Here is a 71,221-nt window from a genome sequence, read left to right as displayed (position 1 = left end):
AAGATTAATTTTTAAAAAGTAAATGAGTGATCAAAATGAAAAATTATTAAAGTTGGGTGACTAAAATGAGTGTATAATAACATTGAATTAATAGGAATGACCAAAATGAAAACTTATTAAAATTGGTGACTAAAATGAAAATGGTTGTTAATCGCAGTGCCCAATTTGTAATTTTTTATTTTCAGTTCTTAAAATAAAAATTTATGAAAGTTGAGTAGAGGTGATCATGGGCTGGGCAGCCTGGCTCAGCTCGAAGGCCCGTTCAAAAAATAGGAGGGTTTGGGTAAAAATATAGGCCCGAAAAATGAGCTTGGGCAAAAAACGATGCCCGTTTAGAAAAAGGGCCGGGCCCTAGTTAAGATTTTTTTTGGTTCGGGCCCGGCCCGAATTTTATATTAAATTATTATTTTTAATCATTTTTTATTTTTAACTTTAAGTCTTTTAACTTTACTCTCTTTTTTTTCCCACTTTCATTTTATCATTTCGTGCTGCTGCCTTCCTCCCCTTTTTCCCTTTTTCCCATTTCCAAAACCCAAATCCCTAGCTCAGCTCACCACCACCTCCACCGATCCACCTCCACTGATCCACCCAAATCCCAGTTGTCTGTCGGCCACCTCCAGCTAGCCTCAAGCTTAGCTCAGCTTCTTCATTTTTGCTTATTCATTTGCAGTCTCGGTAGCCTCTTCTTTACAGTAAGCTTCTTCTTCTTATTCTTCTTCTTCTTATTCATTGCTGCATCTTCTTCTTGCAAGTTTATTATTTCATTACTATGTACAAATGCATATATACTTTAGTTCCCATTGTCTGAGTTCGAAGCCATGAGCTTTTTTTTTTTTTTGGTGAAAAAAAACATCAGTTACATAAAGCAACCATTCGTTTTATCTGCTTGAATTGAATCTAAAAAATCCTTGGGAGCCTCATCCATAATTTGTAAGCTTGATTTCCAACTTAAACCGAGTTTAGCGAGACGATCTGCTACCAAATTTTGAATTCTTGGAATGTGCTTTATCCTCCACTCCCCTGCTGAATGCAAAATACGAAGAGTTCTCCGGAGCACAGTAATCCCTGAGTCTTCCAATTCCATATTAGACAAGATCTCAGCAACTTCCAGATTATCTGTCATAATAATGAAACGTTTATAACCCTTATTAAGAAGAATGAGGATCCCGTCAAGAATAGCCCAAACTTCAGCTTCGAAAGGGGAGCACATGCCAAGGAAACGGTTAAAACCCACTATCCAATTTCCATCATGGTCCTGAGCCACTCCTCCTGATGCAGCATGGCCAGAATCTCTTGCTACAGCTCCATCAGTGAATAAAAACACCCAATTGTCAGCTGAATTGTTTATCAAGGAATAGCCCGGCTTGCTCTTAGATTGATCTTCAGTATAGAAGGTGTAGTGACGGCCCCAACAACAAGAGACTTTTATCACTTCCGCTGCTGTCCAAGATATGTGCTGGAAAATGTATAGATTTCTATTCTTCCATATACGCCAAACGAGTAATCCAAAGAGGCAAGACCACGTGAGACCATAAACCTGCAATCTTTCATTAAAACAAAGGTTAAGGAAAAGCCAATCCTGAAAGGAAACGGAAAAAAACCTTTGTTTTAACTGATCAGGAATCACAAGCCGCCACACTTCTTGCGCGGAAGGACAATCTCTAAGAACATGGATCAAATCTTCAATATCATGTCCGCATATAGAACAAGAGCTACAATGATATATTCCCCTTCTAGCTCGTTCCGAATTTGTAAGAAGTTTTTGATTGAAAGCAAGCCAAAGGAAGACTCGTACTCTCTGAGGACCTCGATATTTCCAAACAATCTTCCAGTGATCCTCCTGAGGATTCCAAGAATTCTCTTTCAAACGCCAATAAGCACTACGAACTGAGAAGACACCAGACGTGGACTGAGTCCAAATAATCCAATCCGAACCAGAGTGAGGGTGAGGAGGAGGAATGCTGACAATTCTATTTATTATAATTTCAGGCACCCTGGCACGAAATAAATCCAAATTCCAGCTACCATCTGGGTTGACCATCTCCCTAACACAACAATCCAAATCAAGGTTAGCAGGATGGTGAATTTTTGAAATTAAAGGGCCCATACCTGGAATCCAAGGATCTTTCCAACATCGAGCAGTAGCACCGTCTCCTATAGACCAGGCAATATTATCTCTAAGGAGTGGCCATATCTTAGAAAGTGCCCTCCATAATAGAGAGCATTGGTTTCTTTTAATAGAATCCGGGATCTGGTCTTTCCAACCATATTTGGCACGAAGAACACGAACCCAAAGTGCGTTACATTTAGAAACAAGATTAAAACCAATCTTCATAAGAAAGGCTGAATTTTGATCTTCCAAATGTCTGAAACCAAGACCTCCTCGAGACCTTGGTTGGCAAATAGAATTTCAACCCACCAAAGACATTTTCGGATGGCCATCAGTACTACCCCAAATAAACTGCCTGACCACTCTTTCAATGTCTGCACAAACACCTTTCGGGATCATCAAGGACTGCATAAAATAATTAGGAATAGACAGAAGAACAGATTGGGCCAACGTGATTCTACCAGCAATAGATAGATTCCTAGCGTCCCAACTCTGTAATTTCTTCCTCACTTTATCCACAATAAAGCTCAAGGTACTTTTGGAAATCCTTTGATGTAAGAGAGGAACACCTAAATAAATGCCAAGGTTTCGGACTTCATGAAATCCAAAAAGTTGGTTAATTTGATTACGAACATTCTCTTCAGTGTCTTTAGAATAGAAAATGCTACTTTTCCTAACACTTATTTTGTGTCCAGAGATCACACAAAATCGAGTTAGAATATTATCCAGGAGACTAGCTTGGTCGAGCTGAGCTTTACAAAAGATAACTAAGTCATCCGCAAAGAACAAATGAGAAACTGAAGGACCTGTTCGAGAAAGATGAATTGGATCCCATTTTCCAGAGTCAATTTCAGTCCGAATAAAATGTCCTAACCATTCCATGCATAGCACAAAGAGATAAGGTGATAAAGGACAACCCTGGCGAATACCTCTCTTAGGTTTGAACTTTTGAGTAGGTGTACCGTTCCATAGAATTTGCATGGAAGAGGAAGAAATAGCAGACATGATTACTTTCCTTAAGAAGACAGGAATTCCAGCATCCACCAAAGAAGCTCTTATAAAGTCCCAACTAACTCTATCGTAAGCTTTCTCCAAATCTAATTTAATAGCCATCCACTTCCTTCCTTTCCTATTACAGCGCATAGAGTGAATGATCTCTTGAGCTAAAATAATATTATCAGAAATGTTACGCCCAGCTATGAATCCAGCTTGTTCTTGGGATATAAGCTTAGGAAGTATAACTTTAAACCGATTCGCAATGATTTTCATTACCAACTTGTAGAGAACAGAACAAAGGCTAATAGGCCTAAAGTGGCTAAAGTCCTCAGGGTTATCTTTTTTGGGAATTAAAACGATTAGTGTATTGTTCAATTCAGCTTCAATCGGACGTCCATCAAAAATATCTTTGACCCATTGGCAGACATCATTCCCAAGAATATCCCATTGGCTTTGGAAAAAGTGAGCATGGAAACCATCACTTCCAGGAGCTTTCAAAGGAGCCATGTCAAACAAAGCCCTTTTAATCTCCTCATTAGAAATAGGAGCCTCTAGAAAATTAATCTCAGAAGCGTTAAAGCGAGGAAAACCAACCTTTGGAGTATCCCCCAACGTAGGAGATTCCTCTTCAAAGAGACCTTCAAAGAATTCCACCGCCTTAGCCTGCAGGAAATCTTGATCAGTACACCAATCCCCATTAACACGTAAGGTTATGATACGATTGAATTTCCTTCTCCTCATCGTGCGACTATGAAAAAACTTTGTATTTCGGTCCCCCAAATGAAGCCAATCACAGCGAGCCTTTTGTCTCCAAAGTAGATCTTCATGATCAAGCACATTTTCCAGCTCCTCCCGAATTTCCAATTCTTTTCCAGCTAAATATGTAGAGGAAGAATGCTCCATGGTTTTTTGGATATTATTAAGAGATCTCATAAGATTTCTCTTACGAGTACCCAAAAAACCATAAATATTCCTGTTCCAATTTTTAGCAAAAAAAGTGAAATTATTCAAAGATTCAAACATATTACCTGCGAAATTCCACTTTTCTTTAACAAAGTTGGAGAAATCACTATGTTTCGTCCATCCCGCTAAGAATCTAAACGGTCTGCTTTGAGAAATGATAAGGTCGGATGCAGTAGATAACAAGAGGGGCCTATGGTCTGACTTGATACGAGTAAGATGATGGACAGAGTAATGAGGAAAAGCAGACACCCAAGCATCGTCGAAGCCATGAGCTTTTAATATACAGACAGCTTTATACACACGAGTGCTTTACTAGGTTTCATTGAGTTTATAAACAATTCAAACTCAAAACCAATGTAATGATACTTATTATTTTAATAATAATGCATATGGATTGTGGACTAATTGACTCTTGTCGGATTACAATAATCAATAACTGGTCAAACTCAAAACCAATGTAATGATACTTATTATTTTAATAATAATGCTTGTGGATTGTGGACTAATTGACTCCTGTCGGTACATCATGCATGCTTCTGTTCTGTTTCTGTGTTTACAATTTTTTAAGCTTTATAATTTATTTCAATAGTATTTTAATTTTTAAATATACATTCAAAATTCTTTTAAATAAAATTCCAGAACATAAAATTTTAATTTGGAACTAAATAAGTTAGTAAACTTTAATTTATATTTAAATAAAAAACTTTAAATTAAATTGTCTTCGTTTGAAACATTTATTTTAAATTCAAATTTAAAATAAAAATAAAACAATTATTTGTAGGATTATTTATTTTAAATCAGGCTTTGTTTTTATTTTTCCCTTTATTATTTTTTTGTCATTATTTCATGGTCTTAAGCTAAAAAAAAATTAATATGGGCAGGCCGGGCAGGGCCCGGGCTTCACACTTTTCCGTGGGGTCGGGCTTGGACAAAAATTTAGGCCCATATTTTGGGCTTGAATTTTTTCCTGGGCTCGGCCCGAACCCAGCCCGGCCCATGATCACCTCTAAAGTTGAGTAACCAACAATTTATTCTACCATTTTTTATCAAATTGTCGAGTTATTTTATTGTTTTCAAGAGTTATTGCACAAACTGTTTTACGATAACTTGTTCGTGAAGTGATGATGAAATGATCATACTCTGACGTTTAACACCCTCGGATATTAAACTTAGTGTGAATATTTTTCAAGATTCTCTCAAAAATCTTATACTTAGTTGTTCAAAATTTGGTTTGATGTAGTGTGACCTTGTCACTCATATGTCGAGATTAGACTTTTTTTTTAAACATTAACATCAAAACTTACAAGTGTTGTCAAAGGTCATACTATTTAAACTTGACTGTTTACTTTCTCTCCAAAAATTAATTTTGCAAAACTCAAAAAACAAAAGTACTCTTAAAATCTACAAACCTAAATCATCATGATTAATTTCAAATTTTACTAAAAGTCATTTATCATGTACATTTTTTCGACATTTTTTTGTTATTAGTGTTATAAAAGTTGTCATAAGTATTTTATCTAATGTGAAGTTATTATTGTATTTACCAATTGTAGATATTAAATTTGTAAGTGTTTATTCAGCCAATGTTATGTTGTTATTATTATTGTAACCAACAGTTGAATATGTTAAACATATGTTATAAGGAAGTTATTGTATTGTTTTTGCTTGCTATTGTAGTAAAGTAGTGTTAATGTTGTTATTAAGAATTGTTGAAATTGTTAGCATTATTTATAATATTATAAATTTAATATTTGACTGTCTTAATTAAAAAAATAGCGGATTGATATATAACCCTTGAAAGGATATATTATTTCGACTTAGGATGAGCCATATTTCAATTAGAAATTCTTTGTAACATAATGTTAATGAATGATGTTACATTAGAAAATATGAAAAGGAAGATTCTTAAGAAAATCCAAGTTGGAGGTACTAAGTGGATATCTAACTTGAAATATAGAATTTCGAAGTCTAGTAAAAAAGATGTAAGTATTATGCATTGAATCTCAATGACACTGAAGATGTTGAGATGATTATGTTTGGACCATAAGAAATTGGGAATATTATAATGCAACTCAAAGATATTCCTAATAGCGGTTATGGAATATAGAATTTTGCAAATGCATCGACTATCTCGGTGTCAACATATCATCTGAAAATTCTCTCAATCAGTACGTTTTTCAAGTTTAATACCAGAAGTCTACTATGCATAGTATTCATGAGTTGCATAAAAAAATGGCTATATCATAGTTGGGAGAAGTTGACCGATTAGAGCTTATCATTTCGCAATGTGTGTATCTTATAGAAGTAGACAATCTCCGATAAATGCAATTAAAAGATAAACCAAACTGTTTTCATTTGAGGTGATCTTAGCACCATAGCATCACCATTAATTTCACTAAAGTTGAAATCGAAGCCCAAATTAAATTTGAAGTCAATATTAAAGTTTAATATGACAATGATATCGAGCTGAAAGGCAATCAAACAGTTATTATCCTAATGAGTCGTAATCTTTTTATATATCAATTGATAAATTATTACTAAACCTGAACCTTTCAACATTAATGAGAACGAATTTTACAAATATATTTATGAAATGTAATTGATTTGAATTTTTTTTCAATTGGAGACAATGATAATGTAACGACCCATATTTCACGGGCACCAGAAAAGTGAGTTTAGGGCTTCCGTCTTAGGAAAATGAGTTCGTAAATATTTATAAAAAAAATTTACGAAGTTAGTTGTGAGTTGAATTAAATTTTAATTAGGTGAATTTATTTTTAATTAGAAGTAATTAGTAGAAATGATAAATTTGAATAGAGCATAAAAGCTTAATAATAGAATAGAGAAAGGATAAAGGATTAAATTAGTAATTAAACTAAATTAGTGACATGTGTAAGTTAGAAAATAAATACATGTGTATTTAAATTATTAGTACAAATGTATATAATATATAAATTTACTTATAAATTAAGTAAAAGATATTTACTTATTATTATTATTTTATTATTATTATTATATTTTATCAATTAATTGAGATAATGACAAATGTATGGTGAAGAAATATTACATGTGCACATGTGTGTATGAATACACATGTAGTATTTTTTATTTGTATTAATTAGATATTTTATAATTAATTATTAATTTGGTAAATGAAAGAAATAAAATGAAATAAAGAATAAATAAAAGAAAGAAAAACAAGAAAAATAAACAGAGAAGAAACGAAATAGAAAGAAAGAAAGAAGAAAAGAAAAGAAAAGAAAAAGGAGAAATTAGGGTTTGAAGTTTGAAAGTTAAATTGGTTAAGTCAGTTAAGTCCCTTTCTTAGTGATTTTGATGTTTTTGAAGTTCTAAAGTTGAATACTTTTGAATTTGTGTGAAAATATTGAAAGATGATAGACTCTTAAGTAGGGTTTATGTTGAACTAATGATGAAATTAGGAGTTTAATTGATAGAAATTTTGATTTAAATTGATTAAATGATTGAAATGTAAACAAGGTCATAAGTTTTGTGTTGTAGGGACTAAATTGATAGAAATTCAAAATTATGGAAAAATGATAAAAATTTGATGGTTATATTAAAGTTTTGATGGAAATTGAATAAGGAAATAATATGAATTATAAAAAGGGAAGAAGATGAAAATAGTTAGGACAAATTTGGGATTTAGGTTAAAGTTGCATGGAAAGTTATTATTTTTTTATAAAATATGTGTGTTATTAATTAATTATAATTATGCTAATTTTCGTAGCAAACATAGAAACCGAGACGTTGAATGCGAAGGGAAAGAAAAAAGTGATCGAGGAGTAGCTTGAGAAAATATCGGTTTGTATTACCTTAATTCAAGTTATTTATTATTAAATGTTTAATTTCAATATATGTGCACGAAAAATGAAATTGAGGTAAGTAGTGATGTTTGAATTGAATGAGAATTGGATTTGATTGATGAATGTATACATGTGTGAAATTGAATTGTATAATGATTTGTGGTGAATTTGAAATTGTGATTGAATTGTTATTGTGATTGATTTGAATTCGAATGATTCCGATACCCTATTAACTAGTCGGGCTAGGGTGGATATAGTTGGCATGCCATAGGATAGGAAGAATTCAGGGATTCTTCGACCTTGAGTCGATGAGACACTTGGTGTGTCATATTTACTTCGGATAGATTCGATGAGGCGTTGGTCACCACTTTGCTTCGGCTTAGCCGATGAGACGTTGGTCGTCACTTATTTGCTTCGAACTATCTGATGAGGTGTTGACCGCCACTCTGGTGTGTTTGGTTGAATCCGTGTATCCTCCAAAGTCCGAGTGATGTTAATAGGGGAAATATATGTGAAGAGAAAAAAATCAAATGAAATTGATAAATTGAATTATTGAATGAAATGAGAAAGTGATATTGTAAGATGAATTGAGAAATGCAATTTGTGCTATGAGATTGAAGGCATAAAACCAAGATTCATGAATTATTCATATATGAATGTGAATTGGATATTTATATGTGATTGAGAGATGAACCAAAGGTTCATAAATAGTTGGTAATCTTATTGATGAATTATTGAATCAAATAATGAAAATGATACAATGGAAATATGATAACTTGGTATGAATTATATGTATGATTTGTTAATTATCTATGCATGTTTATGATATTTTATATTTGCTTTAATTTGAATTATGGTAATACCACTGAGTATTTCCAATACTCAGCGTACTGTTTGTTTCCGTGCGTAGGCTAGGTAAAGTTGAAGTTTGGTGCTGCATCCGAGTCAATCCCGACCTCAGCTTAGTTTCTGGTGATGAATCTATCTTTTGGAAATGTGGCATGTATTAGGTTTTATTTTAGTCACTTTAATATATTTATGTTTTGGTTGTAAGTAATTTGTAACTTTTAAGAAGTATTTGAAATGAATAGATGAATGTTATTTGATCAAGATTTATAAGTCAATGTATTGGGCATGAATTAGGTGTGTTTGATATGTGAAAATAGCTTTAAAATGGTGAAAAATCATGTTTTCACATGGCCAAGTCACATGGGCGTATGCCCTGGCCGTGTGGTAAAGTCAGAATTGCCCACAGGTTAGTCCCACGGCCATGTGAGCAAGTCAAATCTGCCTACGGGCTAGCCCCACGCCATGGGAGCCCCACGGGCAGGGCACACGGGCATGTCCCAGGCCACACGGGCGTGTGCCCCTATTCTCAAGGAAAAGTTTCCAAAGTTCCCGGTTTAATCCCAAAACACTTCCTAAGTATATTTTGGGCCTCGTAGGTCCATATTAGGGACTTAAAGATGGAATTTAAGAAATTTTAAATTGAAATATAGATTTATACCTCGGTGTTGTCCGTTATTAGCGTTTAATTTCGGTAATGCCTCGTAACTCTGTTCCGGCGACGGGTTAGGGTTAAGGGGTGTTACAGATAAGCTCCGAATCAATGAACTTTTTTCATCGAAAGTGATTACAATTGAAAGAATTGACGACTGCAACATTAGAGCCAATGGATTACAAAGGTCTTGGAATGTAATGAGACCATTTACATTGCCAATGTATTAAATTTGGCAACAATTGTAGTTAGAAGATCTGAGCAGCTTACATACATATAAAACAGATGTAAGAAATTTGTAGATGTACCAACTCGTAGTCGTATGCATATACTATTGCAAGGGTATTACAAGATTATGCAAAGTTGGACATAAATTTAATATATGATTCTATTATTAGGTTGGTTAAAGCAAATTTGATTATATCCATTTTAATTTGATGGTTGATATCCGAAACACATCAATTTTTCATATCATATATAAAAGCATGGGAGGTAAAAAAAAAATGGCAATGCAAAGAATATGATAAATCGCACAGTGGTTTATTTAATTGGATAAATTATAGTTTAGGAATAAACTCTCAATACAATTATTGAAATGAAAATAGTTCTTGTATATCAATCCTCATTTAGTCCATAAGATATATATATATATGCATTAGCGGATGCAGAGGGGGCAGGTGGAGGTCATTGCCCCTTAGCTTTGTAGAAATTTACAGAGCACCTCTTTAAAAATAAATTTTATTATATTAAATCCCATAAAATTTTAAATTCCGCCCCCCAAACCCCCCCAAAAAAAACACCAACCCATAAAATATATATTTGTCTCTGATAAAATAACTTTTTTTTAAAGTTTCAAATTTTTAAAGTTTTCAAAGAAGCTACAATAAAAAAAATATCAGTTTTTATATATATATATATAACAGCTAAAGAAAACTTTTACCCATAAAATGGAAAAAAAAAACCAGCCTAGAGTATATATATATATATATAACAGCTAAAGAAAACTTTTACCCATAAAATGGAAAAAAAAACCAGCCTAGAGCAAACTGAAAAAAAAAAGAAAAAAAAGCAATTAACAAATTATAAGAGAAAGAAGAAGAAGAAGAAAAAATTTCAAGGTATTCTTTAAATATTTTGACTTGTTTTCTTTATTTCTTTTATACTTCTATACTTCTATATTAGTATGATTTCTGACATGAGAGAATAGAGAATACTTAAAATGCCACTCAACTTGTTCAAATAAGTGAGTGATTTCTCTATTTTTATTTTTATATTTTTGTATTTCAGATCATATGATTTAATTTTGGTTTTTTTTTCGCAGGTGGTAGAAGATCTTATTAGTTTTGGGATTTTGATATGTTGGTATTACTTATTAGAAATTGGAAGCACAATGCAATTATCAATGTTAAAAGGTTAAACTTTAATTTCATTCATATTTTAAATCATAAATATATATATGTATACTTTAATTATCGAATAATTATATATGAAAATTAATAGTAAAAAAATATGTAGTCCACAATGCTAATATAAGTTTCTCCCCACTAAGTTTGGTCCTATTTTGATTCTTGTAATGGGAATCACAATAAGTGTACTAGTAATTGTATGGTTAGAAAGAGAAATATCTGCAGGAATACAACAACGTACTGGGCCTGAATACGCCGGTCCTTTGGGAATTCTTCAAGTGCTAGCAAATGGAACAAAACTATTAGTTATGAAATACCATTAACTTTATGTATTTTATCAATATCCCTTCGTGCGGTTTGTTGAAATAGAAACTTTTATTTTGATACAATGTTTAGAACTACCTATAGCCCATTCTAATCTATAAACATAAGGATAATGCGCATCAACGCACTCAACCTACGTATTCTTGCATTGACAACAATGTCCATGCTAATCGAACTAAGACTCAATCAGCACAATAAATTTTATTTTGAATTGATAAAATTTTCACATAAAACAAACTAATTTTATGTGTCAATCAAACCCTGTTAGAATTATTTTTTTTGTAAAATTAACCAAACTATGAAAAAAAATCATGAAATAATAAGAATCCAAATGCACACCAGGCTTCTGCTACAGTTGACTTCTTGTTATTAGTTCTCACCGGATTGCTTATACAAGATATACATGATTGATTGATTTGTTTCGTTCAAAATCAAAGTTAACTCTTATGAGTAAATATTGAGTGTAATGCATTACATTTTTAAGGGGAAATATATGTTGGAATTTTGAAGACAATATCGTTAGGAGTATAAACCACAAATCTTAAATATAAATTCTAAAACAGATATGAAAAACATATAAAAAAATTACCTTGACTCAAAACACATCATGTGACTCTGAAGTGAGACTTCAAAAAAGTTTAATTATACTCACAGTACTTATATTCTTTGAGATTTTAAAATTTAATCTATTTAATTTTATTTTCGGAAGTTTAGTTTTCTATTGCCTAATTTGAAATTTGAAGTCAAATTAATAATATTGCTAATGAATTTTCGTTAAATTCGAATATGTAACATTTTAATATTTAAAGCTATGTTTTAAAAATTAAAATCTAATTGATAGTTAATAAATAGATTTAATAAATTCTCAATTGGGAATTAAATTTCAATTACTAATATTCCTGAGGACAAAATTAAACCCTCCAAAAATTGCAATTCTATCTTGTATATATTGTTTATTATGTGATGCATTAATTAATTGTGTGCATATACTTTGAGGCCTTGATCAACTGGATTGGTGGTTTTCATGACGGCGGCTGCTCCAAGCAAGGCGAAGATTGCAACCAGGTTTAAAAGTCCAGCGCTTATGTACACGGCGCCTCTAACTGCGTAGCATTCCCCGTCCAACCATCCTTCTCCGTAGGGCTGCCTTCTATTCATACTCGTGGCTGCACTCATTAGAATCACTGCACCTCCAAAGCTCACCCTGCTATTTTTATTATCTTAGACCAAGTGAATACTACTATGTTTTTAATATATACTTTTCTTCCTATTTAGGTGTTGAATTTGAGGGTAGATTATGAAACCGAGACATTTCCAGCTGTCCATATATTCAGTTATGCGCTTTCCCAACTAGTAGGTCTCTTCATCCTCAATCTCTCTCTTTAAAAAATCAAATCCAAATTACATTCATTAGCCCAGAAATTCTAGAAAAACAGTGTTTTTAGCTTTGGGATTAATTGTATCGTTTGATAAAGTTGAAGCATGAAGGTAAATGATAGTATGGGTTGGATGGGTCCAGACAATAAACTAGTTGTAATTCTAGCAGCCAGCAATAGACATGCAATGCAAGATATAGATGATGACCTACCAGGAAAATGCTGTAAGAAATAGAACCGGTTTCTTGGCCTTTCTGTTTCTGACCTTCCCTCTGGAGCTCCACCAGTAATTTGCACACACTACTACGCTCCCTGTGATTTGAGCAATTGAGAGACAGATTAGTGCGGCAACTACAATTCCAAAGACATGACTTGTAGGTAAATGACATAGCTTTCCATCCAACTTGACATCTTCGGCCTTGTACAAAACCAACAAAATCATTTTAGACCCACAAACTAAATAATTAGTTAATTGCAATAAATATATGTATACAACTACCTTGGTTCTCTTAGCCTCTGCAACAAGACACAAAGCAAAGGAGACAAGGCCAAGGGAGGCAATGACAAAGAAGATTAAGACGCAACCAACTGGAGCTGTTTTTGCCGTGGCAGCTGGTGGCCACTTGATTTTTTTTGTTGGAGGTAAGAAGTAAGAAGAGGTGGTGGGCGGCCTATGTTCATGCATGCCTTGCTTTTCTTCCGAACAATTCATTCATTACTTGGAAGGAGAGAGATACCATGTTTCCTTTCCAACCCAATTGTTTTTTTATTGTGTAGGTAGTTTTAGATTATTATAATTTAAACAGGGAGCCACCGCTTGCATTTGACCTTCTTCTTTTTCTACGTGGTCAACAACCGCTAAAGTGAACTGAAGGTGAAGGGTAAGTTTCCGGTCTACTCTATTTTCTTGTATTACTAGAGCAGAACTATTATGATAATCAACCAAAAAAAAAAAACTCTCACTTTCATGTGCTGAGAAAATATTAGTAAATCAAAATAATAAATCTTAATTTCTATTTTGATATGAATTTTGATTAGTCGATTGAAACATGAATATTGTTGTTAATGAAATAGGACGTGGGTTTAATTGTGCTGATATGTATTATCATGATCCTATAATAATAAAAAAATATATATAAATTAAATTTTTTTATTTTAGATAATTATTTGATATATAGACAATCAACTTCACAAAAAATAAAAAAATCAACAAATATTCTTAATTATTTAAAAAATATACATATAAACCACCTTTTAACCAGCTTATGTAATTAAAAACTTTAGTAATACTTGGAATCTGCGACAAAAGATCCTTCTACAGTTTTACTTCCCCTGTTTCCCTTTCCCCCCTTTGGTCCACCACCAATAGGTTTGGATGAATCCCCATGCCGTAGGTACCCATTTAATGAGCTGAACTGAAGTGAACATATTTGTGTATTGAAGTTTCATAATAACCCGGCTCCTTGAGATTCCTTGCTTTGCATTTAATGCCCTTCCCTTTACAGCACTATGTTCCAGTCTCTCCAGCTTCAGCTGCTACTAGTATTCTTAAAAAGAAAATTACCAAGTTCACCACTCAGGACTCTCTCTTTTAACTACCCTTCTTTAATTAATTAAATAAGATGATTTAAGTGAAGTATATATATATCCTATGTTAATAATTTGTTTCTTTAATTTACTAAATAGATAGACAGGAAACATTGGGTGGGCAATATTGCGTACGCATATATGCACCTATTAGGTTTTGCGTGGGAAATTGAGAAGCCTTTAAGTGTTAGCAAATGGCACGGCAAGCTAAGCTAAGCTAAGCTATGTATCATTTTATATTTAGAACTTTTTTTATTGGGTTTAACGTGATAAAGTGGCCGTCTACCATTCCTTGATTAACAATTTCCCTAGATAAGAAGTCTTATAACGTGATAAGTGGGTTTAGTCTTATAAATACATGTATATTGAAAAACAGAGGAGAAAAAGGCTTCGAAGGTAGGAAAAGAAGATACCAAAACCTTCCCCACCACTTAGAGATAATTAACAATTCTATACCTTACCAATCTTGAGAAGCCGAAAAACCAAAAGATGAATCACATGAACCTACTTGGAGCCCTAGATAAGAAGTCTCCCATAAAAACCAAAACCAGCAAACTGTTAAATCCTCCAATCCGAATGTTGTTATCGATCCCAGCCCAATGCCCTCAAACTCAAAGCTACCTTCATCGCGATCGGCTAGGGATGGACGGAGGAATGCATTTGTGTGGTGTGGTGTCATCACCTGCACACTTCTCACCTTAGCAGTCATCATCGCCGGCATTGTTATATTCGTAGGCTACTTGGTTATGCATCCCAGGGTACCTTACGTTAGCGTCGTAAACGCTCAGCTCGACCGGATTCAGATCGATCACTTTAACGGTTTTCTTGAAATACTGGTTACTATAACAATTAGAGCTCGGAATGGGAACCGATTGGCACATGCCACCTTCCTACATTCTAATTACACGCTTAGCTTCGAAGGAGAAGACATAGCCCAGTTGGTAGCACCAGCTTTTGAAGTAACTAAGAACAGTTCGGTTGATTTTAACTATGAAGTGCAATCATCACCCATACCCTTGGGTCCAGAACAAGCAGATCAAGTGGAGGCCGGTTTTAATAAAGATTTGATTACGTTCGGCTTGAAGGGAGGCGCCCGGGTGAGATGGAAAGTTGGGCGGCTTGGGCCGCTGGAGTTCTCGTGTCATCTCGATTGTCGGTTGCATTTCCATGCCTCCAATCTATCCTACGTTCCTTCAAGCTGTACTTCCAAGGCCAAATGATTTCTCCATTTTTTTTTTTTGGCGTGGGTAATTTGTATGCTGTATGGCTGTACTCTGTAAATGCATTTGCATCAATAGAAGGCAGCAGCAGCTCAGCCTCTTCCGGCCCTAACTCAGTTCAGTTACCTCTATTCCTTCCATCATTATGCTTCATCTGTTGGTGTTCATGAAACACGAAACGAGGCTTCCTTTTCCTTAAAACTAATTTCACAAAATGTTATTTGAAGGTTATTGAAACTATTATAATTAACTTTATTATATATCACTCATTTTTATTTAAAAATGTATTTATAACTATAATGATTTCACTTTATAGTTGTTAAAAAAACAATTCTATTTAATTATATTTGTCTTATTCTAAAAGAAATTTAAAATATTACGTATATATTGAATTGAAATTCATCCAAGTCCAAACTTAATTGGGGAACAAAGTTTATGTCACTTAAAATTTCAACATCATGGGCAAGGGAAAGTGGTAATGGCCCTAACTCTGTTCTAAGGCTGATCACATTATTCGTTCAATAATAAATTTGTATAGATTGATGGACTAAAATCAAGGATTTGATATGATTGTAAATCCTTTCTGCTTCCTTATTATATAATTGTGAGAGTTAAAAGAACTGAACCCCGAAAGTGTCCAAGCGCATAACTGACAGTTAGAAAAATTGAGCTTAACCGAGCCAATTAAAATGCATCCATGCTTTGGGAAAAGGCTGGCAGGTGATGTTAATGAATGCCCCCATTGCCAGCCCACTCCATATCTGTGATTGGGCCAGTTGTTTATTGCTTTTAAAAAGTACTTTTAAAAAGTGCTGTGGAGAAGTACTTTTGAGAAGTGTTTTGAAAAAATTTAAGTGTTTGATATTGCTGTCAAAAAGTACTTTTGAAAAGAAAAATAAAATGTCCATTTTAGACATGATATTATAAAGTAACAAATATGTATTTAAATAATGTTCAAATTAGTTAATATTATGATATTTTAGTAAAAATATAAAAAAATAATTTATTATAACTTATTGTTAATATTTTAATATATAATATTAATTTTAAATATTTCTAAGTAATTAATATTAATTATTTATTAAATTTAATTAGAATATATAAACTATATTTAAATATTTAAATATAATAATTAAATATTTGTAATTAGATATTGACACAATTGTATTATTTTAAAAAATATTTTTTATTTTTAATTAATGCTTTTAACACATTTGTAAAACTCATATTAAATAACCAAGGAAGAGAACACAAAATAATAGCATCAAACACATTTTAAGTCAAAAAGTAAGGTTAAAAAGGTAAAATAACAGCCAAAAGTGCTTTTTGGCTGAAAAAGCTAAAATTTACTGCTTTTTCATCTCTAAAAAAGCTCATCCCAAAAATTAAAAAAGTTGCCCCAATGATATGTGTTCTTCATTGCTTTTAAGAGAAAAGTACTTTTTTTAGAAAAAGTCCATCCCAGAAGCAATGGAGAACACACCCTTCATCAATATAATGAAGAAATGAATCTGGCTTATTTAATTTATTTTAGGTGGAATTGGGGAGTCAGGTAAAAGTAAATTATGATTAATTCACAAATAAAAACAATCATTCATTGCCAGGCGTGGGGTTATAATCCCAATTAACTCTGCAATACCAATACGGCAAACTCGGGAAGCGGATCCAAGCAATAATTTGTGAGGGATGAGATTCAGCCGTAAAAAACTCACAACTCCAAGGATGCACTAGTGTCACGGACTTAGGATTTTTACCTCACAATCCGTGTGGCTTTAGGTAATTTCTTACTCCAAAAACGCTTTACGAGGATTCAACAGAATTCCTCAACCAAAACCCAACTCAAACGAAAGTAACTCGAAACCAAAAAGATCAACAAAGAACAAAACAAGAACAAGCCACAGAAAAATAAGAACACAAGAGAGAGAGAATTTTGGGTGAATGCTCTCAAGAATTTTTATTGCTAAAAAAAAAAACTCAAGTGATTTACAATGAGGGGAGAGGCCTCTATTAATAGTTGAGCCTCCTCAAATCCAACGGTACAAATCAAGTACATCAACGGCTACGATTAAAGGGTATCTACAAATCAAATCTCTAAAATTACAAAATCATATATTCTAAGATTACATATCATACCTAAGATTGAATATCTTCGAAGATCATGTTTCCATATTTGTCAAGCTTGTAGATGGACCTTCAATCTCTTCAAGCAACGGGCTAGTCTGATTGGACCAAATGACCTCTTTCCCTCTTGATGGATCACACAAATGTGTCATGGTTACAGGCTCCCATGCACAACCCATGACATTCTCCCCCACCAAATCTAGCGACGCCCTCGTCACGTCCTCCGCATGGTACCAATCTATCTTGTCTTGGAATTGCCACAAGGCTTCAGCGGGTTCCCAACTTGTCTCACTATGGAGAAATCCCTTCCATAGGACTAGGTATTTATGCCGTGGTCGATAGTACTTCCGTCTGACCACACGATTTGCCTTGATGTTTTCGACCTCTCGATCATAGACAACTTTTACCCCCATTGGTGCTCATTCGGACTTGCTTCAATTTGGGTCTTCTCCATATTCATGGAATGACTTAAGCAAGCTTACATGGAATACTGGATGGACTTTGAGCTTTTCAGGCAACTTAAGCTTGTAGGCTACCTTGCCTACCTTCTTCACAACTCTAAATGGCCCCTCATATCGTCGCACAAGTCCCTTATGTAAACCATCATGTCGCAAAATCATGTGTAGTTTAGCAAAAACTGGGTCACCAACTTGAAATTGCACATCCCTTCGATTCTGATCCGCCCACTTCTTATTGCGCTTACTTGCCTTATATAGATAAGCTCTAGCTAAATCGTTTTACTCTTGCCAATCCCTCGCAAATCGGTAAGCTGTTGGATTCAGTCTTGCATAATGAGTTGCAGCAACATTGGGTGTAAGTGGTTGTTGCCCCATCACTATCTCGAATGGACTCTGGTTCGTCACCCCACTTCGTTGTAAGTTGTATGAAAATTGGGCCACATCCAACAACTTCGGCCAATCCCTTTGTGTCGCACTTACATAGTTCCCAAGATACGTCTCCAACAATGCATTTACTCGTTCGATTTTTCCATCGATTTTGGGATGCATGCTAGTGGAAAAGTTCAAGTCTGAGCCCATTAACTTGAACAACTCCGTCCAAAACCAACCCATGAATCGCCCATCTCGATCACTGACAATAGACTGTGGTACTCCCCAATACTTCACTACATGTCTAAGGAAAAAACGAGTTCCCTCCTCAGCGGGACACTTGTAACACCCCTTACCCGTATCCAACACCGGAATAGGGTACGAGGCATTACCAAAACACATACAATTGTAAACGTATTTAAACGAGTTATAAAATTTCATCAAAATTAAAACTTTCAAAATAATTAACATGTTTCTATAACTTTTCACAATATATCCTCAAAATATTATAGTCATAATAATTAGGGCCTGCGAGACCCGATACATACTCATGCAATTTAATGCTTCATTTCCATTTCATTCAATTCGCAATTTCTCATGCTCATAATTTAAATCATATCACTAGCAATTTCCATTTAATTCACGTACAATTCAATGACATCAAATTCAAAACTAATACGTATTTACCATTTAACTCAATGTTTATTGATTATACCATTCAATAACACATTTATGTAATTCTCAATTTAGCAATGAAAATATCACTTTAGTTTGAATAACAACATCGTCCCGATATAAATACACTACCACTTATCCATTTACTTTAATTCTTTTGGGCCCATTTGTCACTTACCATCCTTAATCAAATTACGGAACGGTCACAGAAAATTGAGTACTTCACTTTCACTTTGCCATAGTATAACTATGGTCTTACGTATGATCACTTATCACTTGTCCCTGATCAGATAAGTGTAGCCACCTATCACTTTGTTTCTTGATCAGATAAGTGTAGCCACTTATCACTTTGTTTCTTGATCAGATAAGTGTAGCCACTTATCACTTTGTCTCTTGATCAGATAAGTATAGCCGAAGCTATCACTTATCACTTTTCACTTGTCACTTGATCAGATAAGTGTAGCCGAAGCTATCACTTATCACTTTGTCACTTGATCAGATAAGTATAGCCGAAGCTATTACTTATCACTTTCCACTTGTCACTTGATCAGATAAGTGTAGCTAAAGCTACCACTTATCACTTTGTCACTTGATCAGAAGTACTCAAATCCGGCGTTCCGCTCAATTTGATCATTTATTCATATATCAGGCTTACCAACATGTGTTAATTCATAAACCATTCATGGTATTATTTCATTCCAAATCATATATTGAATATACCATACACACATACTATGAAACTTTATTTTCACACATGAGCTTAAACCATGACCAATAATGCACAAAAATAAGCATCATTCATATTTCATCGTTTATGAGTTATAATCAAACATATGACCATTTATACACGAATCATTCATATATTTCCCAATTTTCCTCCTCCTCCTCTCCATTCCACATCCTTAATGTGTATAACACACTTAAACAACATTAACCATAATTTCAATATTCACTAACATGTATATTCAAAGCTGTTTATCCGAGTCAGAGTCACTAAATTATTTTTATCCGGAGCTAAAGAGCTCCAAATTAAGATCTATTAATTTTCCCTGAAACTAGACTCACATATCTTCATACTATAAAATTTTCATAATTTTTGGTTCAGCCAAATAGTACAGTTTATTCTTTAAAGTTTCCCCTGTTTCGCTGTCTGACAGTTCCGACCACTCTTCACTAAAAATTAATTATCTCATTTTACAGAATTCGGATGATGTTTTAGCTTGTTTCTTCTAAAAATAGACTCATTAAGGATTCTAACCATATAAACTATAACTCATAATCATTTTTGTACAATTTTTAATGATTTTCCAAAGTCAGAACAGGGGAACCCGAATTCATTCTGACCTTGTCTCACAAAATCTATTATATCTCATGATTTACAATTCCATTGCTCACATCATTTCTTTTATAAGAAACTAGACTCAATAAGCTTTAGTTTCATATTTTATTCATCCTCTAATTCAATCTCTACAATTTTTGGTGATTTTTCAAAGTTACACTACTGCTGCTGTCCAAAACTGCTTTAGTGTAAAATGTTGATTTCCATTTTGCCCCAAATTTCACAGTTTATACAATTCGGTCCTTTCTCAATTAACCCCTCAATTAATCTAATTTTCTCAATTAGTACTTTACTAGACATTATAAGTTGTTACACAACTATTGAAATTCAGAATTTCCACATATAACTCTATCTTCAAACTCTTTTACTATTAGGTCCCAAACATTCACTTTCTATTCAATTCTTTCAATAAAATCAGCATATGAACAATTTAAAACTCTAATTTCATGCTAAATCATCATATACTTCCAGCACATATTCATATCAACTTTCAACTTCTTTCATAAAATCAAAAACTAATGGATTTAACAAGTGGACCTAGTTGTAAAAGTCATAAAAATACAAAAATTTCAAGAAATAGTCAAGAATTGAACTTACTTGTAATAAAAATATGAAGAACCAGCTTGAAGAAGCCCTTCCATGGTGTTTTAGCTGATGAGAATTCAGAAAAATGAAGAGAAATCTAGATAATTCCACTTGGGTCCTAACTTTATTAAGCAAATTTTGCAATTTTCCAATTTTGCCCTTAATTCTCCTTACTTTCTTGCTGATTTCATGCCTCTGCCGTCCAGCCCAAATAGACCTTGGGTCTATTTGCCTTTTAAGCCCTCTTCCTTTTATCATTTAAGCTATTTAATTATTTCCCAAAATTTTGCATTTGTTACAATTTAGTCCTTTTTGTTCAATTAATTATCGGAACTTTAAAATTTCTTAACGAAACTTTAATACTAACTTTTTAACACTCCATAAATATTTATAAAAATATTTATGGCTCAGTTTAAAATCCCCGAGGTCTTGATACCTCATTTCGATTCTAATTATTTTAATATTTATTTCTAGTGCACTATTCACTATTTCAAAAATTTTCCTAACTTCATATTTAACTTATACTTACTAAATTAATAATATTTTCTACCCATTTGTCGAATTTAGTGATCTCGAATCACCGTTCCGACACCTCTGAAAATTCAAGCCATTACATTTTTTTTTCGTCGGATTTGTGGTCCCGAAACCACTGTTCCGACTAAGCCTAAAATCGGGCTATTACAACTCTCCCTCCCTTTAGGGATTTTCGTCCCCGAAAATCTTACCAGATGGTAGGTTAATGATTTACTTCCACAGTATATTTCAAATTCACACATGATTTTGGATTTTCATATCTTTTACAGATAATCACATAGATTCATAAGAAAATCAGGATAGCGATATTTCAGCATCTGAAGCTACACAAAGTATCGAAAAATTACAATCCATATAGAATGATATCCATTTTGATAACCTGAGTAGTTTTCAGAACTATCAAATATTTCTCTCTTTTTATATTGTCCTCATTTTCTAATTCATTCACTTTTCCGACCACATTATTATTCTCCCGTACACGAACTTCTGTAACACTACACTCGTAAGCTTATTCAACCAAAATCTCACAAATTTCATTGTAACATTTTACTAATATGGGGGTGAGTGTAGTAAAGCCTCAAATTTATCTTACACATAAATGCGCATAACACATACCATCACAAATAGCCAATTCATTACTAAGTTCACATTCTCAAAGCATTTAATAAACATTTGCTTTTAATCACTTTTGTTCTCAGCACAAAATTCTAACTCAAATCACTAATTCACAATCAAAATTTCTATATAGCATCATAATCCAAATATCATAACTCATATGCTTGTATAATTATAACATTCATCAATAAAAAAAATGTTTTATTCTTTGATCCATACCTTTATGAGTTCCAACTCATAATCAATACATTTTCACTCAAACATTTTAGTATTTATTTCTATACTATTAGAATTAACTCAGTTGAAAAAACATATCTGTCTCATCAAGATAATTTTCGTCATAGAACAATACTGATAAGGGGGTGATGGTGAAGTCATAAATCTTTCAACTTGCTCTCATAGATACATATATATATATGATTTTGTATTCATCATCAATGTAATACCATCATAACCACATTCCAAGCAAATTAACACATCTATTTATTACAAATGTTTTCTGTCACTCACAATTTCACACAACGAATTTACTTACTCAAGCTCAACGTTAATATCTAATTAAATTCCAATACTTGGCTTCTATTTTACTTACCGACATTTGCCAAATTAGAGAACGTCTTACGGAATTGAGTACTTCGTTTTCTCGATGCCATAGTCCAAGTATGGTCTTACACGTAATCACAAATCACATACCGATGCCATAGCCCAACTATGGTCTTACACGAAATCACATATCACTTACCGATGCCATAGCCCAGCTATGGTCCTACACGGAATCACATATCACACATATCACTTACCGATGCCATAGCCCAGCTATGGTCTTACACGGAATCACATAATCACATGTTCACATGTTGCCATGGTCAAACCATGGTCTTTTCCGTCAATTCATCACATATCACTGAACGAAAGTACTCATTCCTGCGTTCTACTCAATTTGACTTCGAATTCAATTTTTCATACTATTATAATATTCATGGTTTAGACATAAAACAAAATATCTTATTATCTTTAATTTAACAATTAAACATAAGATTCTATCATATGAACATACTAATTTCACTTATTCAAGCAGATGTACATACACACGTTCCATCTATTTAAGTAAATTTGCTTATCATATTCACTTAATCAAATATGTTGAGCACATAGCATTATATAATCACCAACATACTTGGATGAGCTTGTCACAACATAAACTTTTTTTTTAACTTATAGTCATCTCTTTTCATACATGAACACATCCATATCACAAATTTTTATACTTACCTTTCCAAATTCCAACATAACGTGAGCATATTTCATTTATCTCAATATCATTTTTAGCATTATCGAAAATAGCTCGATTGAAAATCATCTCTGTCTTAACAAAGCAATTTCGTTAGAGCCCGGAGATATCACATCATCAAGAGTAATAACGTGGCATGTATAGCTAGGCTCACATATGCTACGTTTGGTCCGAGAACCGACTAAACCGTAGCTCTGATACCACTAAATGTAACACCCCTTACCCGTATCCAACACCGGAATAGGGTACGAGGCATTACCAAAACACATACACTTGTAAACGTATTTAACCGAGTTATAAAATTTCATCAAAATTAAAACTTTCAAAATAATTAACATGTTTCTATAACTTTTCACAATATATCCTCAAAATATTATAGTCATAATAATTAGGGCCTGCGAGACCCGATACATACTCATGCAATTTAATGCTTCATTTCCATTTCATTCAATTCGCAATTTCTCATGCTCATAATTTAAATCATATCACTAGCAATTTCCATTTAATTCACGTACAATTCAATGACATCAAATTCAAAACTAATACGTATTTACCATTTAACTCAATATTTATTGATTATACCATTCAATAACACATTTATGTAATTCTCAATTTAGCAATGAAAATATCACTTTAGTTTGAATAACAACATCGTCCCGATATAAATACACTACCACTTATCCATTTACTTTAATTCTTTTGGGCCCATTTGTCACTTACCATCCTTAATCAAATTACGGAACGGTCACAGAAAATTGAGTACTTCATTTTCACTTTGCCAGAGTATAACTATGGTCTTACGTATGATCACTTATCACTTGTCCCTGATCAGATAAGTGTAGCCACCTATCACTTTGTTTCTTGATCAGATAAGTGTAGCCACTTATCACTTTGTTTCTTGATCAGATAAGTGTAGCCACTTATCACTTTGTCTCTTGATCAGATAAGTATAGCCGAAGCTATCACTTATCACTTTTCACTTGTCACTTGATCAGATAAGTGTAGCCGAAGCTATCACTTATCACTTTGTCACTTGATCAGATAAGTATAGCCGAAGCTATTACTTATCACTTTCCACTTGTCACTTGATCAGATAAGTGTAGCTAAAGCTACCACTTATCACTTTGTCACTTGATCAGAAGTACTCAAATCCGGCGTTCCGCTCAATTTGATCATTTATTCATATATCAGGCTTACCAACATGTGTTAATTCATAAACCATTCATGGTATTATTTCATGCCAAATCATATATTGAATATACCATACACACATACTATGAAACTTTATTTTCACACATGAGCTTAAACCATGACCAATAATGCACAAAAATAAGCATCATTCATATTTCATCGTTTATGAGTTATAATCAAACATATGACCATTTATACACGAATCATTCATATATTTCCCAATTTTCCTCCTCCTCCTCTCCATTCCACATCCTTAATGTGTATAACACACTTAAACAACATTAACCATAATTTCAATATTCACTAACATGTATATTCAAAGCTGTTTATCCGAGTCAGAGTCACTAAATTATTTTTATCCGGAGCTAAAGAGCTCCAAATTAAGATCTATTAATTTTCCCTGAAACTAGACTCACATATCTTCATACTATAAAATTTTCATAATTTTTGGTTCAGCCAAATAGTACAGTTTATTCTTTAAAGTTTCCCCTGTTTCGCTGTCTGACAGTTCCGACCACTCTTCACTAAAAATTAATTATCTCATTGTACAGAATTCGGATGATGTTTTAGCTTGTTTCTTCTAAAAATAGACTCATTAAGGATTCTAACCATATAAACTATAACTCATAATCATTTTTGTACAATTTTTAATGATTTTCCAAAGTCAGAACAGGGGAACCCGAATTCATTCTGACCTTGTCTCACAAAATCTATTATATCTCATGATTTACAATTCCATTGCTCACACCATTTCTTTTATAAGAAACTAGACTCAATAAGCTTTAGTTTCATATTTTATTCATCCTCTAATTCAATCTCTACAATTTTTGGTGATTTTTCAAAGTTACACTACTGCTGCTGTCCAAAACTGCTTTAGTGCAAAATGTTGATTTCCATTTTGCCCCAAATTTCACAGTTTATACAATTCGGTCCTTTCTCAATTAACCCCTCAATTAATCTAATTTTCTCAATTAGTACTTTACTAGACATTATAAGTTGTTAAACAACTATTGAAATTCAGAATTTCCACATATAACTCTATCTTCAAACTCTTTTACTATTAGGTCCCAAACATTCACTTTCTATTCAATTCTTTCAATAAAATCAGCATATGAACAATTTAAAACTCTAATTTCATGCTAAATCATCATATACTTACAGCACATATTCATATCAACTTTCAACTTCTTTCATAAAATCAAAAACTAATGGATTTAACAAGTGGACCTAGTTGTAAAAGTCATAAAAATACAAAAATTTCAAGAAATAGTCAAGAATTGAACTTACTTGTAATAAAAATATGAAGAACCAGCTTGAAGAAGCCCTTCCATGGTGTTTTAGCTGATGAGAATTCAGAAAAATGAAGAGAAATCTAGATAATTCCACTTGGGTCCTAACTTTATTAAGCAAATTTTGCAATTTTCCAATTTTGCCCTTAATTCTCCTTACTTTCTTGCTGATTTCATGCCTCTGCCATCCAGCCCAAATAGACCTTGGGTCTATTTGCCTTTTAAGCCCTCTTCCTTTTATCATTTAAGCTATTTAATTATTTCCCAAAATTTTGCATTTGTTACAATTTAGTCCTTTTTGTTCAATTAATTATCGGAACTTTAAAATTTCTTAACGAAACTTTAATACTAACTTTTTAACACTCCATAAATATTTATAAAAATATTTATGGCTCAGTTTAAAATCCCCGAGGTCTTGATACCTCATTTCGATTCTAATTATTTTAATATTTATTTCTATTGCACTATTCACTATTTCAAAAATTTTCCTAACTTCATATTTAACTTATACTTACTAAATTAATAATATTTTCTACCCATTTGTCGAATTTAGTGATCTCGAATCACCGTTCCGACACCTCTGAAAATTCAAGCCATTACATTTTTTTTTTCGTCGGATTTGTGGTCCCGAAACCACTGTTCCGACTAAGCCTAAAATCGGGCTATTACAACACTCCTTGGTTGCGAGGATAAAAGTTACATACTTCAAAAACCTGTCCACCACAATAAAAATACTCGCAAATCCATCAGACTTAGGCAAACCCAAAATAAAGTCCATGGATAAACTTTCCCATGGGCGCTCCGGAATGGCCAAGGGTTGTAACAAACCAGCAGGAACCTTCAACTCGACCTTGTCTTGTTGGCACACCAAACAAGTTTTCACATAGGTCTCTACATTATCACCCATGTGAGGCCAATAAAATTGATCTTCCAAGAGAGACAAAGTACGGTGTATACTTGGATGGCCAGCCCATTTGGAATCATGACATTCTTTCATAACTTCCTTTCGCAAATTCCCATGTTGAGGCACATACAGACGTTGCCCTGAGTGTACAGTAATTCTCCCTCGAGCCAAAACCTTATTGTTCTTCCATCTTTGGCAAGCTCAATTAGATTCTTGGCTATGGGATCGTAGGTCAATCCTTCTTGAATGTGCACCAATAGGGGACTATCGGGTTGGCTTATCGTCGCAAACTCCATTTTCCAGCTAAACGCATTAGCCACAGTGTTGGCACTCCCCGGCTTGTATTCCATGGTAAAATCAAACTCCGTTAGGAAAACCTGTCAACGAGCCTAGTTTGGAGACAACTTTTTCTGGGTTAAGAAATAACTATTTGCAACATTATCAGTGAATACCACGAACCTGGAACCCAACAAATAGTGTCTCCATGTACGCAAACAATGCACTACCGCAGTCATCTCTCTTTCTTGGACCGTGTATCTTCGTTCTGTCTCATTAAACTTTCGGCTCTCAAAAGCTATTGGATGCCCATCTTGCATCAGCACTCCCCCAATTGCATAATCTGAAGCGTCCGTGTGTACCTCATACGCCTTTGAAAATTTCGACAACACAAGTACAGGCTCACTCATCATTACTTACTTCACTTGGTTGAAGGCTTTCTCGCACTGAGGGTCCCAATCTCACACCTTACCCTTTTTCAACAAACCCGTCAAGGGTGCAGCGATCTTGGAATAGCCTTCAATGAAGCGACGGTAATAATTTTCTAATCCAAGGAAAGACTGCAATTCTGTCACCTTGGTTGGTGGCTCTCAATTGGCAATTGCTCGAACTTTACTTGCATCCATCCGAATCGTGCCACCTCTCACAGTATGACCTAGAAATGGCACCTCCCTTTGAGCAAATGATCATTTCTCCTCCTTGACATATAGCTCATTTTCTCGTAAGGTTTGAAACACCTCCCTCAAATGTCTCACATGCTCCTCAAGCGTCTTACTATACACCACAATATCATCAAGATAAACAACCACAAAACGATCTAAGAAGGGTTGTAATACATTATTCATTAGGGTACAAAACGTGGCCGGAGCATTCGTCAACCCGAACGGTATCACAAGGAACTCAAAAGACCCGTACCGAGTCATACAAGCTGTCTTGGGCTTATCCCCTTTGGCTACTCTCACTTGATGGTACCCCGATCGCAAGTCCAACTTAGTAAACAATCTCGCACTACCAAGTTGATCGAACAAGTCTACAATAAGAGGAATGGGATACCTGCTTTTCACAGTGATCTTGTTTGAGGCTCTATAGTCAATGCATAATCTCAGGGACCCATCATGCTTCTTTTGGAATAGCACAGGTGCACCGAATGTGGCTTTAGATGGTCTAATGAACTCGACATCTAACAGCTCTATAAATTGCTTCCGCAATTCCTCCAACTCAGGTGGAGCCATCCAATATGGTACCCTTACTGGCAGTTCGGTATTAGGTAATAACTCAATCTTGTGGTCCACCTCCCTCTTAGGTGGCAACTTTTTCGGCAATTCTATGACCATTACATCTTGAAATAACTTTAGCAACTGTTTCACTTTCTTTAGAATTTCTCCTCTGGATTTCTCCTCCACATTGTCCCTTAATGTAGCTGGATAGGAGACTTCATTTCTATGTACTACTTTGGCAAATTGGATCGCCGACAATGTTTTTCCCTCCATACTTCCCTTTCTTTTTATTTGCACCATATATCGACAGTTCGAATCAGAGATCGTCATGTAATTATCAGAATGATGAATATCCGTATTAACTCGGTCAAGCAAGCTTAATCCAACAAAAAAATCATAATCATCAAGTAAGATTACTTTAATAGTTACTTTGCCGGTCTACTCGCCAAGTTTGAGTTCTATCTCTTTTGCCACACCCGTTTATGGAAATGCTCTCTAAGTTCACCATTTTGATTCGTCTCAAATCTTCTTCAACTTTGAGCCCAAGTTCTTTCTTTCTTCGGACATGAATAAGTCAGACGCGCTAGTATCAACAAATGCATTCAATCCTCTGCCAGCTACGATGATGTCCAGAAACATCAACCTATTACTTGCATTCTCTTCAACACCACCTAATATTGAATTAAGACTTTTGGTGTCATCTTCGGCTTTCTCGTGCACCTTCATGGCATGGAAAGCGACTTTCTTCGGACAGACGCTCGTCCTATGTTGGCCTTGGCAAAGATAGCATTTCAATGGTCCCTTCCTATCCCAAGGCTTACCTTGACTAGCCCTTGGGCCTTCGCCATTCTTTTCTCCTTGATCGTTGTCTCTCCCACCATTGCCTTTCGGTCTCGACTTAGGCTTAGGAGACTCATTATTATCAAACTTTCTTCCCTCAACAACGTAGAAATTTTCTGCCTCAGCCATGGCTACGGTCAATTCAGTGATACCTAGTCGACGCAACTCTTGCTTAGCCCACATTTTCAGCCTATCCTCGAACCAATGGAATGCTTCCTTCTCGTTCAAGTCTGAGATCTGAAGCATCAACTCACTGAATTCCCGAACATAATCTCGAACGGTGCCTTGTTGCGTAAGCCGGTGCAACTTAGCACGAACCTCCTTTTCAGTATGTTGTGGATAAAACTGCTTCTTTAACTCTATTTGAAACTCCTCCCTAGTCCCAATAGTCGTTCATCCACGTTTCTCATTTGTGGACCTACATCTCTACCACAAGAGAGCAACATCAAAAAAGTAAATTGAAGCAGTGTTTACCTTGGTGGCATCATCCTCAATGCTCATTGCTCGAAAATATTGCTCCAATTCCCACAAAAAGTTATCCACTTCTCTCGCGGACCTAGCCCCATTGAGCTTCTCGGATTTTGAAACATCCACATGACGTTGCTTCGGTCCCGAAGCCAACATCCCACTTCCTAGGGCAACCTTACAGGTTGTGAGCTCCCCCTTAAGCTCAGCAGTCTCCTCTTTCATGACAGTCACCAGGGCCTTAAGAGCTTCGTCCCTCACCGTCAGTTTTTCCGAAGTGGATTTGAGAGTGCCCAACACAAACTCCTTGTTATCTTCCCTCAGTTCCTCCATACGGATCAGGACCACTTCGAGTGTCTCTTTTATGTCACCAACGGACTCCTCAAGATTAACCACTCGATTTTCCAAGCTCGACAACATATTCCTCGATTGACTAGTCTTTCTAGCCCTCCCACGGGTCTCCATTGGTTCATTCTGATCAACAACTTCTTTCGACATCTTTCAAAAGTGCTTTCAAGAACTGGCTCAGATACTAACTATCATAGACTTAGGATTTTTGCCTCACAATCCGTGCGGCCTTAGGTAATTTCTTACTCCAAAAATGCCTAAGTCAGCCTAACTCCCACAATATGATGATTCAAAAAAATTCCTCCACCAAACCCAACTCAAATGAAAGTAACTTGAAACCAACAAAATGAATGAAGAACGAAACAAGAACAAGCCACAGAAAAATAAGAACACAAGAGATAGAGAATTTTGAGTGATTGCTCTCAAGATTCTTATTGCTAAAAAAAAAACTCAAGTGATTACAATGAGGGGAGAGACATCTATTTATAGTTGAGCCTCCCCAAATCCAATACAACAACGGCTACGATTAAAGGGTATCTACAAATCAAATCTCTAAGATTATAGAATCATATCTTCTAGGATTACATATCATATATAAGATTGCATGTCTTCGAAGATCATGTTTCCATATTTGTCTAGCTTGTAGATGGACCTTCAATCTCTTCAAGCAACGGGTCAGTCCGATTGGGCCAAATAACCTCCTTCCCTCTTAATGGATCGCACAGATGTGTCATGGTTGCGGGCTCCTATGCGCAACCCACAACACTAATAGATAGTTCTCATATACCATTCAAGATCCTCCAGATAATATCCTGTTATAATCCTCTTGGTTCTCAAGTTTGACAAGGAAGTAGTTCTTGTCTAAATCAACCAACTGCATTCGCCAAATAGATCCCACAAGCTCTTAAACCTTCCATGAAGCCCTCTATAACAAATTAGTAGTTTAACAACCATAGTTTGTTTCATACTCTGATCAATTAAATCATGAACCTGCTCTAAAAAGCAAATGTCAGGATACGTTTCGTCCATATCAATCTCAACATCATCACCATGAAGTGATATATCATCATCCAACCCTAGATCTGATCCTTCCTCATCACTGTCCACTTCTTCGTTCGTTTGTTTAGACATCAGCATATCTTTAAACGACATTCTGTGCGAGGTACCCTCCACCCTTTCCATAGCATCCCTATCGACATTAGCAAATTATTTATTCTTTACTTTTTTAGTCGTTCTTTCCATTTTCGATGGAATTGGCAAGCCCGGATGTTCTAATCCATGGAGAAAATCGGCTTACACCTCTATGATTTTAATTTATTTTTTCATTTAAAGTGAACGTGCTTTGGTTCAAGCAACGAGAATAGCGTTTTTCATTGACTTGAACAAGTCGTTGATCTCCTTTCTGGGTATTGACGGGTTTAAGCAGCGGGTTGAGTATGAAGGTCTCCCAACTATTTGCTACGAATGTGGTTGTTTTGGCCATTTTAAAGATAATTGCCAAATCGATCAGACTGGTAATCGAGATGAAATAATGAATCATTCAGATTCTATTCCTGTGGTACCGGATGAGGAAAAAACTGAGAACTCTCTCTATGGTCCTTGGATGGAGGTGGCGCTTCGCTAGAGGAGGAATAAGGCAAGGACGAATAACTCACGATTTGCACTTTTGGATGAGGGGGAGGATGCTAATATCTCGGCACATATTTAGGAGAATGACATACATGATACTAATTCTAAGGGAGGGACAACTGGCACCATGCAGGAATCACATACAACTGCTTGGAATAATAAAGGTAAGAAGGCCATGCATGGGCCTAAGCCACCGATTTTTAATCAAAAAAGGGCGAGTAATGATCTTGGGAGTCCATCAACAAAAAGTAGAAGCATGGAAGTTGGGTTAGGAAGTGCCGCCCAGGGATCACAATAGGTCAGTATGCAACAGACTACTTTAGATGGGGACAAGCATAAAGCTGTTATGGTTGTTGACGAAGATGGAAATGATGAGACAAACATATTGGCTCATGCAGAGACAAACATATTGGGGTCTGTTCGGTAATGGATGCTGAGCTATGGGGCGCAAATGATGGGTTGGTGCAAGCGTGGCAGCTAAAAGCTTCTCATGTAGTGCTGGAGTTGGACAACCTTCAAGTCATTCAATAAATACAGAAACCTTATGGAGACAGAGCCACCAATGCCTTAGTACGAGGAATATGGGCAATGATGAAATGGAATTGGATAGTGCATCTTACCCATGTCTATCGATACAAAAATCATGTAGCAGATGCATTAGTATCCGGTGCTCTAGATCAGTTTCTAGGATTCAATGTATTTTTACAACCGTCGGATGAAGTTATCATCCACTTAAAAAATGATAAAGTTGAATTTTATCTTTTATGTTTTAAATAAGAGTGAAGTTTGAAATTTTGTGCTAGAGGAATTAAATTAAATTATTATTAAACTGAAGAAAAGACTCGACTAATTTTTATATTAATATTTTAAGGATTCAATTAGAATATTTTAAACTTTGAGAACCAAATTAAAATTTGGGCTATAATTTCAAGATGTATCGCGAATTAACCCTATTGTTTAATTTCTCTCTATTCTTTGGTTCTGCATCTGCCGCCCTATTTCTCCATTAAAATTCTTTCCGTTTCTATTTGCAACCCATAATTTATATCTTTAAATCACAAACCAACGTTGATAGGCTACTCGTTATCTCTATTCCGATTTTGTTATAGGTTTCGATATGGTCATGCCCAGATTTGTTCGTCCCAAAGAAGGAGATAGCGAGTCAAGCCCAAACCTTTATGTGGCAAACTGTGGCCCTGCGGTGGGACTTTCATTTGACACCATCGCATCTGCGTTTAGCTCCTTTGGGGAGGTCAAAGGTGTGTACGCAGCTGATGAAAGTGGTGCTCGTGTTATTGTCTCTTTTCTTGAACCAGCCTCTGCTCACTCTGCTTTCATTGCCTTGAATGGCCGCCCTTGCCCTCACCTTGGAGGCCGCTCTTTACACATCCGTCATTCCATTTTGCAACCACCGTCTTGCAGGGTCTGCCACTCTCTCCTCTCTCGTTTTTTTTTTCCCTTTGTAATTTCTGCTGATACTAATATATGTGTCCATTAATTACACTTAGGAAATGGCGTCTGTTCCAGTCTCGCTAAACGCATCGGATTTAAATATTCCAGGACTCTATTTGTTCCATGACTTCATCAGTGTTGTGGAAGAGGGGGTTAGAACTTAGGTGTCCTTGGCTTTTTTTACTGATTTGTTCTTTTAATTTTTTATTTATTCCATGATGTATGAACTGCCTAATGTCCTTTGTTTCTTTTCAGCAATTGCTTCAAGCAGTTGATACTGGATCTTGGATTAGTCTTTCCAAACGGAGGGTTCAGCACTACGGATATAAATTTTGTTATGATGTAAGTGCTCACTATTGTTGCTCTCTCTTCTTCTAATTTTCACTCTGTACCATTAGTCCAAATGTAGTTTTTAGAAGAACTTTAGAAGGTTTCATCTTGGGCTCCTGGGAAAAGAAGTTTGTTGCCTAAGGTTACGAGGATATTCTCTTCTACTCTACCAAGCACACTCCAAATTCATTTTCTTTCCACTTTTCCACCCAACCAAGCATAGTAAGCGAATTTGGAGTGTACTTGGTAGGGAAGAAAAGTGAGGAAAGAAAATAGAAGATTATCATTTTCCATCCTAATGCATAGAAATGAATTCTTCTAAATTCGAATGATGAAAGAAGAAAATGAGAGAGTGTATGTTAGTTCAAAATTATTTTTTTTCAAATGTTTTATTTTCTTTCCTTTCATTTTCAACTCTACCAAGCAATTGATAAAGAAAATAATTTTTTCTTTCCCTTTTTCCATCTTTCCTACCAAGCACACCTATGGAAAGAAAAAATATATTTTCCGTCTTTTTTTTCTACCCTTCAGTTTTCCATCTTTCCACTCCACCAAGCAAAGCACTAGTGTTATTGAGCTTCGAATGATTGGTCTAGAAGAAATATACATTTCTGAATGTGTTTCTTAGTAAATGCTGTTTGCTAACTCATGATACCAGTATAAAATATAAATTGCTTTATGATCTGGTAATTTGCTGGTTATAATCTAAGAATTATGGAACTCCTAAAGCCCTCTCTAGCCCCCTATATATCCGTTCTATGTTACAGACTAGGAATGTTGATACAAAGCAGCATTTGGGTGCACTTCCATCATTTGTTTCCTTTATACTCGAGCGGATTTCACTATCTCCAGATATTCCTGAAACACTGGATTTGGACCAATTGACGGTATGTAGTAGCAAGTTCCTTCCCACTTCTTTCTATTTACTGTCCTGTAAATAGACCAAAGGTTTCATGTTTAAAAAAAAACTTGAGACCTATGTCATGGTTATAGACATACAGCTTGGACCTAGGAGGATGATGTTAGCAAGACTGAAGATCAGTAATGACCTTACAGGTTAATGAATACCCACCTGGGGTGGGCTTGTCCCCGCACATAGACACTCACTCAGCATTTGAAGGATTAATTTTCAGCCTTTCACTAGCAGGGCCTTGCATTATGGAGTTCAGAAGATATACAGCAGGTTCATGGGTTCCTAAAACTGCCTCTATAAGTGGCACCGAAGTTGAAAATCCTAATAGTTGCTCGGAGGTTTCTAGGAAGGCTATCTATCTTCCTCCTCGGTCAATGCTTCTTCTATCTGGGGAGGCACGATGTGCTTGGCATCATTATATTCCACATCATAAGGTAAGCTTCATGATTAGATGATTACTGAATACTTTCGTCTGTGCAAGTTTCTCTTTTAGAGGTTAGGACATCTTTGTTTTACTGTTGCTATCATAAACCCAATGATTACGGCTATGAAATGAATTGTCGTGAAAACTAAAAATAGAAAAAGAGACAGAGAGTTGAGTGGAGTGGAAAACCAAATCTTCCAAGTAGTGTTAACCAAAGTTAAGCTTCAAATCTCTTGCATATATGTGTTTGCTCTTTTGGATTGAGAAGTCTTCAGAGTTTATCAATACTTCACGCTTGCGGAACTTAATAGTAGATCACTCCTGATATTCTGATGCTTGGACTATGATGAAAATTTTAAAGAGTGACTAGATATATGTTGAGGGTAAAAAGTGGGATCTAGATAGTGGCACAATGTGACATTATGACCACTATTTTGCTGTTTCAGTTCTCTCCGCTGCCAGTATTAGCTTTAGTTGACTGGATAGCATTAGTTATGTCCACAACTGTGATAAACATGTTGCAGTCAAAAACATGGCCATGACTGCAACTTAAATCCCTAGGTAAAGTGATTCCATGATATTTCGTTTGATGATGGATAATGTTTGAGCATTTAAACTTACCACCTAGGGTTTGTTAGCTCTATGTTCAGGTTTTAAATGTATATGGCTGCATTGCAAAGGCATGAACCTTATGAAGGGAAGCCCATCATTATCCTTTTGACAGATATACAGGCAGAATTTTGAGAGGCTTGTGGTGTAATTCGGAGAGAAACTTAAGGGGAATCTTGAAATCACTAACTTTCCTTCTTGCTGCTGCTTGAGAGTTGAGATTTTCATGCCAATTATAAGGTTTTATTCTTTTACGTCTTTCGAAGAAAATAATAACTTGGTGATCAGGTCATAAGAAAGTACTGTATGACTGTTAGATATTTTATAACTTGGTGAGTAAGGTGTCTTTGGATGGCATATCAACTTTCCAAGGACTGCATTCAAACATTTTTGTATTGTTGTTATCATCATCTGTGAATGTTAAAAGGTCCATTAACGCACAATTTGCAGATTGACAAGGTGAACGAAACAATGATCAGAAGGGGTTCGAGAAGAGTATCTTTCACATTTCGTAAGGTTTGTAAGATTTAGGCTTTGGAGAAGTAGTTGTGGCATTGTTTATATCATTACCTTAATTCATGAAGACGTCACTAGATTTTTTAGGGATGGAGACTTGAAAACCATCTTCCTTGGGTGCAGGTAAGAAGAGGGCCTTGCCAATGCGAATTTCCCCAATACTGTGACTCTCAATCCCAAACATAGGGAGGAGGCTTTTGTTGTGCTACTTAACAATGTTGATGTTGAATGGGAGCACAATTGATGTTGAATGGGTGTTGTGCTCGGAGGAAAAATTTTGCATTGCAAAACTAAGGAATTGTACCATTAAAGTAGAAACTTCTGATTTAAGGCATATGCATGGTCAATGGATGATCAAACCTTGATGAGTGTTATGAAATACAATGTTTTTTTTTCTCCCACGATGAGATCCCCCCCCTAACAATATTTACTGGATTCCGGCAATGTTATCCATAATACCATACCTTGAGGTGACTAATCACTAATTACAAGATGAGAAGAGCACAAAAAATACAACCGGCCCAAATTCAGCATAGTCTCTGACAGGAGCTGAAGCCTATAACAACCTACGGTCCTACACCTTTAATGTTAACATTGTTACCTTCCAGTCCAAACTGGTAATAACTTTGTATGTGTAAAGAAAGGGCAAAATCCACCATCATCATCAGGGCACTAGATCACCCGTGATATCTCCTGCTATGCATATTTACCAAAAAATTTAATTAGAAAAGAAAATTTTGCACACAATAAAGACAACAATAATTCCATGACCAATTTATGTACCATGTTGAAGCTGAACAGCCTAAGGCTATTCAACTACAAAGTCATATTGGCATTTTAATGTTCAATTCTAATCATTCGCATTATAACCTAGCTGTCAAATATGAAAATTTCATTTCTAGCTTTCGAGAACACCGTATGATATGGAAGAAAATGGAGTAAAATAGAACTAAGAAACCCGTTTCATTGAGTCACTTAAAAAGATAAGAGAGTAAACTACATTATTCTTACCATGCATGCATTTAATGAAGTAATCCAAATCTGGGAGACATATTACTCCTTGAACCAAAGGGGATGGCTGTTGATAGACAAAGAATGAAAAGTGGCGACGATCAGGATCATTTCTCGGCTTGGCTGTCTCAATTATTCTCAAGCACCCTTCTCTGTCATAACATGAAAGTGTATTCTCACCAGCAACCTTCAATCCTCGATCCCAGGCTGAATTGAGAACCTGTGCAGTAAGTTAGAACCTTCAGAACTATATTACCAATAATAATGGATTAAGGGATTTAATCAGATCAAATCAGTCTCGCGTCTGTTGTGGCCTTATATAGTATTAGAACAGGCTCTACACCTATTATTGCTTAACCTAGCAGTTAAGACTTGAGAGTCTAAAGCACGATATTAGAAATTAACTTCAGAACATGATATACTGAGGGCAAGTGGTTGATCACTTGTATAGTTCAATAAGCTTGCAGGTAAAAGGAAGTATCAGGAAATCACGTTAGTTCACTCCAACATAATACTTTACACTTTTAATCCAACAGTTGGCTATCACGGTATAAGCGACAGTTTATTTACTGCCCCCTTTGAATCCACATCATAGGGCCATTTATCTTAGCGAGTCTCAAGTGATGTTATTTCCAGATTTGTGTGTAGTAACTTAACATTCAAGTTGAACATTTTCACATGCTACCAACTAGTTTGAGGCTAGATACTTGATACAATATGGGTGAAAAGTATTCATGCAAACTTGCCTATCCTTATTATTAAAGGCTAGCCAGGATGCAACTAAATGGCAAAGAACTAATTTTAGCATTAAAAACTCTGCAATAGATGACAGAGGAAAGACGTATGTAGCTTAAAAGTAATCAAGGAAGTCATAGGACACCAGAAAGACTCACTTGCCAACTCAAACCTTCTGGATCAGCAAATGCTTCATCATTTTCATAGCTACAAATCTGCAACCCATAGCATACAAACTTCACTGTCACAGAGTGTTTCTTTAAAACCTCAAAAACTGGAGAATATCCATCCTGATTGGTAGGGTTATTATATCCTGCTGTCAGCTCTGCCGCATGACTGGAAGTCTTGTACCACCAATAAACTGCAGGTATCTGCATATTAGAATAAAAAATTAATCCTTCGTACTTTCTAATATCATGTAAGCTCTAATCAAATATCACCTTCAGGAGCCAGCCACTGACAATAATGACATTCATTCAGTTCAAAAAACTAAGCAGGCCATACATCAGAACTTTTATACATAACCAGAGTTTAACATATGAAATTATTCAATCTGCAAGGAAGTAATTAAAAATGCACTGCGAATCACCTAATTTGTCTAATCCATTTAGATTTGGAACCAGTAAATGACCAGGATCCAATAAAGCATGGGATCTAGGTTCAGTGTTAGAAGGGAATTGACAGAAAATTACACATAATTGCATGAAAATTAATTAAAAGAACATGATCAACATGCTATTTATTAACAAGGAGTCAAAGAATGACAAGTCAAGCAGTGAACAGTATAAAAGGTAAAGCTAGCTTATCTTTTGTACACTACTTGCATACCTTAACAATAATCTTGGTCTCCTCAAAAGCAAGATTTGCTAGAGACAAGACAGTATCCGCATGATCCATTAGTGCCTGGGCATACCAATGGAGGAAAAAACGCCCATAGTAGCTATCATAATCACCCCGTTCACAAAAGAATCCCGTTTCATGTGGCCTAGAATTATAATGACCAGCATTATCAGGTCCCCTAGCCCAGAAAGAGTGCCCACGCAATTTCGCAGCTTTCCGTAGATGTTGTTGTAAATATTTATCATAACACTGGACAGATTTGATGGTATCAGGAAAATATTGCATACAAGCATATGCAAGCAAGTCCTCAACTAAGATATTGATCACATATAGAGAGAATCCCAAATTTTCATATGCAGTACAATAAATAACCATAAAACACACTATATGAGCGTAATATATTGTACCAGGTCCAGAAGAGAATGAGCTGGTTTAACAATTTATGAGTTCATTCTTCTTTTAACTTGGGGAAGCATATCTATTTGATAACTGGGCTTGACTTGAAGAATATTTAGACTTGTATGTACATCATACACTAATGAGTTAAGAAAGCTAAATTTAACAAATTTAACACTCTTTGAGTTTCTTTTTTAAATACATTCATATAACTTGCATATAATATACAAATATATATGTAAGCAAGTATTTTAACTTGAGCTTGATCTTAATGTTAGCTTGATTAGAATTGAACCTAACATTGTTGAGATCAGGTAGCTTGACTGCATTTTCAGGTTGAACCTATTTATGGCATATCATTTGGATAACAGAGAAGATCGATCCAACTGTGTTTTAGAATTCACACCCAAACCCGCATATGTTAGATACAGAAAAGAAACAGAAACATTGAAACACATAGGATTTAAGGTTAACAGATACCTGAAACTCACCGATGCCAGGATACCTCCACCCCATCCTTTCTGAGAAAGACGGATACCTCAACTCCCCAGATGGTCCAAGTCCAATCTCCACCGCAGAAATAAGACCCTCTGCAAACAAATCGTCGAACTCTGTCCTGAAGCTTCTCATGAAATCAAAATAGACCTGCAAATAAATGACAATAACACTAGGAAAGACAATCAGTATAAGCAAGACAATCAATATAAGCAAGAGTTACCTGAATAAGTTTTTGGTTACATGCATCAAAAGATTAATGTGATACACATTACTTTGGATAAAAGAGAAAGGGGAAAAGAGACCAAAATATGTTGAAAGATGTAGAAGAGGAATAATTTCCACTTGTAATTGGTTAAAACTTAAAACACTGATGGATAGGCTAACTACCTTTTCCAACCCATTGATATGATGAGGCTGGAGGTAACTACAAAAATATAATTGCATAGAAAAAATATCAGTTTTTCAATACCTCAACACCAGTTCTTCCATTCAAAACACGTTCTTTGTCAATTCCCCAAGATAAAAATTCAGTAGTCCTCCTTCCTTCACGATCAGTAAAGAAGATATCCTGGTTTTCTTTTCCTATCTCCAAAATCCAGTTTGGTAGGGAGATCAGTACATCAGCAGAATCAGTTCTCCCATACTCATGAAATGCCATTACAACCTTCAAAAGTGAATAAGAAACTTTAAGACAGATGCTTCCATATAAGCTAAAGACCACCAATAGAATACTCCAACAAATGCAGAATAAAAGTTTAGATATGTCAACCACTTTCTGATTTGAGAAGAAAATATAAGTAAAAAAAAAATAGAAATGCATGGATAAAAACCAATGAAACTTTTGAAAGAAAGCATTACATCACATGTAAAAAAGTGCTTAGTAAAGAATGGACTCAAAAATGAAGATACTTAAACTGAAACAAGCAGACATCATTAGAAGCAGACGTCATTAGACACATTCCTTCGGAATTCCTAGCAAGTTTCATTATATAGATGTTAAGAGGATGTAATTCATACAGAGACAGTCTTGAAAGCCATTTCCCACTACTGCATCAACTCTCAAACAATGTTAAACATCTACGGCGAGAGCATAAAGACAGGAAGAGAGAAAATTCAACTTTATTTAGTTGAAGCCACCTGTATCTTCATCTTGAACTCTCGGATATAGTTAAATAATTCCCGGTAGCCAGACCAGACATACTTCTGTGGATTCCAACACTCAACAATTCCCCACCAACAATCTACAATGACTCCATCTACATTTAAGGAGTTCATATGACTTAGCTCTTGTCTAACATCATCAGGATCGGCCAACTGACAGAAGTTGTTGATGACACCTGTCTGCCAAAGAACAGAAAAGAGTTAAATTCTCAGAAAGAGAATTTGAAAGTCAATGTGAAAATTAACAAGCCATGATAAGAACTGTGCATTTCAAACTCTCAATTAGAATATCAAAGACAAAGCCTCACCGAAAGCTTTACATAAACAGGCACATATTGGGTGCCTGTAAAGTCATTATCGTGCTCTGTTGAATGAACATCTTGTATAAGCTGCTTCAATTAATCACCATATCAGATATATATTTATAACGTCAAAGAATTCAAAGTACAGAGAAATTTGAAAAACATAGATGATGGCAGGCAAAGCAACAATTGATATCTATCATTTGAATAATATGAAGATGTAACCACATTCATTTTTAATCTTAAATTATGGCTATAATCCTAGAACAAATTACTCTAACAAATCATAATAGTGACATTATTATTTGTAAAACACAGACAGATTGCAACTCAAAAAGCAGAGGGATGAAGAAAAAGAAAGGAAGAATAAGAAGCAATCAATATGTAGCTCAAAATTTACCTGATCTGCCTCCAGGCACTCAACTGAGTTGATAGGACTAGTACTTGGATATTTCTCACTCCGTGTATCTCTCTCAGCTATAACAACGGAATCAAGAGATGCTGGAGACAAACTGCCATCAATTCTGACGACAGGTTGCTGACAGTCTAACGTTGCTTTAACAGAGCAGTTCTTCAAAGAAGTAGCCGATAGTGGACTTTCACCTGACCTTACCGAAAATGCTCCCTGAGCATTATCAATGTCAAAATATGGTTGCCATAAAGATAAATCAAGCACTGTGCTCATAAAGTAACAGCCAGTAAAGCATTTACAATATGGATGTCCAGAGAAATTATCAGGATACTGACTAAAGCAAAGAATGTACAGCTATTAAAAGCCACAAAAAGCAAACTTCAAACATAGGCACCAGTGGCTCAAGGGCTAATTAGATTTTTTATATCTATCCAAACCATGCTTGAAACTGACGCTATTTGATTCCATGAGATTAGCATATATCAAGTGCGTAGAATGAACATTATGGTTCGGAAAAACAGCTTAAATGACATATCGAAGTTGACCTAGATAACCATGTATTCATCCCACTTAAGAAATTGAGAACTGTAGCAAATTATTACTAATTGCCTAAACATTATAGTCATATTTTCAAGTAAAATAATTTTTGTTCGGTAAGTTGTTGGACTGGACAGAGCTAAAGCAAACCAAGGATGAAATAACTGGGCACATGATATTCAAATCTTCGAATCCCCCCCCAAAAAAAAAACAAAGCTGTCAGTAAACTTTATGCTTGGAGAAGAAGAGGAGAGATTCGAAATAATAAAGTAATCAATCAGCATTATCAGGCACCTCTATATAGAGAGAGAAAAAGAGTAAATTAGTAGGTAAAGAAAGAAAACGAACCAAATGTTGTTGATGTTGGGGAGGTGGAGAGTGCCTGTAAGTAGTGCCGTCAGGCTCAACGGTCCAACCAGCCTCACGGGCCAAGGCGGCTAGCACATCGTTCATATCAGCACGCGCGGGAAGAGGGAAATTACCGTATTGCCTCAAGCCGGCCAGCATACGGCTAGTGATGGCTCGCCTGTGTCGTTCCCGAAGCTTTGTCCTCTCTTTTTCTTTCTCTCTCTCACGTTTGCCCTTGCCGGAAGAGGCAGTGGATGCGCCGGCAGATCCAGAGGGAGCGCCGGTGGGGCTCACAGAGGCAGCAGCCGCAGCGGCGGTTGCAGCGAACCCGCGGGGTCTCCGAGGCTGAGGCTGAGGCTGAGGCTGGGGCTGGGGTTGGGACTCCATGGATGGGATCTAGCTTGGAGAATTTAGGAATTTTGCATAAATTATATTTGTGGTTCTTTAGGTTGGGAATCAGGCAGTCAATGTGGTGGCCACCATCATCATCGTCATCCTCGAGCTTCACTTCACACTTCAAATCAACTCCCTTCTTGCTCTCTGTCTTCCACACACACTCTTCCCATTTCTGATCTCTCCCTCTACGACTGCGTTTTTATTTTTTAGTTTTTTTTCTCTTTTAACTATTAACAATGCTTTATTCCAAAAAAATAAAACCATAAATGATGGTAGAAGTATAAAGAAAAAGAAAGATTACGAAAAAAAGTTAATTTTTGTAGGTTCAATTAATGAGTAAATTTTAATTTTTGTAGGTTCAATTAATGAGTAAATTTATTTTTATTAAAAATTTTATTTATTTATATTAATTTATTCTTTAATATAATTTATATGGACTAATTTAATTAATTTTTTAATAGAAAAATAAAATGTAATCTGTTTTTTAAAAATTAGATAGGAATTTTTTATAAACAATGCTAAACCCATTAATTTCGAAATAAAAAAACAATTTTGGAGATCATTTATCATGCATATTTTATGCATTTATATATTTCATTATTTTTATTAAAATTTATTTCAAATGAATAAAGGTATGATTGTGAATTTGTAATGTTTATATATTTAATCTAAATTTTTAAATACTTTATATTAATTATTTAAATTTATTTAAAATATATATTTTATATATAAAATAATTTTAAAAAAATTAAAATAATAAATTTAAGACCTTAACCATGTAAATTAACAAATCAAGTTTATTATGTCAATTTTTTCCCTCTCTTTTTTAAGCATATTTCAAATAAATATAGTATCAAATTTATGTGTTTTAACTTGAAATTTAGTCATATTGTCAACAATATTTAAATATGGTTGAGTTTTTTTATTTAACTCAAAAAATTTTATTCAATTTAATTCGATTTTTTTAGAACAAATTAAGATGATAAATTTGGACTCCTCAACTATAACTCAAATTTGTTTTTACTCGGATCAATCAAATGCTCACCCTTAATACTAAACACTTAAATAAACAAAACTTTTTAAATGACCAGTTTTATAACACTTTTCAAAACCAATGAATAACAATCCGTTTTCAGTGGTGCCGAAAAATGTGATTTTAGAACCCTATTTTTCAATGATCGAGTATGTAAATATTATTAATTAATATTTACGAGTATAATATAGTTTTATATTGACTTTTGATCCGGTAATTTTGTTGAGCAGTTAATAATTAAGACACAAAGATTAAATCGTAAAAATCGTAAAAGTTAATCGCTATTGATTTTTATTAGTTAAAAAGGTTTAAATAATAATTATTGAGGGGTTTAAATGACAATTAAACTATTTTCAATGATGGTCGACGGTTAATGTATATTAATTAGTGAATATATGTTATTTTTTTAATATTAAATTTGATTTTAATTATATTAAAACATTGAAACAAAAGAAAAAGTGGCCATTTCTTTCCTTTTCTCCACCAAATCCACCTTGAGCCAAGGAAGTTTCGGCCAAACTTTCTCCCTTGCATGATCAAGATTTGAATTAACCAATAAATAATTGAGGAAAATGAAAAATTGTTGATTAGTCTCTACACTTCAACTTGTTAACAATTTTTGGAGGTAAGTTTATATGGTATAATTATGTTTGTAAACATATTGAATGTGTTTAAATTAAGGAATTGTATATTGTGGTTGTATTTTGAATTAGTTATAAAATAGTACAAAAGGTGAGGAGTGGACTAAATTGTAAAGAAATTATCCAATGTGTGAAATGTACGCGTATGAACCTAATATAGGATAGGATACAATTGGCATATCAATAGGGATATCTGGGCGTTGTATGGGATATGATATGAGAGGATACTGGTGTATGGAGAATTCACTATTTAAACTAGAATCTAACATTTGTTGCGGATTATCGAGTCTTGTCTCTACAGAGACCCTAGTGTGTTCTAGAGGGATGTATTGTCTTGTGACATATGATGCCTACGGACTTAGCACTTCGATGCACAAGTGTGTTTTAGAGTTTCGCTCAAATGAGCAATCTGATGTGTTTCTAGTGGCTACCTGCATATCTGTATCTGTTTATTATAGTTCATCGGGTTAAACAATTAGTGTAAAAGGAAAATATCTGATTGATAATGTGTATTGTATATGAAATGTATATATATGTGACTGGAATGATGAAATGTTGTAAATATGTTCGACAACTCTGATAAAATGACATTAAATGAAAATGTTTTGTATAATTTGAAATGTTATAAGTTTATAGTTGACAAACTCGCCTTACTGATGAGAAATGTTGTAACACCCCTTAACTCCAACCCGTCGCCGGAACAGGATTACGAGGCATTACCGGAATTAGACGCTAATAACGAACAACACCAAGTCATAAATCTATATTTCAATTTAAAATTTCTCAAATTCCACCTTTAAGTCCCTAATATGGACCTACGAGGCTCAAAATATACTTAGGAAGTGTTTTGAGATTAAACCGGGAACTTTGGAAACTTTTCCTTGAAAATAGGGGCATATGCCCGTGTGGCCTGGAGCATGCCCGTGTGGCCTGCCTGTGGGGCTCCCATGGCCGTGGGGCCAGCCCGTGGGCAGATCTAACTTTCTCACACGGCCATGGGACTAACCTGTGGCCAATTCTGACTTTACCACACGGCCTGGGCACACGCCCATATGATTTGGCCATGTGATAAACATGATTTTTCACAATTTTAAAGCTATTTTCACATATCAAACACACCTAATTCATGCCCAATACATTGACTTATAAATCTTGATCAAATAACATTCATCTATTCATTTCAAATACTTCTTAAAAGTTACAAATTACCTTACACCCAATACGTAAAATATATTTAAGTGGCCAAAACAAAACCTAATACATGCCAATAATTTAGTTTAATTACTAATTTAATCATTTATCCTTTCTCTATTCTATGATTAAGCTTTTATGCTCTATTCAATTTAATCCTTTTTACTAATTACTTCTAATTAAAAATAAACTCACCTAATTAAAATCTAATTCAACTCACAACTAACTTCGTAAATATTTTTAATAAATATTTACGAACTCATTTTTCCTAAGACGGAAACCCTAAACTCACTTTTCCTGTGCCCGTGAAATATGGGTCGTTACAAATGTGATGACAGGAAAAGTCATGTAGTTAGCTAATTCATTATGTTAGTTATGAATTGAGGTGAGTTTACTTTTTTAGCTCATATGAACTTACTAAGCATACGTAATATTTACTCTATTGTAGTTGTCTTTTGCAGAACAAGGCGATCAGATCACTTCGAAGCTCACACTATCAAGCCTTCGATTCAGTTGTCTTGTTATCATTCTGAACTTGGTTATGTGACATGTAAATAGGCAATGTGATGTTCATGTGTACTTTGAATGATGTTGATTTTAAGACCTAAAATGGTGAATGACATGAATGGTTATATGATATGGATGAATGTGTGTACCTTGGCAAATGTTTAACTATAATAGGAGCATATAAATGATTATATTGATAATGAAAGGTTATTTTGAATGATGCAATGGTTGATGAATGTATAAGTTTTAATGTTATGTTTAAGAATCTAAGGGAGATATAATGAGTTTGGTATACTTGAATCAATTTATTGCTTTGAAATGGTTTAAGTAGATGGAATCGTTTGGAATGATTTATGCAACCTTGTTGTGTTTTGGTGCTAAATGTGGCATATTGGTTAGATGTAAGGAAAAATGATGAATGATATGTTTTGGCATGGTTTTGGGAATGTTTTAAATAGGTTAGGATGATGCTATAAGAACTCTTTTGATATATTTGGATGATTGGTTTGAAACAAGTACCAAATGACCTTAAAATACCAAAAAATAGGATTCACGTCATGACGTCATATGGTGGTCATCCTAATGTGTAAAGACTTGTAATATCACATTTAGAAGAGAAACTCTGTCTTCTCAGTGAGGCCAAAACAATGAGTGACGTTGCGACGTCGAACTTACTGACGTCATGTGTAACACCCCCTAAACCCAAACCGTTATCGGAATGAGGTTATGAGGCATTACCGGATATATCAGACTGTAACATCCCAAAATAGGGCCTAAACGGAATAGTGGTTGCCAAACCAAAAATCCGAGGTAGAAAAATTTATTTTATTATTATTTTAAGGTTCATGGCATGATTGCATGATTGTGTGAAAATTTCGTGATGAAATTTCATGCATAAAGTGCTTAAGTTGAGGTTAGGGACTAAATTGAATAATTTGCAAAACTTGCATTCTAGAAGTTTTTAGTATGAAATTACTTTGGAATATTAATTAGGAGGGTTTAAATAACAATTTGACCAATTTTAAGTTCATGGACAAAAATTAGGACATGGAAGGAATTTTTGAAAGTTTAGTAAGGAGGGGTAATTTAGTCATTTGGATATCAAATGAATTAAATAGGGAAAAATAACACAAAAATGGTCATCTTCTCAATTAGTTTCTGCCAATTTTTGCTCTCCTCCATAGCTGGGGTTTCTTCAACTTTCAAGCTTCATAGTAAGTGATTCCAGGCCCCGTTTTTAATGATCTTTACGTTTTTGGAGTCCCGGTAACTTGATTAAGCTTATTCTAGCAATAATTCAGCCTAGGGTTCATATTTGGAAAAATACCCATGGCTGAAATTTGTGTATTTTGGTGTTTTATGATAGAATATGAGGTTTTAAATTATGTTAAACAACTTATGCTACTCGGTTTTAAGTGAAAACGAGTAAAAGGGCTTAAATTGGAAAAAAAATACCAATAGTCATAAGTATATGTTAGAGTGTGATTTTGATATTGCCATAGAAGGGAAAATGATCAGCATGTCATAAAACATAAGAAAATAGGATGAAGTTTAATTTACGAGCATTGGGGCAAAAGTGAAAATATGTGAAAGTTTAGGGGTAAAAATATAATTTTTACAAAATTTTGGGTCAAGGACTGTTTTAATAAATGTGAATATTAAATAAGTTAAATTTGCTATTATAGATCAAGAAGAACGAAATTCGGGAGTAGATCGGGGAAAAGAAAAAGTAAAGGACTAAATTGTAAAGTTTAGTCACATTTTGTATCAAGGTAAGTTACAGTAAATAAATGCAATATTCTTTTATTTTACATTATTATTGTCAATTTCCAGCATTTATATACTTATGTTATGAAAATATGTAAAGTCGAATTTAAGGTGGAGTGACAGAGGAAAAGTGTTAGAAAGCCCCGGTTGAACCCTAGGAATGTTAGGATATTAGGGTTGACAGGACAGAACAGAAATGAGCCATGTAAGTCCATATTAGAAATATGGCTTTGGAGACAAGATTGAGCCATGTAAGTCCATATTATATATGACATTGGAGACAGGAATAATTCATATAAGTCCATGTCAAAGACATGGCATTGGCAGGATATTGATAAACAGGAACGACCCTAGTATCCTTAGTATTCCGAGTGGTTCAACGGGTCAGGATACGAGTTAAATTACAGTGAATTAACAGCAAAGGAAAAGTAGATTATACTTATGAAAAAGGAAAGGTCAGGTAAGAAAGAAGGTAAGGGAATAAAGAAGAAGATAGAAATTGAGAAGTAAAGAAATTTATGATGTTAGATGATATTATGCATAATTATCCATTATGTTGAATGTTGTGATTTATTTGCTTGTAAGCTTACTAAGCCTAGTGCTTAATCTCTTTATTTTCTTCTTCTTATAGTACTTATCTAGTCACTCGGGGATCGAAGGAAACGTCGGAGGCCGATCACACTATCAAAGAAATAACTCGGTATAACTAGACGTTTTGTTTTGGGTATGGCATGTATAGAAACTTAGCTACTTTTGGTATAATATGAACAATGAATGATGTGTAAATACTTGCTAGTGATTAGCTAATAAAATAGCCGATGATATACATATTTATTAATATGTATGATTGATTGATGATTATCACATGAAAATTATGAAAAATGTGAAAGTAACCTAAAAACAGATTCAAGTAATAGAAATGACGTAACTTTGAAAAATCACTAAAAATTGTAGAAACATAGTTTGAAGATTAATAATATATGAAATTAAAGCTTATTATGTATATTTTCTTATGGAATAAGCAAAACAGGTAAAGGTATTATATTTTATGAGATATCTGAGTTTTAGTGAAATAGGGTCAGAGCGATTTCTGGATCCCCTGTTTCAACTTTGGAAATTCACCATAAATTGTACAAAACTAATTAGAAGGTTTAATTTATATGGTTAGAATCTTTGTTGAATCTAGTTTTGAGAGAAACAAACGGCTTAGTCATATGAATTTTTTTACAGGAAGAAACATGGCTTGTAGTAAGAAGAGGTCAGTGTAGTTGAGTTTTGAAACAGGGGAAACTTTAACTAATAAACTGTACTAATTGGCCAAGTCAAAAATTCTAGAAAAAAATTAGTAGATAGATATATGAGTCTAGTTTCAGGAAAAATTTACGGATCTTAATTTTGAGTTTTGAAACTCGAGAAATGAATTTTTAAGCAACCATGACGCAGAAAAATAGTTTATTCCAAAAATTAAAATAAGTGGTTTAGAGTTGTTTAAAAGGTAAGATAAGTTTAGTAACACCTCAAGCTTGACTCCGGTGATGGTTTCGGGCGTGGGGGTGTTACACAGACAACTTACGAATAATTTACAATTAATATAACTTTCATAGTATAATATAATAATTAAGTCCCTATCTTGAACTCTTGAAGTTCAAACACGTATTAAAAGTAGAACGAGACTTGTTTGAGTATTTTAATTTTTTTTTTATAAAAATTTCGGCAGCATTTCTGCTTATTTTTACCTAAACCTCCTGCAAATTCAAACCAAAACAACCAACACCAATATTTCACATTCATATAACTAATATTTATATCATTAACATAATTTTAACTTAATAACTATCATAGCATCATTCAAAATTGATTATAAACTTCATTCATTTAACAACTTAATGTTCATGTATCAAAATATCATGTACTTTCCTTACCATTTCATTTAACCATCTAAATCTTATAATTCATCATTCACTACTCAAAACAATATACATATTCAAGTGACTAAATAACACCTATGTACATGCCACATTTACCCAAAAGAAAAATATACATCACCAAGTTTGTGTTGGAGTCGGGATTGTTCTAGATGCTGAGCCGGGACACTTGACTTTTACTAACCTGCGCACGGAAACAACCGTACGCTGAGTATGGATATACTCAGTGGTATTACTATAAATCAAGACTATTTAACATTAATAAATTACAAACATCAACCATAAATTTTATAATTATTTATACAAAAATTTTACTTCATAAATCTTAAATTCATAATTCATTTTTTTTCATACTAACTCAATTCATAATTTAGTTCATACATTCTTTCTCGTACTTTTCAATAGTGCTAAAACAAATAATCTCATTTTCAAAATTTCATTTCAATTATTTACCCTATTAACAAAGCTCGGACTATGACAGATACGCGGATTCCATCCAAACACACCCGGAATATTGTAAATCCTCCATAACACACCGGTATAATATGTCCTCCCAAACACACCCGGAATATTGTAAATCCTCCATAACACACCGGTATAATATGTCCTCCCAAACACACCAATAAATGCCTTTTCGGATAAACCGAAGTATATAATAACAGAAACATCCTCTCGGCCGAACTACAATCTCTTCATCACATCACAAATCCAATGGCATGCCATTTGTATCGAATCTAGTCCGACAAGTTAATAGGGTATTTTTTTTTCTAATTTCAATTTCATTTACACAAAAATTTTCAATACTCATTCAATTCAAATATCTATTATCTTAATTCATATACAAATTAATTTTCACACAAGTGTATACCATCAACACCATACATTTGTCACAATTTATTTATTTTCAATCAATACACTTTTCAAATAATCACATATTCCATAATTCACTTATTCAATTCAATTTGATTCAATTTATATCACTTTCATTTTCACTCAATATTCATATCGATTTCACATACTTACCTCAAGTCTTATTTACCATACATAACAATTAAAATTTCAGCAATCAATAATAATTAAAATTTGAATTATAGTAATACACACCGTAATTCTCCCGTTTTAGTCCTCGATGACTTTCTCCTTTCCTTTCGATGCTGATGCTTCCGGTTCTTTGTTAGCTACGAAAATAATAGTAATTTACATTATTATTTACAGCATTAATTATAATAGATAATTAAATTTCTAAACAACTCCTACCTTATTCCCAATTTAATCCTAACTAAACTTAATTATTTTCTTAATCCAATTCACTCTCTTTTTCTATTCAAATTTTGTCTAAACTTATATTTAACTATAAAATTTCCAGCATATTTCCCTAATTTCGAAATTTCTTCAATTTAGTCCCTACAACATAAAACTTATAGCCTAGTTTACAATTTAATCCGTTAATCAATTCTAACTTAGAATTCATTCAATTAAATCCCTAATTCCATAAATTTTCCAACATGAACCCTACTTGGAAACATATGAACTCTTGAACTATCAACTTAATTTCATCAAAATCTTGTTTCAAAGCTCCTAAAACATCAAAATTAACTAAAAAGGACTTAATTGACTTACCAAATTAACTCCAAGCTTCAAATCCTCAGTTTTCTCTTTTATTTTTCTTTCCCTTTTTCTCCCCTGCTTCCCGTTTTCAATTCTGTTTCTATTTGCTTTTGTTTCTTTATTTCTTTAATTCTTTTATACTTTATTATTTTATTAACATAATATAATATTAAAATATCTTTTACTTTTATATTAAGTAAATTAATAATTATATAACAAGTGTACATATTTATATTATTACAAATGTCATTATCTAATTTGCTTATTAAATAAAAATCTCATGATTTAATTAATACAATTAATACTTATAAAATATCTTTATACTTAAATTATAAGTAATTAAATATTTAAATTACAAATGTACCCATACAATTCTTACACATATATATTTTATTACCATACAATTGTCTTCTATTTAATTTATTTATAATATATTATCAATTAAATAATCATAACAATTTAATATAAAACCATAATAATAATCATTATAATATATAAAACCTAAAAAAAATCTTTGATTTTATTTCACCAATATGCCACCTCATTTGTAGTCAATGGCTTAATTGCCATTGTAATCCTTTTTATTTTCTATTGCTTTATAATTAAACTTTTACCCTTTATTCAATTTAATCCTTTTTATTACTTACTCTAAATTAAGCTAAATTCACTTAATTAGATCCTAATTAGACACACCACTAGGCTCATAAATATTTTTAATAATTATTTTCGAACTTATTTCACTAAGACGGAGGCCCTATAACTCACTTTTCCGGTGCCCGTAAATTTCAGGTCATTACATCATGATGTGACAAACTGTTTTGGCGATGTCCCAACAAAGAACTCCCTCACGTTACGACGTCGTTTTGGATTTTTGAAATCTTTGTAGTTTATTCATTTTTTATGTTCGGGTTAACTTAAGAGCTTTCGTAAGCTTAATTAAGACTTGGTTTTAATTATATTTTGTATTATGCTTAGAATTATGAAATGAATTGGTGTTTAAATTGAATTAATTGATACGATCTATATATGATTGCTTTGGTAACTGTAATAACATCCAGTAGCTCAGGTCCGACTACTAGACCGAGTAAGAAGTGTTACAGAATGTTAAAACTCCGGGATGTTATTAATTTTTTAAACAATTCAATTAACTTCTTAATTGGTATAAAATAAAATAATATCGACAAATTAAAATATATAATTAAATCAATATAAAATACAATGGACAAAGAACTGAATTAAATCCCTTATATACAAATGTCGAAATTAAAGATTAACACATTACAATTGCATGACGAAACTCAAATATGAATGCTCAAAGACCAAAGGTGTCCACCTCGACTGATAATACAAATGTTGGAATTAAAGATCCATACATCACAATTAAAAGATCATAATATTAAAGAATTTAAATATTATTTAAATGTATGTTTTTATTTCACATCATCATATTTAAAATACACATTTTATTTCTTAAAGAATTTTTTGACAATAATATTAAATACTTATTTTTTAAATAAAAATTTTAAAAACATTTTTTTCATAATACTTTTCAAAAATACTTTCCAAAAATAGTAAAAAAATTTTTAATTTCCAATACAATACTAAGATATAATTCATGATAAAAAGTCATCACTTATGTAAAGCGGGGACTAAATCTCGTATTTAATATATATTCAAATCGTGTGAACCAATCCTTTGTATAAAAAAAATACTCTATGTTACACCCTGTTTGGTTGAATGTAAAGGTAAATCCATTTACAGCGGCGGGCTTCGAAAATTCAAATCAAAGCTGTTGGAGATGGGCTTCAAAATTAGGCATTGGGTTAACTATAGTAAATTTTAGTGGCAAGCCAGCCCACCTGGTGAGGTAAGAGATGAACCGAACACAAAGTCGGAAGAGAGCGGCGTTGAGTGAGCGAAGAAGAAGATAATACAAGTTAGATGGTGATCATCGGGAGGACCACAACTCTAGCTTTAGTCATCCCTCGCCTACCCCTTCTTTCTACCATATCCTGCAGTCCTCGTCTCAGGTACCATATCCTTCTCTGTACATACTATTTCCTTTTAGAAAACTTTAACCGCTTGTTCGAATTTCATTTCATATTCTCTCACTTATATATATATATGTTATCAATTTAAATAAAGTGTTAGTAGCAAGTTGAGAATGAGTACGAGCGCAAGCACTAACACGGGAGGAAGCGGCAAGTCAGCACCTGTAATTCGGGAATTTGTTAGTGTAGAAGGCGGCGGTGGCAATGCCAGAGACAAAGCTGATGCTATCAGATTCCGTCTTGTATCATACAACATTTTAGCTCAGGTAGGTTTTTCTTTGGGTTTGGGGATCTACGCCCTTTATTAAGAATCATTATTTAATACTTTGTATTCGTATCCGTAGGTATACGTCAAGAGCTCTCTGTTTCCACATTCTCCGTCTCCCTGTCTTCGGTCAGCTCAAATCAAACAATTACTTCTTTTCTTTTTCTTTTTTATGTCATTGGAATTTCAATTTATCTTTCACATGTTTATCATTTCAACTTTGATATACATAAACTCATGGACGATACTTGTTGATTCATTATTGTTTAATACATAACTAGTAACTACAAATGAATGTCCATCTGTTTTTATTTCTGCTATTTATATCCATGTGATTGTTTCCTACTTTAAAATCAAACCCCCTTGTTTCAGATGGAAGGCTCGCTCACAGGCAATTTTAACTCTTCTTAAAGACCTTGGAGCAGACTTCTACTCCCTTCAGGTTTGTTTTCTTTCCTCCCAATGAAATTCATAAAATATCATTTTTTTTGCCTACTCCTCTCCTGCTTGCAATCTTCCCTGCATTGACTGTATCTCTCTGCATGCACTCATGTACTTTGAGTGTATATGATTCTGATTTTCCTTATCTTTGGTCAAAACTTATACCAGGAAGTAGATGAGTTTGATTCCTTTTACAAAACAAGTATGGAGGACCTTGGGTATTCCAGTATATATGTTCAGAGAAGTGGACAGAAGCGTGATGGATGTGGAATATTTTATAATAAAAACTGGTATGCTTAAAGTACTCCCTATTTCTCCCTCAAACAATTCCCTTCAACATATATTATTAGAATATATATTAGAATTTCGTCTCATTTTTTACATAATGCTGGCGTTCTATCTTATGTTCCAAACTACCATTGCACAATTGTTTCAGTGCAGAATTGCTTTTAGAGGAAACAATAGAATACAATGATCTTGTACCCTTGGTACATGATGAAGCCTACTTATCTTCAGACAAGCAGAATGCACCACTGACCAACAGAAATAATGGGGATAGTTCAAAGCAAGGTAACCTTTTCTATTGTTATATATCCTTTTTGCATCCTGTCACACCTGCATTATACTTGTTGCTTGATACTTTGGCATCTCAAAACCAAGTTAAATAATTTTATTAGCCTTTCTTCCCCCGATTTTAAAGACTTCTCTGCTTCTTGCCTTTGTTTTCCTCTATTACCGTGTGCAATTGGTTTTAGTGTACACAAATTTGTTTTAGTATTTTCTTTTCCCCTTTGCTCCATTAGTATTGCCTTTGGTAGGTTTTTATGTCTTTTACAAGTTGAGATGGATTAGGGATAAACTTTATTTGGCATTATTATGGCGAAAAGTTCTGTAGTAAATCTTCAAACATATAGTTAAGCTTCGGAGATCCTGTTTTCTGGGCTTTCCAGAAATTCTTAAAGTGTGTTTCTTAGTTAAATATATGTTTGCAGAAAAGCAAGCAGTGGTGTAAAAGCATATTGCATTTTAGGTTGCTAAACTCTGACTAGTTAATAAATCATATTATTGTTGGGTGATGTTATTGCTTGAAGCATAGGTTGGTAAGAATAGATTATTATTCTCCAGAAAGCTAAAATTTAATTTCTTAATATGGGTTTTCCTGCTGCTAGAAAGTGATCAAGAAAGAAGCATAGAGCACAGAGCACTTTGTCCTTCACTGAGCTGCTGGTGGCATTTTAACCTCTTATTACATATGGTAGAGATATTATTTGGACTAAATGTCTACTGCTGAAGTTTTATTAGCTTATATTACAGCACAAGTACGTTTTCATGAAGGAAAAAAATTGATATAGTTAATCGTTTATCATTTTGCAAATCTTAATGATATGTATACCTGCCCTTTCCTTTTCTTCTGTGTCTTTTGCTAAAATTCTTTTTTGTGATGGAATTTGGAATCTCATATCATTACCTGCTACAAACTAGTGATGACATGGTATGCTGGTTGTTCTCTGTTTGGATGATCTGTTTTCAGATTTGTCAGAAAAGTTCTCAAATTTGTCAGTAAAAAGTAGTCCAGAGAATCATGGAGATCCCAGTGATCCACGTGTAAGATTAAAGAGAGATTGTGTAGGAATTATGACTGCCTTTAAACTGAAGCATCCTTTTCATCATTTAATTATTTTAGCAAACACCCATCTTTATTGGTAAACCATCCAAATTTTCGTTGATCCATTTTATATAGCTATTATGTGTTTATACATCTTAGATCTTATGAGTTATGTTTGGTTATATATATAATATCAGGGATCCAGAATGGGCTGATGTTAAGCTTGCCCAAGCCAAGTATCTTTTGGCACGCTTAGCTCAGTTTAAAACACTTGTAACAGAGAGATTTGAATGTACTCCTTCGTTAATTTTGACTGGTGACTTCAATTCAACCCCTGGAGACAAGGTTTGTCCATACACTTTAACTTATTTATTAGTTTTTCACATGTTTCTAGTTACCACGGGATAACCCAAATTCTTTATCTGTAGCTTCTTGTCTATCCTTTCTTGCAATTTTATATTGGAAAATTATCCTAATTCCCTGAGTTTCTTGATGGCTCTGTTTGTATTCGAAGTTTATTTTGCTCCTTTATCCATTTAACATTTTCATGGAACTCTAAAATAATAAACACGTGGAGGGAAAACACTTTAGGTGCTAGTGAACTAAGTTTGTGCTTAGTAGCTGCTTGTCTTGCATAGTTTTTTTTTGTTCTGTATACTTGCACGTGAAAATGGTAGTCTTGCACCCCATTGAAACAGCTTGATTGTAATGTTTGATGAGCTTGAGATCCATGGGGACTTGTTTTATACTTTAATTTGACTTTCATTGTGCTTTCTTAACTCACCCTAAGCTTCCTCTTTCCAAAACCTTGCTCTCCCTCTGTGGCATGGTCGCCTGTTTCAGAGCATAATCAAGCATGTTCCTTATTGCTTGATTGTGACTTTTAAGTGATAAAGATTGAAACAAAAGTTGTGGTGGTTTTTTTAATGGATGACATACTGTATATCTATATATATATTAATCTTGCGGAGTTTTGTGGATGCCTTAAGTAGTTGCCAACAGCTTGTTTTTTTTTTGTTATTTCTGTAGCCTCAACATTTTGCAACATTCTGAATGTTAGTTATGTTTTCAGGTTTATCAGTATCTTATTTCTGGTAACTCTACATCATTGGATAGATGTTTGGAAGAACTTCTGCTTCCTTTGTGCAGCGTTTATGCTTCGACAAGAGGAGAACCATCATTTACGAACTGCACCCCTGATTTTACTGATACACTTGACTATATTTTCTTTTCCCCATCTGACTGCCTAAAGCCTGTCAGCATTCTCCAACTTCCAGAGTTGGAGTCACCTGATGTTGCTGGTGCATTGCCAAACTATAGCCACCCAAGTGATCATTTGCCAATAGGTGCTGAATTTGAAATTACCAAAGACTAAAATGTTCAAGCTGAGAAATGAGCAAAAATCGGTTTACCGGATAAGCTGAATTTGCTTCATTCGTTGTATTCTTTTCTTTATTTTTTTGGAATTTAGGACATCCTATAGTATTCTGGAGATAAGGCACTTAAAACCTGTAAAAGAATTGACAAATAATAAAGCTGACTTGTTTTGGTTTTAGATGGTGGTCGTTAAGGGAGAGAAATGGAATTGGAATTGCGTAACAAGTTGGGCTTTAATGTATGATACATTGGTATTGAAATTGGGGTTGAAAGCCTGTTTTAGTTTTTAAGGGAGGAATGAAGTTTTTCTTAACTGATCATGAAATGTGTTTTATTTTCATGAGCAGGTTTAAACTCTCAAACTATATGTTTAAAGGATGAGATGAACAAACATTACATGAAATGGACCAAGTTGGGTAAGCACTGACCTTAATTTTTTATTTGTGAGGGTAAAGTTGTCTAGGGACTAAATTGAAAATTTGATATTGAATTCTTTATTGTTTCATCTTTGGTTTAATCAATTTGAGCGATCAATGCTTAAAAATAGGAGGGAACAAGTTACACTATCATACCAACTTTGTACAGAGAGGATCGGATCGGATCGAAAGAAAGAGACAAATATGGTAAAGAATTAGTAGCACTTGCCTTACCTCCATTTGCAAATCGCAGAAGTTTGTGCAGCAAATGAGAATGGGATTGATAGACAAGCACCAAAACCACTACCACCACCCATTTACCAACGGCTCATAGATTTTTCTTTTGCCCAGTGATGCAATAATTAGAGCATTACATTGAAACTCAGAAACTTGATTTCGGTTGGTACGATATGATGCTGTCTGCCAATGCCATACTTGACCACTCAAAAGTGAGGTGAAAGTAGACTAAATATAATGGACTCTGACTCTGATGTAACTAAGGGATGCCCATAAGCGCCACTTTAAACGTCACACACGCATATAGACTCCTTTGACATCCAAAAATCATGGAAAACAAACTTTTTGTCGTCTAAAGAAGAGACTAAAGAAGAGACTACTACATATATTTGCATGATTTCATCACCCCACAAATATAACAGTGACTCCAAATGACTTTCAATTTTCTTGTCAGCAATGATAAATGATATATGTTTTATTATATCATCATCATCATCACCATCATTAGCATTCCATATTCCATGTGCATATATATGTACTTGAAGTTTTCTAGTATAAGTAGTGTGAATATATATTAGATGTCGATTACTGAGAGATGGAGGAGAATCCAAAAGAAAGAAAAATGTCAGTAATACTGAGGAAAAAGTGCATTGTTAAAGCTATGAACGAATATCTCTCACCAGAGCGTCACCATAAGCTTACACTTTCAAACCTTGATCTTCTTTCTGGCCGCTTCCCAGTGACATACTTGTACTTATATTATCACAGCAGATCCGACAGAGGTTCGATCAATATTAGTAACAATGTGTTTGAGTCACTCAAGACTTCACTCGCCAAAACTCTGAGTTACTACTATCCTTTTGCTGGTCGAATAGTAGAAGACCCGCAAACAAGCCAGACTCTTATCATATGTGACAACAACGGTGCCCTGCTAGTGGAGGCAGTGGCCAATATCCCTTTGATCCACCTGGATTTCTACAATTTAAACCAGACCCTTGAACAGATACTGGTCTCGTGCCTGAACCCCGACGAGTTTCCTTTTCCTGTGCAGGTTCAAGTAACATGTTACACTTGTGGAGGGGTGTCCATTACTTTTACCTTCGACCATGCTCTAGGTGATGCCACTGCTTTTGGCAACTTTCTCTCCTCGTGGTCCCAACTAGCTCGTGACATGCCTCTCTCTTGCATACCGGATCTTGATCTCGGGAGAAGCCTTCCACCGCGCCTCCCTCCTACGTATCACCCTTATTTCAATCATGTTTTTGTCAAGTGCACGCTTGAAGATATTAGAAACATACCTAAAACCGGCATCTTGCTCAAGCGCCTTTACTTTGTTAACGCCTCCAGCATCAATCACCTGCAAACTCTTGCATCTGCCGACGGTAACAAGAGAACGAAAATCGAGGCATTCTCTGCCTATGTTTGGAAGATTATGGCAACAAGCATTGATAAAAGCCACGCTAACTGCAAGATGGGTTGGTTAGTTGACGGACGTGGTAGACTAAGTCATAGCTCCATGTCAAATTACATTGGTAACGTATTATCCGTGGCTATTGAAGAGGCAAGCATTGTAGAGATAAAGCAGGGCTCCATATCGGCAATTGCCAACAATGTTCACAGGGCTATATCCAAGGTAACTAATGAAGCTCATTTCCAGGATTTGATTGATTGGATTGAGTGCCACAAACCTGGATTGATGCTCCCAAGATTTGTCCTAGGTCGGGAAGGGCCTGCCCTTGTTATTTCATCCGGACGGAGATTTCCGGTTGCTGAATTGGACTTCGGGTTTGGTAGTCCCATGCTCGGAACAGTCTCCTCCACCATTAAAAACAGTGGAGTTGGTTACATGAACCAGAGGCCAAGTGCTACGGGTGATGGCTCATGGGTCATTTCCGCTATCTTATGGCCACAACTGGCTGCAGCATTGGAGTCTGATTCAGTTTTACAACCACTGTGTGCCTCACATCTTCAAAAATCATAATAATAACAATGATTTCATCTCCAAACAAATTAAAGAGGGGCATTAGCAAACGATTAGCATATATGCAAGTCAAAGCCAGATTGTTATAAAAATCATAAGAACCTGTCTAGTTATTTGCAAAGCAATGATAAATTTGAATGCTCATAATTATGTGAAGTAATGCAAAATAAAGTTTCTCCCTAAATACTAAGAGAAAGAAATATAGAAAATGCCACAAACAAATATATATCCGTAAAATTAGATACATTAAATAACAAATGAGATAATAAAACAGTACCAAATTTATTTATGTTTCAAAACCGAGTTGAAGCTCAAAAATCTCAGCAATCTGACACACTCATTCTTGACTTTTTATTTATTTCTTTCTATCTAATTTCCTTCTTTGACATTACATGACATGATGAATGAATCATCTTACAAACACCTAATTTAGTATTTCCGGAAGAACTAACAACTGCCTGCTTTGAAGTTTCTTATTTCTTCCTACCTCAAAATCCCAATTCCCTCAACCAAGAAAAAGGGGGAGGGGGATTGTTCTACCACCTCGTTGGCCAGATAACGAAAACAGGAATCTATCTGATAAATCTTCTCTACGTACCAAGTAACAGATGAATGGTGCAAGATTTGTCCATCAACATACTCAGTTTTTAGCAGAGAAAAGTGAGGAACTTGATTGTGATACATGGCACTTCTATTCATCCAGGAGAAGTTCCTGAAAAATTTTAAATGTATTTAGGCCAACATTTCAGAATATATGTGAAGGAAACTAACTAGTAAAACAAAAAACAGATCTACATAGTTTAAAACTCCAAATAGATCCTTACTCTCCCAATTCATCTTCATGATGCAAGAAAGTCATCACAACCCCCACACATGCGCATCCTGCAGCATCAGCCTGTTGCGGCTAACAGATCAGTCAGGAATCTCAAGCACAAATGCACCTGACATTCTAGGCGTGAGAAGCAAGCATGCAACTGTGAGAACATTTAGGAGAAATCAGTTCCTTTCTTAACATTAAAAGTTCAGAACCATAAGCCCTAGTCACTCAAATAATTTTCCAATACGATTCACCATAAACTCCAAATACAAAGCACATACATCAAGCAAAGCCATTCGGAAACAAAAAAAAAAAAAAAAAGCTTCAGTGCAAGGGTAAATACTAGAATTACAAGTAACAAGATGAAGCAACAAACCTCTGATGTTTAGCAACCAGTACAGTATTTGAGAAAGAGAAGTATCATTGTTGTCCCATGGTCAACAATAAACTTTCCTGCGAAAGAATAATGCAAAATAAATAATCAAACATAGTAAAACATCAATCTTACAAAGTACAACATATATATAATATAATTGCATAGATCCAGTGAGATATTATACCATGCCGAAATTTGCAACCAGCCCTCAGGGACACTCATGGATCAAAGTCGTATAGGTAATATCATCTAATGCCAGTCCTTCACTATTCATATTATCACATACTCTAAAAGCATCATCCACCCTCCCTTCTTTACATATCCCGTTCATGAAGGCATTATAAGTAACGGCATCAGGGGCAATTCCACGTTTAATCATCTCTGTGAGAAGTTTTGCTGCCTCTTTCATTTTACCCAATTTGCAGTATCCATTGATCATAATGGTATAGGTAATTTTATTTGGTTGTATATCATACAAAGACATTTCTTGTAAAAGACTCGCAACTGTATCCATCTGGCCTAACTTAGAATAACCTCCAATTAGTGCTGTATAACAGACAACATTTGGCAACAAGCCCAGACCTCTCATTTCCACAAGAAGTCGCCTTGCATCGTCAGGAAGACTTATGTTGCACATTCCATGTATTAGAGAAGAATATGTGCCAATAGTTGGTAGGATGCCCTTGCTTTTCATGTCATCACGAAGTTGAAAGGCCATCTTCATATTCCCTTTTTTACAGTAAGCTCCAATCAGAGTGTTGTAAATAACAGCGTTGAGCCCCAGTTTGGTAGTAGCCACTTCATCCAACAAGTTTTGACCCTCTTCAATTTGATCAACATTACAGTATCCATCTATCAAGATGGCATACGTATAAACATTGGAAATCAGACCATGGCATTTGCTTTCATCCCAAACCTTGACAGCATCTTCCATTTTCCCCATATTCGAAATGCCGAGTATAAGCAAATTGTAAGTGTAAATATCAGGCTGAATTCCACGCTTAAACATTTCTTCCTTTAATCTAAAAGCTTCTTCCACTTTCCCCTCTTTGCAACATCCCAAAATGAGTGTATTGTATGAGACCCTATCAAATATCAAACCCCTCTGCAACATCTCCTTTAGAAGCCTAATAACCTCTTGTACCTTACCTGCTTCACATAAACCATGAATTAAAGCATTGGACGTTACAATGTTAGCAGGAAATCCTTTTTCGAATAGCTTATACCAAAGCTCAATGGCTTCATAATGCTTTCGTTCCTTGCAAAGTCCACCAACCAACATTGTCATCAACCCATCATTGGGCCTTAAATTTCTCAACAACATTTCTTTCGTAAGATGTAGAGCAGAATCAAACCTAGACTGCAAGCATAACCATCGAATTACAGAACTAAAGGTGCCAATGTTTATAAATAACCCTCTAGACAACATTTCCCCTAAAAGATGCTCAGCATGCTCCATTTGGCCAACCCTGCAAAATCCCTGCATAAGCAAATTGAATGTGACAGAGTTGGGCTTCATCCCATTGGATAACATTTGATGCTTTATCCTAAGTGCCTCATCAATATTTTCCATTTTGCAGTAGCCAGCAATTAATGTATTATATACAAACTCATTTGGGGCAAAGCCCTTATCAGACATTTCCTTCAAAACTGAATTGGCTTCCTCAAATTTATCCAATTTAATCAAACCATTGATAAGAACACTATATGTAATGAGGCTGGGGTCAACACCCTGTTTTATCATGTTTTGCTTAATCTGAAATGCCTCATCCAGTCTGCCACTCTTGCATAATCCGTGGATAATATTATTATAAGTAACTACATTTGGAGAGATACCCAAGTTTTCCATTCTAGAGAACAGAGCCATGGCGTCCTGAATTCTCCCAGCCTTGCAAAATCCATTAATCATTGTAGTACACAAGTAGACATCAAGGGAGACAAAACGAGACAAAGTTTCAAATACTTGGTACGTCTTTTGCACTTCATTAGCCTTAAGTAAAGAATTCAAGAAAAAATTGCAAGTCTTGGTAGAAGGAAATATACCCTTGTCGGCCAGTGTGAAAAAGACATCAGTAGCGTAGGTAAAACCCACATTCTTGAACTGGGTGCAATAGATATGCAGCAACAAATCAACCCCCGCAACCCCCTTAAAAGAGTTATTCAAATCCGCCAATGCAATAGCAATCTGAATGTGATTAACGCTAGGAGGATTGTTAGGAGAGAAAAGTGGCAGCTTCCCATCAATCAAACGAATCAAAAGCAACCTAGCAGCGGAAGAATTATTTGAAAGAAGAAGCAAAAGAATCAAAATACAGTAGGATCGAAGCGTAAAACGGAAGTTAAAAGAACGGGAAGCAAGGTGAAAAAAGTTAAGAGTGGTTTTGGGATCGGCACGAGGCGAAAGAGCGATGAAAAATCGATCAAAATCGGAAGGGGACAAAAGAGGAAGGAGCTGTTTGGATTTGGAAGAATCAAGGGAAGGCTTAGAGAGAATAGAAGATAGAGCATCGAGCAAACTCTGGTTCACGGGAGGCGGAGAAGAAGGCTGCCGTTGAGGATCGATTTGTGGGGCAGCTGGAGAAGGAATAGGAGACGAGGAAGTCACGCAGGTCAAGGGGCGTGTGATTGGGGTGTAGATATAGATGGGTTTAATGACAGCCGCCAGTCTCCTCACATCCATTGCAAACAATGTTTGGGGATAAAGATTGGCGAATGATAATGGTGAAACTGAATATGGAAATGGGATCATAGAGTCATTCGAGTTTGAGAGGATAATAAGCAGCCACGCTCATCCCAATTTTAGACTAACAAACATATTATTATTACCTATACACACTACTAGGGCACCCATTCATTGACCCGGCTTACAAAAACTAAAAGGTCACCCAGTTGCTTGCAGAATGCAGGCAGCTAAACACAAAGAAGAAGTTAAACAAGCAATGAAAATGGAATGGGGTACAACACAACAATGATGAAATCAGGGTTTAGAGATTTAGACAGAAGATCAGAGGAGGAGATTACAAATGCGGGCTTTTCAATCCAACTGGACTAAGCCCACTTCAAACCACTTCCTCGTTATCATTACTTTTGGATTGGACTTAACCTAGTTTTCTTTCTTTTCTTTTCTTTAAACTAGGTTTAATTTTACAAATAGTCCCTGTACTTTATAAAAGTTATGAATTTAGTCCCTATACTTTAATTTGATCATTTTTAGTCCTTTTACTTTTCAAATTTTAAAATTCATATCATCACCAAATGATAACTATTCAATTCAATGAGTTATGTTATGTTATTTCTACAATATGATGGAGCAAACATGTTATCATATACCTAATGTTGTGTTAGCTTGTTATTTCCACATATTACACACTAAAAATCCAGTTAATGGATTAATGGCTGTCATACGCGTTTGTATTAAAATTTAAAAATTTGAAAAGTATAGGGACTTAAAATGATTCGATTGTAGAATATGGATTAAATTTACAACTATATGCATAGTATAGGACTAGTAATTGAATTTAACCAATAAGTTTAACTGTTACTGTTTGGGTCATGACTAAATTTTCAAATTTAAAAAAGTAAAGGGATTGAAATTCATCAATTTGAAAAGAACAAGTGCTAAAATTGATCAAATTAAAGTATTAGAACTAAATCCACAAATTTCACAAAATACAGAGACTAATAGCAAAATTTAATCTTTACACTATTACGAGCAATCAGGGATCAAGTCCCGTACACAAATACAATTATTATTATTTTTTATAAGTGGGGGTGGGGAATGGAGTTGTATGGGATTAAATCCAAATTCTCATATCTACAACATAATACTCTTATCACTAGGCTAAGAGATTGTTGGCTCGTACACGAATATAATTAATACAAGACAAACCATACAAAAATACAAAATAAAGCCATACAAACAATATCTAAAAGGCCTGAAACTCATTTTTTTGTAGAAAGAGTAAACTTTGCTTGAATTAAACCGTCATCATCGAACAAAAGAAGCAAAGGTGAAAACTCTTACCAAATTACCACAATCACACAAATTGAGTAAAAATATTCATAAAAAAGGAAAAAGTACACCAATAGTTACTCAACTTTAATTTCAATAACAAAACAAGCACTCAACTTTTAAAAAAAAACAAACCAATCACTAATATTATCGAAAAGTGACAAACCAGTCACTCACTAACATTTTCCGTTATACGCCTAACAAGATAAGTGACATGACCAGTTAACTCGCTGACACGACCAGTTAACTTACCACGTTGGGCATGAGTTGGACATGAGGAGTAGAAAGGTCTTCTTCATCTCCTCTTCTTTTTCGGCTAACCATCAAAAGTAAAAAATTGCCAAACAAAACCTATGGTACTTTTAAGGTCGCTGACCCTTGCCACGGCCATAGCCACTACCACTGCTGCTACTCTACCTGCCGCCTTTGTCTTCTCTTCTTCTTCTTCCTCCTCTTCTCGCAATTCTTCTTATTTCCCCAAGCAACTAACAACATAATTTCTTTTTCATTTACGTTGAATAATACTTTCTATTTTATCCCCCATTATTTTTCTCTTATTTTTTTTCATTTTTCATTTTAATTTCCCTCCCTTTCCAGACCTTATTAATCAGTAAAATTGAAAAAGAAAAAACCCAAGCAACAGTTGTAGTAGTGGTGAAAGTGAAACCTAAATTCTAAAACCGGTCCCTTCTTTTTTTTCTCCTCTTTTCTTCATTTTTCTCTTCTGGTTTTGTATTCTATATCTTGAATAATCTCATTTAGTAGAGTTTGATTTTGAAGTAAAAGGTTTGGGTTTTATTAAGAAAAATTGGAAAAGTTTTTGAGTTTACAAAACTGAAGGTGTAACAACCCGATAGTTAGGGGTGTTAGAAAGCGCATTCCGAGACTCCGTTCTCGTAAATTAGACTCGTAAATATTTATTAAAAATATTTACGAAGCTAGTTGTGTAGTTAATTAGGTTTTAATTAAGTGAAATTGCATGAATTAAGAGTAATTACGTATAACGACTAAATTGCATAAATGGTGAAAGTTGAATTATAGATTAAAGAAAAATTAAAGGGACTAGAGAAGTAATTATGTCATTATCCTTTAATGAGGTGGCATAAATGTAAATTATTATATACATTGTTAATAAATTAAAGTTAAAATATATATTATAATATATTTTACTTAATATTTAAGTAAATATATGTATAATATAATAATAAAGTAATTAAAATAACACAAATGAATAAGTAGATGAAATAAAGGAAAAATAAAGAGAGAAAGTAAAACGAAACAGAAAGGAAAGAAAGAAAAAGAGAAAGAAGAAAGAAACAGATGCAAAAGCTTAGGGGTTTCAAAATTCCAAGTTCAATTGGTTTGTCAATTTAGTCTCTTTTTCTTGTAATTTTTATGTTTTGGGAATCTCGGTATTAAGTACTACCCGACCTATGTCGAAATTTTAGCAATTATTGAGTTTTTAAATGTTATTAATGTTGAATAATTTTAGTATTAGGGACTAAATTGATAGATTTTTAAGCTATAAATGAAAAAAGACTAAATTGTAAAATAAATTGTAAATTTTGAATAATAGGGACTAAATTATAAAAATTTCAAATTTTAGGGATTTAAGTGAAAATAGGGAGTTAAATTTAGTTTACAGTGAAATTTGTGTGAAAATATAGGATTAATTGTAAAGAAAAAAAGTTAGTCTCGGTTTAGGGACTAAATTGAAAATTAGGAAAATATTGAGAAAAAATTGAAATATGCAATATGAAATTGAATTGTGTTGTATTAATGAATTTTAATTGTTTTTAATTTAATAGCTAACGTCGTACCGGAATCCTCGACCAAAAAGGGGAAAGATAAAGTTGACGGGGAATATCTCGGAATTCCTGGTTTGTATTTCTATAATCCGAAACTAGTTATTAATTGTTGTATTTTTTATTTAATACATATGGTAAGTGTTGAGGTGAGTATTCGACACTTTGGCATTGAATTGGATTAAAAGTTTATTGGATGGATCGAATTGATATTTATATTATGAATATATTGATTATTTGAATTGAAATGAATATTAATGTAATGGCCTAAATTCAAAGTTATCGGAACAGTAGTTTCGTAACCATAAATCCGGTTTAAAGAGAAATTTATTTCAATATTTTTGCATGAAAATTGATATGATAGGAAAATCGTATGAAAATATTGATAGAAAAATTTTACCGATTTAGTGGTTAGTTAGAAAAAGAAATTATTGAAGAAATTGGGTAAAACAAGGTATCGAGACTTCTATCTCGTAAAACCGAGTCGAAAATAATTTTATAAATATCTATGAAATGTTATTAATGTGGTATTAAAATTTCGTTAGGAAATTTTAATGTTTGGGTAGTCAATTAAATGAAAAGGACTAAATTGTAATAGGTGTAAAAGTTGCTAGAATGATTAAATAGCTTAAGAGTCTAATGAGAAAGGATTTAAAAGGCAATTAGACCCAAAAGTTATTTGGGCTGGAAGGTATGAAATCAGCAGAAAAATTGATAAATTAAGGGTAAAATTGGAATATTGCAAAATTAACTAAATAAAGCTAGGACTAAATGGGAAATATCTAGATTTCTCTTCATTTCTCTTCAATTCCAGCAGCTAAAAACGCCATAGGAGGGTTTTCTAAGCTGGTATTTCATAATTTTTGCACCAAGTGAGTTAATCCTTGCCTTTTTCTTGTAATTTTTGTATTTTTAAGACTTTTGCAACTAGGTCCTACTATTAAATTCATTAGTTTTTGATTTCATGGATGAAATTGAAAGTCACCATGATTGAGTTATGTAATTTTATGATGAAATAGAATGAAATTAAAGCTTTAATTTGTTTATGAGATGATTTTATTAGGTAATTTCAATAGAAATTGATTTTTAGGACCTAATTGTGAAAATGTTTGGAAGTAAATCCTATTGCTGAAATTCTGATTCCTAAGGGTTGTAAACTAGTTTTAGGTGATAGAATAAAGTGTTAATTGAGAAAAATCATCTCAATTGAGAGGCTAATTGAGTAGGGATGAAATTGTTATTTATTAAAAGCTTAGGGGAAAAATGGTAATAAACAGCTTGCACTAACAATATTGGACAGCAGCAGTAGACTAACTTTGAAAAATCACCATAAATTTTATGAATCGAATTAGAAGATGAAAAAAAATGGAATTAAAGCTTATTGAGTCTAGTTTCTCATAGAATAAACGGTGTAAGCAATGGATTTATAAATTTTGAGATATAATAAATTTTGTGAGACAATGTCAGAATGAATTCGGATTCCCCTGTTTTGACTTTGAAAAATCATGAAAAATTGAATAAAAATAATTAGGGGCTTAAATTTATATGTATAGAATCCTAAATGAGTCTATTTTCAAGAGAAATAAATGGGAACATCATCCAAATTCTGTATGAAGAGATAATTAATTTTTAGTGAAGAATGGTCAGAACTGTTGGACAGCAGAAAAGGGGTGACTTTAAAGAATAAACTGTACTTATTGGCTAAACCAAAAATTCTGAAAATTTTATGGTAAGAAGATATGTGAGTCTAGTTTCAGAGAAAATTATTGGATCCTAATTTGGAGTTCTTTAGCTCAAGATAAAAATAATTTAGTGACTATGACTCAAGTAGACAGCTTTGAATGAACTATAAATAATAGTTGAATTATAGAGAATGTTGCATATGAACATGAAATGTATTAAATTGATAATTAAATTTATTTATTTAGATCCAGAAGATTCAAATACGAAGCTAGATCGAGGAAAGGAAAAAGTTCGGGATTAGTAGATTTTTGTTTACAAACAAGTATCAAGGTAAGTTCATGTAACTTGAATTATATTCTTAAATGCTTGAAATGCATGTTTTTTATATGAATATGATTTGAATGTTCATTATATGGAAATTTATGAAACATTGATATATTTGATAAAATGGGAAGAAATCCCGTTTGAATGAAAGGAAAATTCGATGGATCTCTGAAAAGGAATTGCGGTAAGAAGGATCTCGCCCGGACGGGTGATCCTATCCTGATATAGCCCTCCCGAAGAATATGTGTAAAATGGATTTAGCCCGGACGGGTAATCCAAATTAGGGTCTGAATTTAGCCTGAACTGGTAATTCAGATCCAAGCTCATTAGAGTAATTGTCGTTGCAGGGGATTTAGCCTGTACTGGTAATCCCGACAATACTCTATGAGTTTATATTGCAGGGGATTTAGCCTGGACTGGTAATCCCACTGCAAGGTTGAGGTTCGCGGGAGTGTGCTCTCTGAAATGGAAATGTGCGCACATGAATATGAATTGACGGACCCAAAATTGTACACTAAAAGTTTTCCTCTGTAAATCCATTGAAATCCCGATAAATTCAACGGGATAAATATGGAAAATAATAAGGGAATGAAAATCATGGTATTGATGAGTACATCAATCATGGTATATATTATTGGTACATGGAAATTATTGTACTAACTTGAATGTTGAGTTTGTGCATATTAGGGTAATAATGCATTGAATGGATATAGGAATGTTTATTGTATTGTATTGAAAATATTAGGTAAGTATAATTCTTGTTACATGAGCTTACTAAGCACAAAGTGCTTACCCCGTTTCCTTTTCCTCTGTTTTGTAGTGTTAAGAGCTCGGAGATCGGATTTGGTCGGAGACACATCACACTATCAACCTCAGGACTTCGGTATATAAAGAAACTTTATTTTGGAGATTAATGGCATGTATAAGCTGATAAAGTAAATGATTCTATGAAATGGATGTAAGGTCAACCAATGGTATGGCTAACAAATCTTGGTTTTGTTATGTGATGAGGTTATCTTATAAAAATGCATGAATCTATCTTGAAAATATGTTGAATTGGATTGGTTGATTTGGATTGGTCTCGATATAATATTGCAGGGAAGGTTAGATATCTGTAAAGGGATTATATTGAGTTTTCCTAAAAAAAAAATTAATTCGTAAACTCCGGTAATACCTTGTAACCTATTCCAGCAATGAATACGGGTAGGGGGTATTACATTTAATGTGAAATTTGAATATTGGATATTTGTTGCATTTGGAAAGTGAATTGAAACCCTATTAACTGTATCGGGCTGATTCAGATATAGATGACATGCCATAGGATTGGATGAGTTCAGAGATTTCTTCGACTTCGAGTCGATGAGGCACTGGGTGCCAATTTACTTCGGTTTAACCGATGATACACTGGGTGTCAATTTATTACTTCGAATTTATTTGATGAGATGCTAGGTGCCAATTTACTACTTCGAATTATCCGATGAGGCATTGGGTGCCAAATTGGTGTGTTGGTTGGATTCGTGTATCCATCAGAGTCCGAGTCGTGTTAATAGGAGTAAATAAATAATAAAGTTCTATAATTGGTATTAAAATGGCATGGTATGAGAAATTGTAATGATATAGAGAATTGAAAATAGAATGTGAAATATGTTGTAAATACATAGAATATATGAGTTATATACTTATGAATTGAATATGGAATGGATAATGCCATTGTTTGAATGAAATGTGAATTAAATTGTGAAAAGCTATTTATATAGCAAGTATGAGATTTGGGATATTGTGAAACAAATGAATTATGATATGTTATCATGTATGAATTCAAAGAGTTGGCATATGATAATTGTGATAATTTTTAAATATTAATATGTGTCTATATTCTAATTATACATTTGTAATCTCGTCTTTAAATATTCGGATTATAGAAATATCACTGAGTTTTTACTCAGCGTACAATTTTATTTCCCGTGCGCAGGTTAAGTACTTAACTTTTGATCGTTGATTCAGCATCCAACAATGATCCCGAACTCAAATGTGGTGATGTCTATATTTTGTATCGGCATGTACCTAGGGTGTCTAAATAGTAGTTATTTTGTGGTTTGATTGTAAATGAGGTTATAAGTTTAATAATGGTTTGGTATATATATAAATATGTGTTTGTCTTTGAAATTATATTATGGCATGTTAAATTGATGTTTAATTGTTCAAAAATGAGGGAAAGTGGATTAAATTAGGTATGTTTATAATTTGGACTTGAATAATGCTTTAATGATATAATTTGATGATATAATTGTGGAACCAATCAGGGTACATTGATTAGACACTTAGATTGATTGTTTTGACATGATTTGAATGTGTTTGATTGTGTTTTGAATCGGTTAAACGAATAATTTTTGAATTATTTAGTGTCCAAGCTTGCAAGGAATGGTAAACTTGTTGTTTAAGGTACATTCTGAGTCCACATGGCTAGCACACGAGCATGTGGCTTGGCCACCTGACCCAAGTCAAAGAGTTATACGGGCATGGACATAGGCTGGGATACGGCCGTGTGTTCCTATTTCGAATGCCCACACAGCCTGATGACATGGCTGTGTGAACCCTGTAGTTTTGAAAATTTGTAATATTTTTTGAAAAATTTCCTGAATTTCTGAATTAGTCTCGATTTGTTTCTAACGCGTATTTAGGGCGCAAGGGTTCGAATAAAGGACAATATATATGAGTTTGATTGGTTTATAACTTGAATATTATATGATATGAAATGTTTGTAATTTATATCTGTTTGATCGGTAAACTTTGGTAATGCTTCGAAACCCTATTCTAATGACGGACAT

The 71,221-nt window shown here is 34.2% G+C and overlaps 7 protein-coding genes across 16 annotated transcripts; 4 read left to right on the top strand and 3 right to left on the bottom strand.

Moving 5' to 3' along the window:
- Positions 1-10,860: 10,860 nt before the first annotated feature.
- On the bottom strand, positions 10,861-13,279 carry LOC107933463 (protein MODIFYING WALL LIGNIN-1). Of its 3 annotated transcripts, none has more exons than XM_041083334.1 (3): positions 12,997-13,279; positions 12,710-12,915; positions 10,861-12,325 (listed from the first exon to the last, which is right to left on the bottom strand). In XM_041083334.1, exons 1-3 carry the CDS (start codon positions 13,207-13,209, stop codon positions 12,094-12,096), a joined length of 651 nt encoding a protein of 216 aa, XP_040939268.1. In that variant the 5' UTR covers positions 13,210-13,279; the 3' UTR covers positions 10,861-12,093. The 3 variants fall into 3 exon arrangements, with proteins under 3 accessions (XP_040939268.1, XP_040939269.1, XP_016721167.1); XM_041083335.1 differs by having other exon boundaries at positions 10,861-11,078; XM_016865678.2 differs by having other exon boundaries at positions 11,982-12,328.
- A 1,274-nt stretch (positions 13,280-14,553) lies between these two features.
- LOC107933464 (uncharacterized) lies at positions 14,554-15,591 on the top strand. Its single transcript, XM_016865680.2, has one exon. The coding sequence runs from the start codon at positions 14,684-14,686 to the stop codon at positions 15,302-15,304; it is 621 nt and encodes a 206-aa protein (XP_016721169.2). The 5' UTR covers positions 14,554-14,683; the 3' UTR covers positions 15,305-15,591.
- Positions 15,592-32,405: 16,814 nt separating this feature from the next.
- On the top strand, positions 32,406-36,093 carry LOC107946865 (alkylated DNA repair protein ALKBH8 homolog). 3 transcript variants are annotated; one of them, XM_016881358.2, is made up of 7 exons: positions 32,406-32,873; positions 32,959-33,054; positions 33,158-33,244; positions 34,000-34,119; positions 34,289-34,579; positions 35,629-35,694; positions 35,818-36,093. In XM_016881358.2, the coding sequence occupies exons 1-7, from the start codon at positions 32,568-32,570 to the stop codon at positions 35,878-35,880; spliced, it is 1,029 nt and encodes a 342-aa protein (XP_016736847.1). In that variant the 5' UTR covers positions 32,406-32,567; the 3' UTR covers positions 35,881-36,093. The 3 variants fall into 3 exon arrangements, 1 of the variants encoding a protein (XP_016736847.1); XR_001697018.2 differs by lacking the exon at positions 35,818-36,093 and adding an exon at positions 35,294-35,418 and having other exon boundaries at positions 32,431-32,873; positions 35,629-35,697; XR_001697017.2 differs by lacking the exon at positions 35,818-36,093 and adding an exon at positions 35,208-35,418 and having other exon boundaries at positions 32,431-32,873; positions 35,629-35,688.
- LOC107933475 (beta-amylase 8) lies at positions 36,035-42,563 on the bottom strand. 4 transcript variants are annotated; one of them, XM_041083331.1, is made up of 10 exons: positions 41,935-42,563; positions 41,038-41,262; positions 40,644-40,724; positions 40,312-40,515; positions 39,644-39,838; positions 39,157-39,321; positions 38,269-38,529; positions 37,599-37,811; positions 36,706-36,925; positions 36,035-36,390 (listed from the first exon to the last, which is right to left on the bottom strand). In XM_041083331.1, the coding sequence occupies exons 1-10, from the start codon at positions 42,319-42,321 to the stop codon at positions 36,359-36,361; spliced, it is 1,983 nt and encodes a 660-aa protein (XP_040939265.1). In that variant the 5' UTR covers positions 42,322-42,563; the 3' UTR covers positions 36,035-36,358. The 4 variants fall into 4 exon arrangements, with proteins under 4 accessions (XP_040939265.1, XP_016721178.2, XP_040939266.1 ...); XM_016865689.2 differs by having other exon boundaries at positions 36,035-36,387; XM_041083332.1 differs by lacking the exon at positions 40,644-40,724 and having other exon boundaries at positions 41,935-42,553.
- A 10,281-nt stretch (positions 42,564-52,844) lies between these two features.
- Positions 52,845-56,920, top strand: LOC107933500 (carbon catabolite repressor protein 4 homolog 4). Its single transcript, XM_016865725.2, has 9 exons — positions 52,845-53,032; positions 53,148-53,319; positions 53,398-53,447; positions 53,691-53,760; positions 53,928-54,049; positions 54,196-54,329; positions 55,291-55,462; positions 55,563-55,710; positions 56,438-56,920. The coding sequence occupies exons 1-9, from the start codon at positions 52,944-52,946 to the stop codon at positions 56,738-56,740; spliced, it is 1,260 nt and encodes a 419-aa protein (XP_016721214.1). The 5' UTR covers positions 52,845-52,943; the 3' UTR covers positions 56,741-56,920.
- A 422-nt stretch (positions 56,921-57,342) lies between these two features.
- On the top strand, positions 57,343-59,560 carry LOC107933499 (coniferyl alcohol acyltransferase). The gene has a single exon (XM_016865724.2). The coding sequence runs from the start codon at positions 57,991-57,993 to the stop codon at positions 59,374-59,376; it is 1,386 nt and encodes a 461-aa protein (XP_016721213.1). The 5' UTR covers positions 57,343-57,990; the 3' UTR covers positions 59,377-59,560.
- Positions 59,272-63,602, bottom strand: LOC107933498 (pentatricopeptide repeat-containing protein At4g19440, chloroplastic). 3 transcript variants are annotated; one of them, XM_041083330.1, is made up of 5 exons: positions 60,754-63,601; positions 60,570-60,646; positions 60,201-60,350; positions 60,017-60,088; positions 59,272-59,361 (listed from the first exon to the last, which is right to left on the bottom strand). In XM_041083330.1, exon 1 carries the CDS (start codon positions 63,316-63,318, stop codon positions 60,778-60,780), a length of 2,541 nt encoding a protein of 846 aa, XP_040939264.1. In that variant the 5' UTR covers positions 63,319-63,601; the 3' UTR covers positions 59,272-59,361; positions 60,017-60,088; positions 60,201-60,350; positions 60,570-60,646; positions 60,754-60,777. The 3 variants fall into 3 exon arrangements, with proteins under 3 accessions (XP_040939264.1, XP_016721212.1, XP_016721211.1); XM_016865723.2 differs by lacking the exon at positions 59,272-59,361 and having other exon boundaries at positions 59,640-60,088; positions 60,201-60,271; positions 60,754-63,602; XM_016865722.2 differs by lacking the exon at positions 59,272-59,361 and having other exon boundaries at positions 59,640-60,088.
- Between the last annotated feature and the right edge of the window lie 7,619 nt (positions 63,603-71,221).

Source organism: Gossypium hirsutum, chromosome A12 (genome assembly GCF_007990345.1).
Source record: "Gossypium hirsutum isolate 1008001.06 chromosome A12, Gossypium_hirsutum_v2.1, whole genome shotgun sequence".
NCBI lineage: Eukaryota > Viridiplantae > Streptophyta > Magnoliopsida > Malvales > Malvaceae > Gossypium > Gossypium hirsutum.
This window is presented reverse-complemented; position numbering and strand designations above follow the sequence as displayed.

Excerpts from the sequence above, each read along its gene's own strand:
- LOC107933500 (XM_016865725.2), top strand. The coding sequence starts at position 52,944 with ATGGTGATCATCGGGAGGACCACAACTCTAGCTTTAGTCATCCCTCGC. Across the intron at positions 53,761-53,927 it reads CAGACTTCTACTCCCTTCAG|GAAGTAGATGAGTTTGATTC; the intron begins GTTTGTTTTCTT and ends AACTTATACCAG. Across the intron at positions 54,050-54,195 it reads ATATTTTATAATAAAAACTG|TGCAGAATTGCTTTTAGAGG; the intron begins GTATGCTTAAAG and ends CAATTGTTTCAG.
- LOC107933499 (XM_016865724.2), top strand. The coding sequence starts at position 57,991 with ATGGAGGAGAATCCAAAAGAAAGAAAAATGTCAGTAATACTGAGGAAA.
- LOC107933475 (XM_041083331.1), bottom strand. The coding sequence starts at position 42,321 with ATGGAGTCCCAACCCCAGCCCCAGCCTCAGCCTCAGCCTCAGCCTCGG. Across the intron at positions 41,263-41,934 it reads CCCAACATCAACAACATTTG|GGAGCATTTTCGGTAAGGTC; the intron begins GTTCGTTTTCTT and ends GATAATGCTCAG. Across the intron at positions 40,516-40,643 it reads CTGTTTATGTAAAGCTTTCG|ACAGGTGTCATCAACAACTT; the intron begins GTGAGGCTTTGT and ends GTTCTTTGGCAG.
- LOC107946865 (XM_016881358.2), top strand. The coding sequence starts at position 32,568 with ATGGTCATGCCCAGATTTGTTCGTCCCAAAGAAGGAGATAGCGAGTCA. Across the intron at positions 33,055-33,157 it reads TCAGTGTTGTGGAAGAGGGG|CAATTGCTTCAAGCAGTTGA; the intron begins GTTAGAACTTAG and ends GTTTCTTTTCAG. Across the intron at positions 34,120-34,288 it reads TGGATTTGGACCAATTGACG|GTTAATGAATACCCACCTGG; the intron begins GTATGTAGTAGC and ends ATGACCTTACAG.
- LOC107933464 (XM_016865680.2), top strand. The coding sequence starts at position 14,684 with ATGCCCTCAAACTCAAAGCTACCTTCATCGCGATCGGCTAGGGATGGA.
- LOC107933463 (XM_016865678.2), bottom strand. The coding sequence starts at position 13,209 with ATGAATTGTTCGGAAGAAAAGCAAGGCATGCATGAACATAGGCCGCCC. Across the intron at positions 12,916-12,996 it reads CAGAGGCTAAGAGAACCAAG|GCCGAAGATGTCAAGTTGGA; the intron begins GTAGTTGTATAC and ends GTTTTGTACAAG. Across the intron at positions 12,329-12,709 it reads TTTCTTACAGCATTTTCCTG|CAGGGTGAGCTTTGGAGGTG; the intron begins GTAGGTCATCAT and ends TAATAAAAATAG.
- LOC107933498 (XM_016865723.2), bottom strand. The coding sequence starts at position 63,318 with ATGATCCCATTTCCATATTCAGTTTCACCATTATCATTCGCCAATCTT.